This window comes from Mesocricetus auratus, unplaced genomic scaffold, assembly GCF_017639785.1.
Source record: "Mesocricetus auratus isolate SY011 unplaced genomic scaffold, BCM_Maur_2.0 Super-Scaffold_6730, whole genome shotgun sequence".
Lineage (NCBI taxonomy): Eukaryota > Metazoa > Chordata > Mammalia > Rodentia > Cricetidae > Mesocricetus > Mesocricetus auratus.
Genome location: NW_024429184.1, coordinates 30805403 through 30877491, shown reverse-complemented (window position 1 = coordinate 30877491; position 72089 = coordinate 30805403).

The following is a 72089-nucleotide window of genomic DNA, read 5'->3' as shown; positions in this document are numbered from 1 at the left end:
TATATTTGATGTATTTTTTTTTCATGTGTATACAACACAGTTAATCAAATAAGCTACTAATCTTTGACATGAGGGTTAAACTTGATTATCTGCTTGATTGGATGTGGAATCAAATAAGAAACACACCTGAGTATGAGTCTATGAGGACATGTCCTTAAAAGATTAATTGAATGGGGAAGACCCTCATTTAGAGTGGGCAGTTTCTTCATCAGTATTCCAAGCATAAGAATATCTTAAGGAAGATTCATTGCAGCTTCTGGCTGCCTACATTTTCTCCTTGCTCATGAATGTGTCTCTTTCTTGCTTACACAGGGGATGCAAGTTTTTTTTCTTACTTTAGACTAAGCTCCTCTGACCTTCTAATGCTTCTGGTAGACTAGAGGCACTAGGACTCCATTAGGCATTCAACATTAGATTGGAATGCTTTGTCATCCAACCTCGTACACTAAGAAGTTACTAGGTTCATAGGCTTTCTGGAACACAGATAGCCACTGTTGGACTGTGAAGTCTAGATGATTAAGTTAATTTAACAATTTGCCATATATATATATATGTGTATATATATATATATAGTATTGGTTTTGTTTATCTGGAGAACTGTAGTGAATGAAGTTGGAAATTCTAAATACAAGTATAACATCTTTATAAAGAAATGCTATGAGAGCAAATTTATTTTACATGAATGATTTAGGGAAGTTCATAAATGAAAAAAGACTTTATGTTCTCATTTTTATGTAAAAATCATTGTCCTGATTATTTGTGTAATCACTTTGCACTTGAGGAAATTGTCTATAATTTTTTCTGTCAGGTTTACTTTTTAAATTGTTTTAACTGCTTTATCAACAATAAAAATGAATGGATTAATAGACTACTAAACAAGCCGGGCGGTGGTGGCACACGCCTTTAATCCCAGCACTCGGGAGACAGAGGCAGGCGGATCTCTGTGAGTTCGAGGCCGGGCTGGACTGATAGCCTCCGAAACAATACAGAGAAACCCTGTCTCGTAAAAACCAAAAAAAAAAAAAAAAAAAAAAAGAAAATAGACTACTAAACAATGTTGTGATACATACATATATTGTTTGATACATTAAAACCTATATGTGTTTTTGAAATCAAATATTTACCAAATTTACAAAGAAACCATTCAAAATCCTTTTTTCTATGTTGTGAGATTTCCCTTATATGATTTTTAAATATAATTTAACTGTAATCCGCCTATTGTGAGACAAAAGGCAAGGATCTACTTGGGATGGCTTCTCCACAGTCGGCTTTTGTTTTCTTTTCTTTTGACTGGTTGCGGCTATCTGTGGTGGTCTCCTTTTTCTGTAAAAGAAAACATCATTTATTAGAAATAAGGTTTACGATTTCTTGTAGATATAAGAATGAGTAATTAGAGTACAGTTAGGAATTATGCTTGTTTGGGAAATTGGCTGTCATAGGTCCTCTTCTTAGAGCTTCAATCTCAAATATTTGCAGTTTGAGGCATCATTTCCCTTCTGTTAATTGAAACTTGACTCAAATTAGATGACTGCTGATTAATAGAAATTCTAAGTGCCACTATTGAACCTTCAGGAGTATTTTACATACTAGAAATTGCTGTGGTTGATAGGCAACCTGTCTGTATAGGAGCATAATCAATTTCCTCACTTAATACTGTTTACACATGAAGTTCTAGTTCTATGAATACTGGTCCTCAAGCAGAAGCCCTTTGAACCACTTTAGTCTCAAATCTTCTGCATGTCCAAGTCTTTCCAAAGTGTGAATACCCAGTGAACAGCCTTTCCCCATTGATCTCCTCATAAACTGGGGAAATAATATTCTAGACTCTTAATCACAAGACAAAGTCTAGTTTTATATTACAAAAGAGGGTAGCGAAGCAGTTCTCACTTTTCTTTGTTTAGTTTGCTTCAGTTCATATGATAGTCACCGGTTCCATCCCTGTAAGTTCAAATGACAGAATTCCATGCTCTTTTTTATGGTCAAATACATTTTTTTTACACTGTGAAAATACAAGTTCCCAAGTTTTCTGAGCTGTAATCCATGCTGTGGTGGACATTGGTAATACAGCTGTTACCGAGTCATTTCAGATCCGGTAACACCTTGCTCATATTCTTGTAATTAACCTCGATAAAATTCATTGGTTCACCAATTTGTACATAGATCCAGTGGTTAATTTGGGCAGCCATGGGTTCCATTTCTGGAGTGAGTAGGAATGTGTATGTTGAGTCACCCCAGGAGAAATCTGTCATACTAAGATTTAGAAATGAGCAATCCAAAGTTCCATACTATGCATATTTTTAAAAGTGGTCCTCTTTATTAATTGCTTTCAACATCCAGAAGCTTCTATGATAAGTGTTGAGGCATGTACTGAACTATGGTTATACAAATAAGTCATTTACTGCTCCCTGTATTTCCTCCAATCCCCCAATTTATTTAATCCTCTCTGCCTCATTATTTCACTTTCTGTCTTTAGAAGCACTATTTTCTGTAATCCCTTCATGGAAAGATCCTCTTTTACTATATGTCCCCTTGCTAACAACCTAATTGCTCTTATATTGCAAATGAAACAGAGACATTCACATGTGAAAGAATACATGTGGTATTTGACTTTCTTACCTTACTCAAAATGTGTTTACCAAGCACCATCTATTTACCTGTGAATTACTTAATTATTAACAGATGAAAAATATTACATTATTTAGTTATGCCATATTTTTATAAGTTATTCATCAGGGGTAGATATTTATTGATGTTTCCATTTCCTGGTAACTGTGAACAGAGCAGCAATGAACATGGATGAACAACTATCTCTGTGGTAAGATACAGAATCCTTTTGATACATGTTCAAGAGTAATATAAGCTCAACAGTGTGGTAGATACTTTTATAGCATTTTGCAAAAAATATAAACTGATTTTCTGAGTGTTTACATTAGTTTGCACTGCTGCCAACATTGAATATGTTTTGCCCTTTCCTAACTACCTTGGAATCTCCTGATGCCATTTTAATTGTTTGGTTTTTGATCCTGGAGTTATATGAAATATTAAAGTGATTTTAGTTTGTACTTCACTGAAGGCTAAAAATGCCTAATCCTTTAAAATTATTTCTTTTTTTCATTTTTTATTTAAATTAGAAATGAACTTACTTCACATGTCAATTGAAGCTCCCTCTCCCTCCCCTCCTCCCCCAACCTCCCCAACAGGCCTCCCCAGCCCTCTTCCCAATCCCCACCCTGATCCCCAGGGAGGGTGAGGCCCTCCATGGGGGATATCCAGAGTGGTCATTTCATCCAGGGCAGGTCCTCAGCCTCCCCCAATAGTCCAGGTTGAGAGAGAATCCCTCATTGTGGGCTGAGCTCCCAAAGTCCATTTGTATGCCAGGGATAAATATGACCCAAAGCTCGACATATTGCCTAGGCCTCCTCACTGACACCCACATTCAGGCAGTCTGGATCAGTCCCATGCAGTCCTCCCAGTCGTAAGTCTGGGATCCAAGAGCTCCACCTTGTTCAGGTCAGCTGTTTCTGTGGGTTTCACCAGCCCAGTTTTGATCCCCCACTTCTGCTTCAACATTTAGAAACATTCTCTTTGGTTACATGTACCATTTTTAAAGTAGGTTCTTTGTTTCTTGTTGCTTAATTTTTTTCTATTCTTTGAGTACTAGATAGAGATACTTGCCCTCAATCACACGTGCAACTCTTACATACCTTTTCCTCTTCACTTAAATGATGGCAGTTTTTAATATATATCTTTTGGTTCCATAAGTTACCATTTATTCATTATTGGGTTTAATGCCTGCACTTTTGGATTCCTGTAAAGAAAGTTCTTGCTTTTATTCTTAAGTTCAAGACAATTTCCTCCCTTCTCTTTTAACATATTTCTGGTATCAGACCTTATATGGATGTTGTTTATCCAACTGGAGATTTTCTTTCTTCTTGAAAAATTAGAGCCAAAAATCCAGTTTACCTAGTGCTTATGAGTTGCCTAAAAATGAGTTCTAAGCTTATAACAGTGCTAGGCATATGGTTTCATATTGTGAGAGGGACTTAAATACATTCAGAAAATGGTTGGTTATTCCCACAATATTAAACATGGTATTGATGCATTAGGCATGTTTTTCATAACTAGTCATTATTATAGTTCAAAGAGTTCATATGGACATGGTTCATGTTTACTCTTTTAGTAGCTTGTATAGCATTTTCTAGAACTGTTAATGGTAGCACCTAGGGATACAACTTCTGTGTCCATACCACATTGCATATTCTATGACTCTAGCTCATAATTTCTTGCAAAAGGATCATGCTGTAATGTTTTAGAGGTTAAAAATAGCAATAGCAATGATTGATATTTTGAGTGGCTGCACACCAGAACTCACAAAAGCCTGTGGAACTCTAAACCAGACCAAATATCAACAAGAATAGATGATAATAGACTCATTCCAAAACATAGAGTCATTAGAAGATTTTAGTTGCTAGTAGGAATAGATAGTTTTCACAGACTCCATCTCCCAAGTTACCATTCTCCAGTGACATAAACCCATATCCAAAAGTACTTGATAAGCACAAATTCCTCTTGAAATATCATTTCTTTAATACAAAATAGGGTGACTTTGGAAACAGAAGTTTGGGTTGGAAAGAGTTCATGGACAGAGTTGAATATGATTAAAAACACATGTAAATCTTTCAAGAAATTAATAATGCCATTAAAAGTAATTCAGATTTAATCTTCTCCATGTAGCTCATGAGTTTGATCAACATTGTATTATATTCAGTCCTTTTTCCAAGAGTTCGTAATATGAACTCTTTGTCAAACATCTTTTGACAAAAAAGTAATACTGGAAAAATATAGAAACTTCAACAAATCGTGCCAGTCAAAATAAATTTGTGCAGGAATAGTAAAATAAATATATCCAAACTTATCACCACAAATTTCAAGTGACTCATAGATCTCAAAATAAACCAGACATGATAAAACTAATAGAGACGGAAGGGGAGAATGCTCTTGAACACAGGAAAAGACTGTGCCAATGACTGAACAGAACACCAGTACTGCTCACACTAATTTCAACAATTAGTAAATTAAACTGAAAAGCTTCCATAAAGTAAAGAACACCATCATCCACACACAAAAAGATAGCCTACAGTATGTGAAAAGACTTTTTGCCTATTCTACATTTGATAGAGAACTAAGACAGAATATGCAAAGAACCTAAGAAAGCAGTTATTAAAAAACCAAATAATCCAATTTTAAAACGAGGTACAGATCTAAATAAAGAATCCTAAATAGATTAACTCAAATTGTTAAGAAGCACTTAAGGAAATGTTCAGCATCCTTAGATATCAGGGTAATGCAAATCAAAACTATTTAAGATTCAATCTTACACCTGTCAGAATGGCTAACATCAGTAGCACAAATGGCATCTCATAATCGTGATGATGTGGCATAAGTAGGTAAACATGTGTCCACTGCTGGTGGAAGTGCAAATGTTACAGCCACTATGGAAATCAATATGATAGTTCCTCAAATAGTTGAGAATGAACTTGTGTTAAGATCTAGCTATATCACTATTGGACATATACCCAAAGGGTGCTTGATCCTACCACAAGGACACTTGTTCAAACATGTTCATCGCTGCTCTATTGTAATTCTAATAGCTACAAAGTGAAAACCACCTAGATGCTCCTTGCCAGAAGACTGTGATACATTTACACAATAGAGTATAAGTCAGGTACTTTAAAATGACATTATGAAATTTGCAGGCAAATGGTTGGAGTAACAGAGAATCAGAAATATAAATACGGTATTATTCACTTACATGTAAATATAAACCATTAAATAAATGATAACCAACCTACATTCCATAACCCCAGATAGATTAAGTATAGAGAAAGTGACCAGCAGTGACACATGTTTCTCCCTGGTAAAGGGAAATAGACTGTTTTTATAGGTAAACAAGTGGCATGGGTAGTTCAAGTCAGGACAGGAAGATTAAGTGGAGAGGGTGAGGGGAGATAGGATTGAGCAAAGAATACAGGGAGAAACAGCTTAAAGTGAGGGTTACTTAAAGGATTGTATGGAAATCTAATACAGTAGAAATTACCTAAAATATATAAAGGCAATACTAATGAAGTCTCCTAACAATGGGGGAAAAAGAGTCTCAACTGTCAATCTCTTGTCACCAGTAAGACATCCAGCAGCAGGATTAAGTTTCATTCAATTGAGTTGCTAGTGAAGAGAGTCCAAATGATATCCCTAAACAACACATGCTGTTTTCTGAGACAAGAATTGGCTTTCTGAAAACTGACATGGGGCCCCATTGTTGCTGAAAACACCCAGCAAGCTCACTGAACATGCCTATGATCTAATGTCTTTGGTGTGGAAAGTTACTCTGTAGGCTCCATACAAAGAAAACCAAGAAATAGTCAAACCATAAAACCTTTGACATATGAAAAATATGTGAGGGCAATGGTGGACACAACTTGTGGGAGAAGATGAACAATGTATGTTTTGACTTAAGGACCATGCCAAAAGATAGAACTCATACCTGAAACTGCTTGGGTGGCCAAGAACCAAGGTCTAGGTAGCCCAGAGTCCTAGGGCAAAATCAAATACTGGTCTACATAAAAATTCAATAAAGTGACTGCTATTGATATTCTGCTATACAAATAGATAAGTGTGATGTGGGTGTTGTTCTGCATGCTGCAAATATGTGTTGCTTTTATTGGCTGATGAATACATCTTATTAGGCCAATTGCCAGGCAGAATTGTGCCAGGTAGAAAATCCAACAGAGACAGAATTAAAGAAGGCAGAGTTGGGGAGATGTCATGCAATCACCAAGAAAGCAAGATATGAGGTAACAAGTCACGAGCCTCATGGTAAAATATAAAATAATAAAAAGGGGTTAATATAATTGGGAGAGCTAGTTAGTTGCATGTCTGAGCTATTTGGCAATTATAATTAATATTAAGCCCCTAAGTGTTTATTCGGAAACTGACAGGCAGGAGAAAAATCTCTGTTTGTACCAGTGCCTCATTTAGTTGTTATCAGAGAAACTTCCTCATATTGCAGATGGAAACAAATGCAGAGACTCAAGTCTGACACTATGCAGACAGACGAGAGAGAGAGAGAGAGAGAGACTCTGTAGAGCACAGAGTTCAAAATGGCACTTTTCTATCAAATACCTTCCCTTGGAGCTCAGGGAACCCCACGCAAGAGAAGGCAGAAACAGCATAAGAGCTAGAAAGGATGGAGGGCATCATGAGAACAAGAATGCTGAATCAACTGAGCGAGGCTCAAGAACTCACAGAGACTGAAGCAGCAAGAACAGATTCTGAACCAGGTCCTCTGCATAGAATTATAGCTTTCAGAATGACATTTTCGTGGGATTCCTTAGTGTGAACAAATAGGTGTCTGATCTTCTGCCTGTTCTTTGGGCTCTTTTCCTTCTGTTGAATTGCCTGGTCCAGTCCCAGTATGAGACTTTTTTTTTGGTTTTACGAGGCAGGGTTTCTCTGTTTTGGAGGTTGTTGGTCCAGTCCGACCTCGAACTCACAGAGATCAGCCTGCCTCTGCCTCCCTAGTGCTGGGATTAAAGGCCTGCACCACTACCGCCCCGCCCAATATGAGACTTTCAATCTTATTTTATTTTGTTATGTTTAGTTACTCTCTCTTAAATATGTTTGTCTTCAAAACCTGATACTCTATTGCATACAATCCAATCCATAGTTGAGATTTTTCATCTAAGGGTTTGACTTCTTTACTTTTTCATTTCTAGTTTTACTTCACCTTTGCTTTCCCTGAGTTATCCTATCTCTTTGCAAACAAAAAAACTACATGTAAGTCTTGAATTATTTTCATTACTTCACTCAACTGATGGTGTTTTTGTAGTTGTCACTCAGGCATTCACTTATATCCTCTTTGAAATCACAGAGCATGTTTATAATTATTTTTATGAAGTTTTGCCTTATGTATCAGTGAATTTGTTTTACTCAGGGAATGCTACTATGTGGTGCTGCTGTCTGGAGTTGTCACACTGTCTGGGTAATTTATATTTTGTGATTTTATGATGCTTTCTCTGGTTATGTAGCCATGTTTTAGATGATGTGCCTGATAGTTGAGCAGACAGTTGAACTATAAGTGAGTTCTTCCTACCTGAATTTCCCATTAGACTCCAGTCAGTTATGGAGCTAAGTGGTAGGTAGATGGTTGATAGTCAGGCAGGAGTTTGTATTGGATCTGAGGCCTTCTAATTGGGTTTACATGTTTCATTACATATTGTACTGGTTCAGCCTGGTAGATAGAGTGGTTTATAGGTAGACAGGTGTGATAACAAGCTATGGTGGCTCTTATGTGATCGTTACTTTCAAGTACTTATTTGTTATGCTAGGGTGTATAAAGTTACCTACTGCTGTTTCTTTCAGATACCAGAGGAAATATTTCTTGTTTTGATCTGTATCGTGGTTGTCTCCATTGTATTAACATGGGAATCAAGGGTGACTAACAAATCTATTTTAGAAAACAATGAAGGCCTGCATTTGTTTATCTTATTTAGACTGAGTTAGAGTAGGTAATTGGACAAGGTAAATATATGTATGCAACATTTAAATAAAATGTGAACTCATCTCTTCATAAAAACATTCTCATTATAAGTGGCACTTGTGAGTTTAAAACTTAAGGTAGCTGAGGAGATACTCAAATGTTAGCTGAAGTAATCTGGGTCTCCAATGTAAGTGACTGGCAACAGTTTAATAAGCATAGAAAGGAAAGGACATATATATAAACCAAATGCTTAATTTAAAATATTGCACATCAAAAGACTCTTTTATCTTTCCTGTCACAATAGAAATAGTTTTAACACAGTGTAGAAATTGGTTTACAGACTCTCCTTATACCCGGATACATGAGAACAGATTCTGACCATGTGGCTGTCTCTAACTGTAGCCCTTTGCCTGCCATAGATGATATAGTAGGCTTTGCATATAAAGAGTCAAGACATTTTTGATCTGTGCTTAGCGATAGTAGTTTGGAACAGTTTAAATGAGCGAGATCCTTATTTTTGGGAACCTTGACTCTTTTAATAGTTCCTGTTCTGTCCAGCTGGCTAGTGCCTCTGCTTTGCTCCAAGTCAAGTACCTGTCTACAGGAAAGCCAAAATTTCAGGAATTTGATAGAGATGACATTTGCTATTTCATATTCTTAAATGTCAACTCTCTGCTAAAGACAAGGGCAATTTAGGTTAAAAATACATGTGTAAATTAACCAGCATCTGCATGCGTGCGTGCCTGCATGCCTCTGTGTGTGTGTGTGTGTGTGTGTGTGTGTGTGTGTGTAAAGGAATAGAGATATTTATATAAATCATCTAGCAAAAGTGTCATATTTTTCTCAAGTTATGTATGGTTTTCTTTAATATAGAAGTCATTCCTAATATGCAGCAGTATTTTTCCATTGTTTAAGATCTTACAGAAGTAAGAGTCTTTGAAGGCTTAAATACACACATACGTCCATATATGTCACACTCATTAGCAAGCAAATGAAGTCCAAGAAAGCCTTTGCAGTTTTCTCCATTAAAGGGATTTCATTAGTAATGAATGGTGATAAAGTGTTTCCATTTTTCTTTCATCTAACTTTACTGAACATGGATTACGTTTAAGTCCTTTACATAGCTCTAAAGTCCCTAGACACAGATTGCTCTATATTCTATGTATTTGGTATTTAATCATGGGTGAAGTTTTAAATCTTGTTTCTCATTTACTTTATGCAAAATTTACAGGTTATACATCCAATGAATTTAGGAAAGCACTTGGAATATAATACCTGGGACTAATCATAATAAGCAGTCAATTCATATTTAGTAAAGGTTGCCTAACATTGCTATCAATTATAGTTATGCCTCATGACAACCTGTACATGAACAATCTCAATGATAATATTCATATGATGAATTTAACAATTGGCAATACTAAGTTATGCTTTCTAGTTCATCAGAGATTTTAGATGACAAAACAGGAGAGCATGCTATCATACTGGGCCTTTCAGTTCTCTCCAGTTTGTTGAAATACATATATCTATTTTAAGTCAGGAGTTACTGGGATTCTGTTGCTAAAGATGAAAGTGTAAAACACTGCTCAAATACTTCCTAAAGATGGATAAGTAATTAATTTAAACATGATAGGTTAATATTGATAAGTCAGAGAAGGGTAACTTGGAGTTGGTATTCTTTCTGTGAAAAAAAGAATATGGTATATAATATTCAGTGCTCCAGGCAGGATCAGAAGTAGAATCCACTTACTTTGTCTGACACAGTTTTAACTGAAATCACTAAAAGCAATGTCTAGCTGTATGTGCACTAAGCAGTTTGTGCTTTTAATTATCCAAGGATATTTGACACAAAGACCTATAGTTATTGATATACATATCAAATTTGCTAATGCTTTCCATCTGAATCATTAAACAAATAAGTTTAATTTTTGAGTATTGGCACATTTTAGTTGAAGTTAGAAAACTTATTCAGCAGTATCTTCAATATGATTTGTAATACAAAGTTTTGTGTCATAAAAGGTTTGGTCTTCAAATTTAAATTTCTTGAAAATCTATTAGGAAAAAACTCAAATATACAAAAACTTGAGATCTTTTAACATATTGTTACTCAATATAAAAGTATAAATTATGAAATTGCTTAATCTAAATATCCATAAAATAGATTTTTCTGGTATATTATTTTACATTTTACTATTTTCAAAACATGACATTATTGCATTTAAGGGGTACCATGTGAAGAAGTAATATGGGGAGGCATAACTAACACTAAGGGACTCAAGCCATATGAAATACTATTTTACAAATTTCCTAAAATGCATACATATATAAGAGTAATTTAAATGAAGCTACCGTGTATTAGGGAGAAACAGTGTAAATAGACTTGATATGCTACCAAACAAAACCCCAATAGCAAGAATGGGTTAAAATGTCTTCAGTTTTTGGCAAAAAAGTTGTCATGGATCTCCTTCCCACAAATATTAAAGGTTATTTGCAATGTTTTTGCTTATGTTTGACAATCTGATGATAAAAGCATGTTGCTAAAGAAACCACATATGTATAGAACATGGAGAAATCAATTATGCAATTATCCAGAAGAGTGTTTCCTACTGACATTCATGCATACTGCTAGAGGGTACTGTGCACTCTCTGTCAAAGGTGAAATTTAATTATCAAACTCATACAACTAAGAATTGTGCAAGCCATAGGGACCTATGTGAAAGACATGTATGTGCCTTATTGGAAAACCTCTACTATTTTTTCTGATAAATGACCATAATAATAAAATGATTCCTAATGACACATTCTCGTAGCTATAAATCAGTGAATTTATCTAAACCTTCATCAGAGGAGCTTTTTCTTGCAGAAGATAGTAACTAAAACAAAGATTCACAGTGAACAATGGGAACATATTGACAGAGTTTAGAACACTTATTCTTAAATATTATGTTTTTTAATCATACCTTGTTTCACAAACACAAGGATCTATATGGAAAAGTTATAATCTCAACACTATTTAAGAACCTATTGCCATTGATAGCTGTTGAGAGTAGAAATAAATTTTGTCAATGGAGTGACATTGTGAATATTAATCACACCTCAGGGAGACCCAGTGCTCAGAACAAAAAAAATGGATTCTCTCTCTCTCTCTCTCTCTCTCTCTCTCTCTCTCTCTCTCTCTCTCTCTCTCTCTCTCTCTGTGTGTGTGTGTGTGTGTGAATACACATTGCTTATTTATTTTTATGTGAAATCCTTTGCTATATAGTTAATTTATATTTTCATTTCCCCCAAATACTTCTGAGATATACCCCATCTCCTTACACATTCAACTTCATCCTCTCCCCTCTCTCTTTCTCTCTATCTTTTACTCTGTGTTGGTTTCTTAAAAATGAAAAAAGAAAATTAAAATAAAACAAACAAAAACCAATTAGACAAAATCTGCCAAAGCAAAATGAAACAAAATGCCCATAGAACAAAGTAAATGAAAGCACAAATAAAATATAGTTAGTTTTGTATTGGTCAACTACTTTAAGGCATCCAGCCTGACTTGGAGTATGGTTGATATACACAGTAACATTGTGACTCCATTGGGATAAAGTGATTTTCCATTTGCCAGTAGGTATCAATTATAAATAGCCTTTTGGTTAGGAGTAGGGCACTGTCTACTTTTCCTCTCAATGCTGGGGTCCCATCTGGCTTGAAACTGTAGTGGTCATAACATGCTTCCATCTTCTCTGGAAATTCATGTGTACTTTGAAGGTTTCAATATGTGGTACAATTTGAATAACCACTGGGTTTGTGTACCTAGTAAAGTACAAGGAAGAAGAATGGCATCTTCCAAGGTAAAAGGATTAGAATATGGTATTACAAAAAGATAAACTACAATAAGATTAAGTGGATTGGGAATTGGAGCACAGAGTGAAGAAAATAAATAGAGGATGGACAAATAACACTAAAACCCTTTTGAATAATCATATGGAAACCCACCACTGTAGAAGCTTCTTAAAATATATACATATAAAAATGTATTAAAATAGACTTACTATATGATGAAAAGAAAAATTCTTCAACTGTACATCATAGACTACCAAGTAAAACTCCAGAACCAGGAATGGGTTCCACCTTGCAGAGTCATTGGTCAAACAGATCCCATGGACCTCCTCCAAAGATCACAGGCTATTGCGCAGACCATTGGTTGTTCTTTCCAACATATTAGTAGGCCCTATTGTTGAAAACATGTGCATATGTTATTGAACATGAATCAGCTGAGCTTCTACCTAATTAGAGGATTTTTCCCTACTGATATTCATGGTGATATAAGATAATCTATCTGCCAGATACTAGAGGAGAGGGGTCATTCATTATCACCTAGCTATAAAACCTGTGAAATATAATGAACTGCCTGCAATATAAATACCTCATTGCATTAGTGGAACAAATATCTATTGGAAGTAACCAATCATTTAAAAAGTAGATTTATGACCTACTTGTTGAGATAGAACCTCAAACTTACACTGCTACAGTGGCCATGACACTGACACTTTAGAGATCATGGTCCTACAGGAAAAGCTCCTACTATTATTCTGCTAAAGAAATTTAGCAATTAAATAATTCCAAATAACATATTAACATTCCCATGTATCATTGCCTCATCTAACCTTCATCAGAGAAACTTCTTGCAGGAGATAGAAATTAACTCAGAGAATCTCAGCAAGACAATGTGCAGAGAGTGAAAGACTTTTGATTACTTCTTCCCTTATAATAAGATTGATGACTACCTTGGTTGCCATCCTAGTGTCTTCATCCAGTAGCTGACCAAAGCAGAAGCAGGCACCCACAGCTAAACATTGAGCCATACTCCTGGAATCTAGTTGTAGAGAGGGAGGAGGGATGAGCAAAGGATTCAAGACTGCTCGAAAAGCCCACAGAAACAGTTGACCTAGCCTGGTGAGAGCACAGAGACCCTAGTTGTAAAGCTGGGGAACCAGGATTGGACCCAACCAAGCCCTCTAAATGTGGATGCTATATAGGAGGCCTGGTCAGTCTATGAAACCTCTAACAGTGAAGCCAGTGTTTAAAACTAGTGTACAAATGGACAATGGGAGCCCATTCCTTATGAGGGATACTATTGCAACCCAGATACACGAAAGAGGACCTAGGCCCTCCCCCAAATTATGTGACAGACTTTGATGATTCCATGTGGAAGGCCTCACTATCCTTGGGAAGTGGGTAGTGGTTTCTTGGGGGGGTTGGTGGGGACCATGGGAAGATGGGAGGACAAGCGAATGGTGGATTGGCATGTAAAATAAGATTGTTTCTTAAAAAAATAAAGCATGTCCATTCTTCCATACACAACAGGATAGAGGAACATGTTTTGTTTTGTTTTGAATTTTTTCTTTTTTTGAGAAAGATCATGTCACCAGAGGGTGATTTTATTAGTATTGTTGTTCAAATACTGACAGACTAGATTACTGTAACACCTATGTGCTTGAGGGCTCTTTTATATATTCTGTTCCTGAATCTAAACCACAACATGATTGGCTAATGAACAATGCTTGAAATCAAACCAATTGGCATGTCTCTACCACTTTCCATCTTAAACACATTGCCTTACCTCTTTCCAATGTAGAAGAATATACATATAAGCTGCAAGAAGAATGTGTATATTCACTTTGCATAAGGCATTGAATGAAATTATCTAAATAACTTCAAATGTTCCTTAACAATAATCTTAATTTTTTAAAGTAAAACATACTTTGTTTTCAACATAGTATCACAAAATATTGAATACAAATGAAGTGTAATTATGGCTACAAACTTCCTCGGTATAAATAGCACTGAGTTGATTAGTTGTTCACAAAATGCATGATTCATAATTTCTTACTTTTCTTTGATTAAATTTAATACTATTTGCTTAATTATTATGTACCAGTTACACAGAGATGAGTATTTTTATTAAAAAGAGATTCTTCTCTCATACAATACATCCTAACACAGCTTACCTTTCCCCCACTCCTCCCAGCTACCCCTATCTCCTCTTTCCCTCAGATTCATTCCCCTTACTTTCCCTTCAGAAAACAGAAGCCCTCCAAAAGACAAGATCCAAACACGGCAAAACACGATCCAACAAAACAAAGCAACATTCTCATATCCATACTGGGCAATACAACCCAATAAGAGGAAGAGTTATCAGAGAACAGGCAAAAGAGTGAGACATAACCTTCTCCCACTGTTAGGAGTCCCACGAAAGCACCAAGCTAACAGCCATAACATCTATGCAGAGGACCTAGTGCAGACTTTTATAGGTTACATAGTTACCTCTTCAGTCTCTGTGAGGCCACATGAACCCTGCCTAGTTGATTCAGTGGGCCATATTCTCCTGATATCTTCCATCCTTTCTGAATTCTACAATATTTCTACAACCTTTCCTGGGGTGTTCCCAAGCTCCACGGTATTGAGAACTTGAGTTTAGATTCTTTCCCTGAGCATAACATTTGAACGTGCGTGTCTGTACCAGTTCTCATCGGCTGTCAGAGAAAACTAACCTCTCCGATGGTCGATCTATAAGTGCAGAAGAGTATCATTAGCAATCTTGTCATTAATTTCATTTTCTTTTACCAATTGGGTTTGGTACTATCCTAGGTCTCTTAGAAAACCAGTATCTTCTTTCTGGCCATCCAGGTAGTGGATGGCATGGTCTCCCTCTCACACACAAGAGAGTTTTCAAAATCTTTTCAATTCTGTGAGATATGTGTGAACAGTTTTGTATAAGCCAAAAATAAGATTACCTTATTAAATTTGACTACTCAAGTTAATCTGTCAAACTTAATATCAAAATGGAGTTTAAAAGTTAATGGTCAGAAATGAATAATGTGGATTTTAAAGACCTCAGGAAGCACGAAGAACACTATATTAAACTCAATTTTATTTTCATAATACTCAACCTTCCTTCAGATTTAAGAATTTTTTATCAGTTCAACATCAATGTTTAAATAATTTCATAAGTTTTGCTTGTAAGTCAAAAGAAATATTTGGGAGTTATTTGGACCACCTAATTAACCACTGAAAGGAGGTGCTGGATAGTCTATGGTTCCTCTGGAGTGCATACTGAGACCAGGTGGTATAATGGTTTAACATGTTTAATATACATACATACATACATACAACATATATAATGTTATATATGTATGTGTTTGTCTTTTGTATAATTTTACTTAATTTTAGTTCCATATAAAGTAATACAATTCCTTGAGCTTTTTCAAATAACTTTGGTGTTATTTGTTCCTACTCCCTCATTCTCCTTTCCTATAATCCTCCCATGCTCTGTAAGATAGAACCAGCTTCCGTGTTCTTCAATTTCCTGTCATACCACCTTCAAATCATGATATTCTTCATCCAAAGGCCCATACCAACTATAGTCCCTTCATACTTTCCTAGGTTCATTTTATTTGATTTCTCTATTTCATATACTCATATCTGAGGGCTTGGTGGTGAAAAATGTAGAAAAGAACATGAAACATTTGTCTTTCTAGTCCTGATTATCTACCTAAAATAATCTTTTCTTGTTCATTCATTTATCTTCATGGTTCTTTATTACATTTTTCTTTATAGCTGAATAGGATTCTATAGTGTTTATTTACCACATTCTCATTATGCATTCATCAGTTGAAGGACATTTTAGTTTTTTCCATTTTGCAGTTATTGTGAATAGAGAAGCAATAAATGCTGATTAGCAATATCTATGGAGTTCAGTGTGGAGTCCTTTGGAAATACAAAAAGAACTATCATAGCTCATTCTCAATATAGATTTATTGTTGGTTTCTTGATGATTCATGGTACCGATTTCCAGAGTAGGTACACATGTTTGTATGTTCATCAACAGTTAATGAATGCTCTCCTTTCATGGCAACCTTGCCAATATGTCTTGCCAACTGTTTTGTTGGTTTTAGCCATCATTACTATGAGGAGGTATAATTTCTGATGTTTTATTTTTAATTTTCTAATTGCTAAAGAGGATAAACATTATACGAGTTATTCATTAGTCATTCATTGTTGTTTCCTCTATTAAGAATTCTCCATTTAGATTTCTTGAGAAGTTTTCAGGGGTGGTTGTTTTCTTGATTCTGTTGTTTAGGTATTCCATATTGAAGATATTAATCCTCTGTCAAATGTGTATGTGGTGAAGACTCTTTACCAATATGGAGGATTATTCTTTATTTAAATGTTTCTTTACCCACACAAAAGGATTTCAGATTCATGATGCTCTCCTATTTAGTTGTTTTTAATTCCCTAGAAAATGGAAGCCTATTCAAAAAAGTAGTTTTCTACATCTATGATCTATGACTTTATATGTTCTCCCCTATCAGTTTTAGAATGACATGTTTAAAATTAAGATATGTAATTCACTTGGATCCCATTTTTGTGAATTATTACACATATGGAGATAATTTCATTATTTTATGGGAGCATCCAGTTTCTCAGAAGAAATGTTTTATTGAAGATGATGTGTTTTCTCCGGCATGTATTTTTAGTCTTTTTAAAAATTTCTATTTACTGTAGTTCCCTACACACATGTTGATTCATCTATTTTATTTAGTTGGTTTTACATGTTTTTTTTTTTGGTGTAAGTACTGAAACCCCTGTTGTAACGTGTTGCCTTCCCACCAGGCTGCTCCCTGAGCCACTCAGTCTCATATAACACACAAGAGACTATACTAATTATGAAGCTGTTGGCCATTTGTTTGGTTTCTCATCAGCTAGGTCTAACTTATTAACCCATAATTACTCCTATTTATTTTACAAGAACTTATCTTTATTAGGAAGCACTCCTGCTGCATCCATTCCTCCCAGGAGTCACTATATTTCCCAGAATCCTCCTAGACTCATAGTCCTACCTATCTTGCTTCCCTATTGGCCAACAGTGCTTTATTGACATACACACAGGACTCTCCTGTCACCCTGTTGTTGAATATACATCATACTTAAGACACAGGATTCACGTTATTGTTAGTGGATCAAATATGAAACCCTCTTTTTATAGACTAGCTTTCATAATTCCAGAAAGCTCTATGAAGGCTGCTAAATAAGAGAAGAAATTAATACTACTGCATAGCTGTGATATCTATGAACCACAACAATGAAAACAAATGTCAAGGTATCTGTAAAAGAGCAATAGTGGAACTTAAAACCAAAGACCCCAACCCAAGTGACACACTTCCTCCAAATTTTCCCCTAATTATTCTTATTCTTTCAAATAGTGCTACTCCCTGGTGACTAAGCATTCAAATATATGAGCCTATAGGGGGCCTTTATTATTCAAACTAACACATTACTCTTGATGTGCCCTTTTACTTGTAGCCATATCATAATGCTATATTCATTCAGTCCAATATCAAAAGTTCCCATAATCTGCCATAATTTCAAACATTTAATATCTCTTTTGAGACTCATAGCAATCTCTTAAGTGTAATACACTGTAAAATCAAAATTAAAAAGTAGATCACATAGTTCTAACACAGGTTACACAATACTATTCCAATAGGAAAGAAATAGATCATAGAGAAATACTGGGCCAAAGCAAGACTGAGAACCAACAGGACAACCTCCAAATTTTGAATTTCCTGATGTCAAAGCACTCAGATCTCAAAGTCCTTTTAACTTTTTGCACTGCAACACACTTCTCACTCTTGGGATGGTTTCACACACAGTCTCCAGCACTTTTTGGCAAATCCCATGACTCCAGCATCTCAAATACCTTAGGATCTCCAATACAATGCAGGGTTTACCTTCATATATTCATACAATGTCTTCTCTTGTCCAGCATGTACAGAGAATTCTGATATATGCCTGGTCTCAACAAACTTTTCTTAAGCACTGGGTGTGCTTGTGTTTGACTCTAAAGAAGAACCACGTGGACAAAGCTACCAATTTTTGGTGCTTGATGGTGCTAGAACCTACAGTTACATTTGCATCAGTTTTCCCATCTTGATGATTTCTTTAACTGCTCAAACTGTTCTTTAATCTCTTTTTACAAGGTGGAAGCTTAACATATTGTCCTGCAGTCGTCACTCCTTTTTCTATTTAGCATCAGGATTTTCCTTCAACTTTTTATATCCTTGAGTATTGGACTTAGCCTAGCTTCATTGTGGTTCTTGGTATTTCTTTTCTCCTAAACTATACATGCTGTGCTTAGGCAGTTTACTCCTTTTCATTATATATCTGCCTAAAAGTGATTGCAAAAAAACATGTAACACAATCAATAAACTGCAATTATTCTGTCAATACCATCAATCTAAAACTTTGAATTTAGCCTCATCCAGGTTTTAAGGACAAAGAACAAAGCAACCATTTTCTCTGCCAAATGTCATAAGAATAGTCAATAATCAGCTTAATAATATTCATCCCCTCTGAATCTTCATGACCTGGGCCCTCAGATTTCCATTCACCCTCACCACTATTGTCCTCTGCTTCTATCAAGGTTGCCCATTAACCCCTCTTAAAGTGTTCAGCCACTTTTCTATTCCAAACTCTTACATATTCTTCAAATAAGCACAATGGTCAGGCCTGTCACAGCAATACCCCAGTTCCTGGTAGAAATTTCTGTCCCAGTTCAGGGTGCATGGTTCAGTCCTATGCTGGTTCCTGAGCTGTCAGATAGGGGTCGGTGAGCTCCCACTTTTTCAGGTCAGCTGTTTCTGTGGGTTTCCCAGTATGGTATTCAACCTTTTGCTCATGCCTCATCCATCTCTACAGCTTGATTTCAGGAGTTGGGCTCAGTGATTAGCTGTGAATCTGTGCTTCTGCTTTTATCAGCTACTGGTAAAGGCTCTATGATGGCATTTAATGTAGTTACCAATCTCTTATAGGGGAAGAACATTTAACATAACTTCTCCACTGTTGCTTAAATTCTTAGTTGGCTTCATACTTGTGGAAACCTGGAGATTTTCCGAGTGCGAGATTTCTCTTTAAGACCATAGCAGATGTGGGAAGTACCCTTGAAGGAACTGGCATAGGAGACAGCTACCTGAACATAACATCAGTGGCACAGACACTGAGATTGACAATTAATAAATGGGACTTCCAGAAATGGAGAAGCTTCTGTAAGGTAAAGGACACAGTTAGCAAGACAACATGACATCCCACGGAATGTGAAAAGGTGTTCACCAACCCCACATCAGACAGAGGGCTGATCTCCAAAATAAGCAAAGAACTCAAGAAGCTAGTCACCAAAACATCAAATAATCCAATTAAAGATTCGGTACAGATATAAATAGAGAATTCTCAATAGAGAAATCTCAAATGGCTGAGAGACACTTAAGAAATTGCTCAACATCCTTAGCTATCAGGGAAATGCATATCAAAACAGCTCTTAGATACCATCTTACATCTGTCAGAAAGGCTAAAATCAAAAACACCAACAACACACTCCTCCATTGCTGGTGGGAATGCAAACTTGGACAACCACTTTGGAAATTAGTATGGTGGTTTCTCAGGAAAATGAGAATTAATCCACCTCAAGATCCAGCAGTTCTACTCTTAGGCATATATCCAAAAGATGCACATTCATATCAAAAGAGCATATGTTCACTTTGTTTATAGCAACCACATTTGTAATAACCAGAATTTAGTTGGTTCCTCAACCAAAGAATGGATAAAGAAAATGTGAAACATTTACACAATGGGGTACTAATCAGAAGAAAAATCAATGAAATCTTGAAATTCACAGAAAATATATGGAAATAGAAGAAACCATCCTGAGTGAGGTAACGAAGACACAGAAAGACAAACATGGTATATACTCACTCATAAGTGGATATTAGACTTATAACAAAGGATTATCAGCCTACAGTACACATTCCCAGAGAAGCTAATAAATAAGGAGACCCCCCAAAAGAAGTACATGGACCCTTAGAGAAGCAGAAAGGGACAAAATCACCAGAGTAATTTGAAAGTGTTTGGGGAAGAGGTAGGGAGATGAGAAGGGAGGGAGGAGAAAGAAGAAGGTAGAAAGGGAGGGGGAGGAGAACATGAGGGATCAGGAAGTTCATGTGGGAAAGAATAGAGGAGGGCAAGAAAAGAAACTCTTTAATTGAGTTCTTGTTTACACTTTCAGAATTTTGTCCATTTTCATCATGGCAGGGTACATGGTGTCACACAGACAGGTTCTAGATTAGTAACATAGAGCTACTTCCTGATCCATAGGAACAGAGAGAGACTAGGCCTATCATAAGCTTTGAAATACCAAAGCCCACCACCCAGTGACATACTTCCTCCAACAAGACCACATCTGATAATCATTTTAATCCTTTACTATAGTGACCCTCTCTGGTAACTAAGCATTCAAATATGAGTTTATGGGGGACCCTATTATTCAAACAATCACACCTGTGCTGGCCATTTTTCAGCTGCATACAAGATAGACTCATTTGAAGAGATAGAACCACTGTTGCTAAAATGTTTTGTTTCAGATTGTGGGGAAAAATGTGGGTGATTTTCCTGATTAAGGATTGCTGTTGCTGTCCCAACTATCTGTGGGCTGTGTCACCCTTGTTCATATGGCTTTGGTTTGAATAAACCTGTAGGAAGAAAAAGACATCAAGATCAACCTGGTAATAATTTTTTATCTGTAGTCTCTGCCTTAGTTCCTGTCTATAGGTTGCTGTCTTGATTTACTGCCCTTAACTCCATTCATGTTGATTGATGATCAGGATGGATTAGCCAAATAAATCTTTTCTTCCTAAATTTCCTTTACTTATGCTTCCCTTTTCATAGAAATAGAAACCAAAGTAGATAAGTTGGTATCAGGAGTGTGGTATAAATGTGCTACATCTAACTATGTTATATTTTTTAAGGAGGTACACAAATTCTATTCTTTTTATTAATTCTTTCAGATGTCCATACAATTTGTTGATCATATTCTTCTCTCCCCTACCTCCTCCCAGATCATAGTTCCCTTTCTATGAACCCACCAAACTTTGTGTCGCCTTTAAAAAATAGAACAAAACAATGACACCAACGATAACAAACAACAAAATAATCCCAGCCTGGTGGTTTGAATGAGAAGGCCCCCATGGGTTCATATGTTTGAGTGATTGTTCCTCATTTAATTAAACTGCTTGGGAAGGATTAGGAGGTGTGGCCTTGCTGGATTATGCATGTCACTGGAGGTAGTCTTGAAGTTTCAAAAGTCTCTGAAAGACCCAGTCTTGCCTTATTTCTTTTATGTTGTTGTTATTCTTTTTTCATATGTTTTTGTTTTTGGTTTTTATTATTTATTTTTAAGTTTAAATTTAGATTAGATACAAGGTTGCTTCACAAGTCAGTTGCAGGTCCCTCTCCCTTTCCCTCCCCTCCTCCCGAGCCCTCCCAAGCCCCCCCCCCAATATCCCCTCATTTTTCCAGGGAGGGTGAGGCCCTCCATGGGGGTGTCCACAGTCTGTCATTTCATACAGGGCAGGACCCAGACCCTCCCCCAAGAGTTCAGGGTGAGAGTGCATCTCACATTGTTGGATGGGAATTCAAAGTCCATGTGTATACTCGGGATGAAAACTGATCTACTGCCCAAGGTTCAATAGATTACCTAGGCCTCCTCACTGACACCCCCATTCATGGGGTCTTGATGAGTCCCATGCTGGATTACCAGGCATCAGCCTGGGATTCAAGAGTTAACCCTTGTCAGGTCAGCTGTTTCTGGGGGTTAAACCAGCTCAGTCTTAATCCCTTTGGTCATCAGTCCTCCCTCTCTGTTACTGGCTTTCTTGAGCTCAGCTCAGTGCTTAGCCATTGGAGTCTGACTCTTCTTCCATCAGCTGCTGAATGAAGGTTCTGTTTCCCAGATTCTCTGGCCATGGGATTGTAGGCTGACACCCCCCAGATCTATGTCAAAAATCCATATATAAGAGAGTACATGCCATGTTTATCTTTTTGTGACTGCATTACCTCACTCAGCATGGTTTCTCCTAGTGTCATTCATTTGCCTGCAAATCTCAGGATTCCATTTTTTTCTGCTGAATAGTACTCCATTGTGTAAATGTACCACATTTTCTCTATCCACTCTTCGGGTTGAGGGGCAACTAGTTTGCTTCCCAGTTCTGGCTATTACAAATAATGCTGCTTTGACTATAGTGGAACAGACATCCTTGTTGTATAAATGGGCGTCTTTTGGATATATGCCTAAGAGTGGAGTTGCTGGGTCTTGTGGTAGGTTTATTCCCATTTTTTCTGAGGAATCTCCATACTGATTTCCAAAGTGGCTGAACAAGTTGGCACTCCCACCAGCAGTGGAGTAGTGTTCCCCTTTCACCACATCCTCTCCAGCATAAATTGTCTTCAGTGTTTTTGATTTTAGCCATTCTGATAGGAGTGAGATGGTATCTCAGAGTTGTTTTGATTTGCAATTCCCAGATGGCTAAGGATGTTGAGCACTTTCTCAAGTGCCTCTCAGCCATTTTAGACTCCTCTATTCAAAATTCTCTATTTAGTTCTGTAGCCCACTTTTTAATTGGATCCTTTGGTGTTTTGGAGACTTGCTTCTTGAGTTCTTTGTAAATTTTGGAGATCAACCCTCTGTCAGATATGGGGTTAGTGAATATTTTTTCCCATTCTGTGTGCTGCCTTTTTGTCTTGTTGACTGTGTCCTTTGCCTTACAGAAGCTTCTCAGTTTCAGGAGTTCCCATTTATTAATTGTTGATCTCACTGTCTGTGCTACTGTTGTTATGTTCAGGAAACTGTCTCCTGTACCAATTTGTTCAAGGGTACCACCCATTTTCTCTTCTAAGAGATTCAGTGTGGCTGGATTTATGTTGAGGGCTTTGATCCATTTGGACTTAAGTTTTGTGCATGGCAATAAACATGTATCTATCCGCATTCTTCTACATGCCAGCCTCCAGTTATGCCAGCACCATTTGTTGAAGATGCTTTCTTTATTCCATTGCATATTTTTTGCTTCTTTGTCACCGATCAGATGTTCATATGTGTGTAGGTTAATATCAGGGTTTTCAATTCGATTCCATTGGCCTACCTGTCTATTTTTGTGCCAATACCAAGCTGTTTTCACGACTATAGCTCTATAATAGAGCTTGAAGTCAGGGATGGTGATGCCTCAGGACGTTGCCTTGTTGAACAGGGTTGTTTTGGCTATCCTGGGTCTTTTATTTTTCCATACAAAATTTATTATTGTTCTTTCAAGGTCTGTGAAGAGTTGTGCTGGGATTTTAATGGGGATTGCATTGAATCTGTAGATTGCTTTTGGGAGAATTGCCATTTTTACTATATTGATCCTATCTATCCGAGAGCATGGGAGATCTTTCCATTTTCTGAGGGCTTCTTTAATTTCTTTCTTTAAAGATTCAAAGTTCTTGCAATACAGGTCTTTCACTTGTTTGGTTAGCATTACCCCAAGGTATTTTTGTTGTTTGTGGCAATTGTAAAGGGTGATGTTTCTCCGATTTCTTTCTCAGCCCTTTTACCATATTTTTATTTAGCTTTTTACACATGTCACTCTCAGTTCCTTCTCCCTCTCCTCATTCCCCACCCACAAATACTCCTAACCCCTCACCCACACTCCATGCCCCCTCTGCTCCTCAGGAAGAGCAAGGGCTTCCATGAGGGATTTTCAGAGTCTGTCACACCATACCAGGAAGGGCCTAGGTTCTTCTCCATGTGTCAAGGCTGAGAGAGCATCCCTCCACATGGTATGGGTTCCCAGAGGCCATCTTCATGCCAGGAATAAATACTGCTCTATTCTCCAAAGTCTCACAGATTTCCAAGGCCTCCTATCTGTCACCCAGGTTCTGTGAGAGGGAAGTCTTTATCCTGGGCTGGCCCCTCAGTTATCAGTCTGAGGTCTATGTTTCCCCCCTTGTTTAGGTCAGCTGCCTGTGTGGATTTCTCCGGCCTGATCATGATTTCTTTGGTCATCACTCCTCTTTGCAATTGGGTTCCAGGAACTCAGTTCAGCTCACTGCTCTGCATGTCTGCCTCTGCCTCCATCAGCCACTGGATAAGAGTTCTAGGATGGCATATAAGGTAGTCATCATTCTCATTATCATGGGAGGGCATTTAAGGTAGCCTTAATGACAGTTTGTGTCATTCCTGTATATCTGTAAAGATATCACTACTGCCAGATCTTTCCCCCAACTTATAATTTCTCCCTCTTTTATGGTATCTCCCATCCTTGCCCCCTCTATTTTTTGTGGTTTGCAGGGAGGACCCTAAGAGAGATATGCATGGTAACCCAGAGAAGAGTTATTGGATGAGATCTCCTAATTGGATTGTGGGGGGGAGAATGGGAGGAAAGAAGGAAATGGGAGAAAGAGAGCAAGAAAAGAGGGAAGAGGAGGACATGGAAGAGCAGGAAGGTTGAGCCAGGATAAGAATAGAGGAGAAAAGAGACGATAGAGAAAATGTGGTACATCTACACAACAGAGTACTACTCAGCAGAAAAAAAAAGGAATCTTGAAATTTGCAGGCAAATGGATGGCACTAGAAGAAACCATCATGAGTGAAGTAACCCAGTTTCAAAAAGACAAGCATGGTATTCACTCATATATAGATTTTACACATGGAGCAGGGCATTGCGAGCCTACAAGGAGTACCCGAAGAGATATCTAACTATGTTATTATGGGTTGACTCTAAAGGGTTTTGGTACTTGCAGTTGAAAAAGCATTTGAGTACATTATGGGAAGAGTTTATCAGCCAGTCCTAGTGTGAACCTGGAATACAATGCTGAAAGCAAAGCATATAATGGTGGACTGGATATGCACCTTTAAAATAAAGTAAACTTTACTTGATCTTTTTAAAATAATACTATGTAGTTTCTTATCATCTCGGGATGAAGAATTAACCATGATTAACAAGAGACCAAAAAACACTAAAGTGTAATTTTTACTTTACTTGGACAATCAGTGATAGATGGCTGGGACTGAAGAATAAATTGATTATAAAGAGACCAACATCATTTAGGAATTAGGGGTTAGGCTTTGGGTTGGGTAAAATGACAACTCATATGTGAAAGAACAATGTTTCAAACTAACAGCTTACTTGTCAGTGGGAACACTGAGACACAAGGGACCTTGAGTCTTTAGGTCAAAGCTCAAGCCATCTTCAGGAAGTTCCCATTTACCAGGTCTCATTAAGTTTCCATTTCTCAGGTGACCCCCTGCAGTCAAGCTATGCACCAAAGATAACCCATTGCTTAAAGCTTCCTGCCTTTAACAACTCCTGAATTCCTCTGCCCCAACCCCCATTTCCCTACTTAAGCTGGTACCAATTTTTCAATAAACAGATATGTATCAGCCAGTTTTTTTCTGCCCCCATTCTCTGTGTCTCTTGTCACTCATTAGTCTTCCCCCTAGGATAACGCCCACTGGCTGTGTCCTGCAGGTCAGGACAGCCAAGAGCAATGTTCTTCACATTCTAAAACACCACAGATGTCAACACATACTCTGTTACCTAGAAAAACTATTAATCAAAATTGAAGAAGTAAGAAAAGCTTTCCAAAATAAGAACAGTCTAAAAGCATTCATGTCCACTAAAACAATCATACCAAAAATATTGGTGATAATACATTAGGACGAAGGAAAGAAGCAGTATGGCAAAGGGAGGCAAAATTATTGATACAAAATGGGGCTAAGAATAGAAATAACCACAAGAAGAAACTGACAGAAATCAAGAGATATCTTTCAATTATAACTTTTATGTTTTTATTTTTGAGTGTATAATACAATTATATTGTTTCCCCTTCCCTTTGCTCCACTAAAATCCTCCTCTATACCCTTCTTGTTATATTTCACATTCATGGCTTCTCTTTTTATTAAATTTTTGTTACATGTATATACATGTATATTTCTAAAAATTACCTATTCAAAACTTCAATACTAACTTTTAAAATTAATGACTTCAGTTCCCAAATCAAGAGGCATAGGTTTGCTGGGTGAATAAAGCAAAGAAAAATACTTCTTATTGTCATGCACAAGAAACATCCTTTGAGGGGATAACAGGGGGGAGGGTTGGGGGGAGAGCACGGGAAGTGGGGAGGGAATGGGAGAGGGACCTGCAACTGACTTGTGAAGCAACCTTGTTTCTTATCTAAATTTAAACTGGAAAATAAAATAAAAAAAAAAGAGCAGGAACCAACCTAAAATCAGTCAAAAATATTCCAAATAAAATTAATTGGAAAAAATAATGGTCATGCCATTGTGATAAAGGGAACAACTAACCAAGAATACATAATGACCCTAAATAAACATATACACTAACCACTTACGTAATGAATTTGAACATCAAGACACTCGTGACCAGCTTAGTACTAGTAGGGAATTTTTAAATCCTGCCGTTTTCAATAAACAGGCCATTTTGAAAAGAGAAATATGAGTATTAAATGACACTATATATATCAAATGTACATCACAGACACATACTCATTAAAACACAAAATATATACATTCTACTCGAAAGGGTATGGAAGTTTCCTTAAAATAGACTAAATGCTGGGGCACAAAACAAATATAATCAAATTCAAATTTAAAAAACCTCAGGTGCATTTTTATAAGCACAATAAAATAAAACTTAAGTCAATGACAAATAAAATCTCTAGTAATTATACAAACAGAATGATCAATATCTCAGAGAAGAAAACAACAATGTAATTAAAAAAATTTCCAAGATCTAAACGAAATAGAAAAAATACAATAAAATATTTGGAAAACATTAATAGCAGTTCTAATGGGGATAGATATGGCTCTTTTCACTATGTAAAGAAGAATGGAATGAATAGATAAATACTTTAATAATGCAAATAAAGACCTTGGAAAATTATGAAAAAACCACATCCTGTAAATATGAAATAATATTAACAGTTTGTGTGGAAAGTAATCAAACTGGTAAAACAAACAATAGAAAGAAATTATAAGAGTTGTTTTTTCAAAGCAAAATAAACATGGCCAACAAATCCTTAATCCAATTAATTAATAGAATTACCAGAAATGGTAATTAATATATCAGAGTTATATCAGATTTTCAAATAATATCAAAAACCAACACTTTTATAATTACTAAAAAATATGAACATACGAAGCATTCCAGACATTCCTCCCCAGCTGGTGGGAGTGCCAACTCTTACAGCTACTTTAGAAATCAGTATGGAGATTCCTCAGGAAATTGGGAATTGTCTATCACAAGATACAGTAATTCTACTTTTAGGCTTATACCCAAAGATACACATTCATACAACAAGGGCATCTGTTAAACTAAGTTCATAGCAGCATTATTTGTAACAGCCAGAAACTGGAATCAATCTAGATCACCCTCAACTGAAGAATAGATAGGAAAAAATGTGATATATTTACACAATTGAGTACTACTCAGTAGGGAAAAAATGGAATCTTAAAATACTCAGGCAAATGGATGGTACTAGAAGAAACCATCCTGATCTGAGGTAACACAGCCACAAAAAGACAAACATGGTATGTACTCACTAATATTTGGATTTTATACATAGAGCCATGAATTACCAGCCAACAATCCATACCAACAGAGAAGATAGGAAACAAGGAGGACCCTAAGAGAGACATACATGGTCCCCCCATAGAAAGAGAAAGGGACAATATCTTCTGAGCAAATTGGGAGCATGGGGGGGGGAGGGAAGAGGGAGCTAGGAGAAACAGAAGGGGAGAAGATGAGGGGAGAGAAGGACATGAGGTAGCAGGAAGGCTGAGTCGGGGGAAGAATAGAGGAGAGCAAGAAAAGAGATACCATAATTCAGGGAGGCATTATAGGTCTGAAGAGAAATTTGGTACTTGGGAAATGTCCAGACATCTACAAGGATGACACCAACTAACAATCTAAACAACAGTTGAGAGGCTACCTTAAATGCCCTTCCCCAATAATGAGATTGATGATTATCTTATAAGTCATCCTACAGCCTTCATCCAGTAGCTGATGGGAGCAGAAGAAGACACCCACAGCTAAACACTAAACTGAACTCCTGAAAACCAGTTGCAGAGAGGGAGGTGTAATGAGCATAGGGATCAAGATCATGCTGGGGAAATGCACAGAAACAGCTGACCTGAACAAGGGGGAGCTCATGATCACCAGACTGATAGCTGGGAAGTCAGCATAGAATTGATCCAGACCCCCTGAGCATTGGTGTCAGTGAGAAGGCCTCAGCAATCTATGGGGCCTCTGGTACTAAATCAGTATTTATCCCTAGCATACAAATGAACTTTGGTAACCCATTCTGCATAGAGGGACACTATCTAAGCCTAGACACATGGGGGAAGACCTAGGCCCTGCTCCAAATGATATGACAGACTTTGAAGATCCACCATGGAAGGCCTCAACCTCCCTAGGGAGCAGAAAGAGAATGGAATAGGGGGATAGTGGGGTGCAGGGGAGGAAGAGAGGGCGAGGGAGCTGGGATTGACACATGCTTGTTTCTCATTTAAATAAAAAATAGAAAAAATAAAATAAAATGTAGAGTTTCTCCTTTGGGGGAAAAATTCTTTTGTATTGACTTATAACCTGGAATGTAGTCTATTGGAGAGAAGATGCCACTGAATGGTGGAAAGAATAAGCACTATTTCTGCTAGTGCTATACATTTGATAAATGTGTAGTTTAACTAAAAAAAAAGAAGCATTCCAGATTCTTTCTATGAAGCTATGATTACTCTTAAAGAGCACTGGATAAAGGAACAACACAAAAGAAAAAAAATAGGCAAATATTCCTGATGAATACAGACATAAATATTCTCAATAAAATAATTGCTGTGCAAATACAGGCACAGACAAATATATCCATGAACGTAGTCTCATGCAAGAGATGTGGGGATGTTTCAGCCTACAGAATTAAATTACTTTTACATATGTAAATTCATACATATTTAAAGGACATATATAATTGTACTAAACACAAAGTCACATAACCATCAAACTAAACATAGAAAAGTCCTTTCACAAAAATTGAGCATGCCTTTTTGTGTTATAAAATCTTACAGATAACATAAGTACTAGAAATGTACCTCATCATAATGAATGCTTTGAATAATAAAATAGCCAATATCACCCTAAATGGATAAAACAAAAACAAAACCCAAACAAAACAAGCTCAAATCAGTCCTATTAAAATCATGAACAAGAATGTTATACAAACTTTTCCAACACTTTCAATATCCAGAGCCCAATATCAGTAATGTGACAACAGGAGGAATTTAAAGGGATATAAGTAGTATAAAGCAAAGTCAAATTTCCTTATTTTCAGATGATATAATATTAAACATAAGAGATCAAAAATGGTTTATCATAAAACTTCCAGAATTTATTAATACCTTTTACAGAGAGAAAAGCTATTTCAAAAAAAGTTGCAGAAACACTTTTATTCACAATAGCTTCAAACACAATAAAATTTCTAGTACTAAAACTAAGTAGGTTAAATAAAATAAAACCTAAATCTCAGAGGAAAAAGATTAATGAAGACAATAGAAAATGGAAAGACCTCCCATGCTAATGGATTGGCAGAATTAATATTATGAAAATGACCATTATATCAAACGTAATTTACAGAATCAATACTTTCTCAGTTTTAAGTATATGTGTCTTCAGCAACAAGGTCTTCTTACTTTCAAGTTCTGGAGTAGACCCCATGGACAGGATCATAACGTCTTGGGGAGAATATTTTATTCTTCTTACCAACAACTTGATGGAAGGCATCCCATGTCTGGCAGAGGGGATTTTGTGATACAGTGTATAGTTTTTGCTTCATGACCCCGTAGAGTATAATTACACACAAACACCACACGCACACATACACACACACACACACACACACACACACACACACAAGTTTTTTTGTCTCACCCACCTGTCCCCAATTAAATATTCAGAATATTAATATTAATTACAAATTCTCTGCCAATATCTTATGCCTATTATTGTCTAGCTCTTACATTTTAAGTTAAGCCATATTCCTTGTTTATGTGGTGGTACATTTATTAGCATGGCCAGTTCATCTGCTCTTTCTGCTTCTGGCTGGGGACTTCTTATTCTGCCCTTCTTCCTTTCGGCATTCTCTGAGTTTTGCTCTCTTGCCTATCCTTATTCTGTTCAGCTATTGGCCAGTCAGTTTCTTTTGTGGATTACTGGTCCAGTTTCAAGAATAACTGTTAGCAACTGAGGTAAGGCAATTTCTTACCCAAATGGCTAGTTTTTGCCATAAATAAAGCAAACTCCATACGGAGTTTGTTCGATGCCCATCATCTTCTCTGAAGTAAATTGGTGTTGTCAGGAGCAGACATGTCTCACTGTCATGAAAAGCCTTAGGTTATAAAACATATTATGTGCCATACTCTATTGGTCTTTTAAGTGTTTGAAGGCCATATATCTAAAGATATCTTTGTAAGGCCATGACAACATACCTAACATGACCACAAATTTGACTATTATAGATGACTAATAACCTGCTTCTTAATTATACATTACATTTTAATAGAGCTGCATAATCACAATACCCTAAACAAGAGTAGAAAACTGCATACACATAACAAAATTAACCTTAAGTTTTATCCATAATCTAAAATTCATACAAATGGAAAATATATTGAGATTAATGGTTGTTTTTTGGAATTAAGTAGATTCAATAACCTACCATTTTCTATATATCATGTCATCCTTTTTTTCTTTTTAAAATGAGAGCCTTGAATTTATCCTCTTTTGTTAAGTTTTTTTTCCTGACCGTTGTTAATAACAACTTGTAACCACCATCACTCTTAAATAATATTAAACATCCATAACCAATATTTTGGAAATGTGGGTGCTTTAGACTGTTTTCTGTTGTATGGGGACATTGTCATCACCAGGAGAAACTTGAGAAAATCAGGATAATTATTACATCTTGGTCAGAGTGTTCTGTGAGGTTGGATCATCTCAATCAGTAGCATTGAAGCTGCTGTAGATGCTGGATCATCTGAGCCATCTGTTTTAATTGGTGTCTGGTGCTATAGTTCTGAAAATATATAATTTTTAAAGGTAATACTCCTATCTGTATTAATACAAGTATTGTATACAAATCAGCCAAAAATATTAATTGTTTTATGTTTGAGCAGGTAAAATATATATCATGTGTCATCTTGTAGTTCTTCTAAGTTTATTTTTTTTGTGTTGATAGCCAGGACTTTCAGGGTTTCTTCCTTGGTTAAGGGTAATTTTATTTAACCCAGAATGAATGCACAGCTTCTCCTTTACTATAGAAATAAAAGCATAACCTCTCTGCAAAAGCAAACATAACTTTTGACTTAAATTGTCAAGTCAAGATACTTTTTAAATATATAGGTTGGTTCCATCTAGCAGCTTTCGGAATCTAGTGTCTCTAAGCAGCCAAAAACTTAAAAACAACACAATACACAATAACAGGATACAGACATAGTGATTTACCCATCTTTACATGAATTTTTTCATTTATATTATTTACTCCCTTTTTAAGGACTTTACTATTTTAAAGCTATATATTTATTTTACAAGATTCTCTATACCCTGTTTTACCCTTTTATCCCCCAAACTTTTACATATTTTTAAAAAATATTGCAATCCATTTAGAGTTTTTTCAACTGAATCTGTTTTCTGTGTATCTGTAATTTTTTTCTGAGCTCATGAACCTTTCAACTATGAAGCAGCATGAGTAGAACCAAAGCTTCTGCTTTGGTGGCTAGAGCCTTATTTACTGCCACAACTCTGGAGTTTTGGGGTCCATATTGCCACTGAGTAGTGTGCCATTTTCTGCTCATAAATTCCTTGTAGGTGTTTAGCAGCAGGATCTCTTAAAAGGCCTGCATTGTTTTCTTGCTGCTAGAACTGAGCCAGGAAGACCCCTCTTAAATGCCCATTCCTCTGCTTGCTGTCAGCAAGCTGAGCCTACCAAGAAAAGGAAAAGTCAGTTACCAAGAAGCCACACTTGCCTCAATTTTTGTGTGTTTGGAACTTTCACATGTCTACGTGGATCTTCAGCAGACAGGGAGTACCATTTGTAGACAGGCATTTCTTTTATCACCTGCCAGTTCTCAATTAACCACTCAAAGTGGTTAATATTACTTGTGAATGCTTGGTCAATAGCTTAGGCTTATTGCTAACAAGCTCCTACATTTTGAGTTAACCTGTATTGTTTATTTATATTCTGCCACTTGTTGGCCCTTTTATTAACATGTCACGTTCATCTCCTATTCACTGCATATGGCTGGTGACTCCTGACTCTGCCCTTCTCCCTCCCCACATTCTCCTACTCTTATTCTAATCTCTAACCTTATTCTGTTCAACTTCTGTCCAGTCATCTTCTTTATTAAACCAATCACAGTGACATATATTCTTACATGCAAAGGTATATTTCACAGCATCTTCAGTTTTATTGTCTAATTTTGTTAACTTGCATATTATCCCTGATTTTAATTAATTTGGATAAGGGTTAGTCAGTCTTGGTGATATTTTGCGAAGAATGAATCCATTGTTTCACTGCTTGTTTGTATTATTTTCCTATTTGTTTCTATTGTATTGATTGTAGTGCTGAGTTTTACTATAATCCTCCCTTCCTCTTTTCGTGAGAATTCCTCTTTATGTTCTAATGCTTTCACTTCTACTGCTAGGTTACTATTATATGTTCTCTGTAAAGATTTTATTTAGTCACGGAGTGCTCTGATATTGCCAATTATGTTCTCTTTCTTTATGCTACACAAGTTTGGGTATATTGTATATTCATTTTCTAGAAAGTATTTATTTTCTTGACTGTACTTAGAGGTTTTTCCATACGGAGCTCCTACAGCATATCTCTAGTCTTTTTTGACTTCACAAGCAAACTTTAGACTACAAAGCTACTACGCCCGAGTCCTCTGTGGACAACTCTATCACCTACCTATGTCCACTTCTCAGGCCATGAAAGCCAAGCCTAGAGCTCACAGCCAGGTCATAGGTCAGTGACTGAGGGTTACATTAAACCTTTTTTGCCACTACCTGCATTGCCACAAACGGTTTTTACTTACGTTGCTGTTTCTAGTTCTATTCAGTGAAGCCAGCCAGCTGAACCTCACCCACTCTTAAAATAGTCCTCCCTGACCCTGACCCCTACCACTTTCTCAGGCTCTAGTTAGATACCAGAGCCCCATAATGGTGTGGTAATTTGTAGTGTCTATTTTTGCATTTTTGGCTCTTTGTTTCTTTGGGGGAGCCCACAACCCACCTCCCAAGTAAATCACACATGGAGGCTCATTCCTAGTTATGGATTCTCAACCTTAGCCTGGCTTGTTGGTAACCAGCTTTTCTTAAATTAGCCCATCTATGCTTTTCTCATTGTCTTATATTTCTTACTTCTCTGTACCTTACTTCATTCTTATTTCATGGCTGCCTGGGTGACTGGGAGGCTGGACCCTGATGTCTTCCTCTCCTTGCTCTCTCACCTCTATTCTTCCTCAGTTCTCCCCCTATTTATACTTTCTACCTGCCAGCCACACCTGTCTTCGCTTCTCCCTTGCTATTGGCCCTTCAGCTCCTTCTTAGACCATCAGGTGTTTTAGACAGGCAAAGAAACACAGATTTACAAAGTTAAACAAATACAACATAAATAGCAAACACTTAAAATAATACTCTATCGAAGTAATATTTACATTTTTATTGAAATAGTTTCTTCTCCCCCTCCTCTTATCTCCCTGCTACCCCCCTCGCCTCTCCTGTCCTCTATAGCCACTCCTCCTACATTTTCCTTTCAGAAAAGAGTAAGTATCCAAAAGACTACAGACAAACAGGACAAAACAAGACATAAGATAATGTTCGTGAAACTCTTTTCCTCCACTTGTTTTGCCTTGTCAGACCTCAATATGAGGGCTTTCTGATCAGTGTGTTTTATTGTAAAATAATCATTCAGGCAATAGCTGCTGAATAGGTCCATATTTTATTATTGAATAGGTTACATTTTTATCCTTATGTAAACAATCAACAAACAGAAATATCACTATGAGAGTTTAAAAACAAAACAAAACTCAGACACTGGAATCCTGACAAACTTAAGTGAAACAGCCTCTATTATTCACTGTGGTACATTAAACACATGATTATGTGCAACAGTTACATCATTACTTTAATAGCACATTGTTTTAATTAGTGTAAATTCTATTCATTGAAAAATATAGTGGCAGATTGTCGGGTGACAGTTCATTTTTCCTGATTATACTTTTAATACTGCTTTATTGATCCCATAAAAAATAGTCCCATCTTCAGACTTATATATCACTCATAATATTACTTGTCGAGTAAGGAATCCCATATAAATGAACTGATTTCACTGTTATCTCTGTTATATGTTTTGGAATTTCTGGGTTTGTGTTAAAAACATTTTGAACATTGCCAATACAAATAAAATAACTTCTGAGCTTATACAGAGTAAGAGGCTCACTGTAATTCTGAACAAGAGGACATTTTCCATTTATGTTTGACTTTACAACTGTGATCATATCTTGGTTCATCAAGTTTATATGTGGGCATCTTTACAATGCTTCAGATAGAGAATTCTCAATTTAGGAGTATAAAATGGCTGAGAGACACTTGAGAAAGTGCTCAACAGTACTATCTATTAGGGAAATGCAAATCAAAACTACTCTGAGATATCATCTTACTCCTGTCAGAATGGGGAAAATCAAAAACACCAATGACAGTTTGTGCTGGAGAGGATGTGGAGAAAGGGGAACACCTCCTCCACTGCTGGTGGGAACACCAACTAGTAGAGCCACTATGGAAATCAGTATGGAGTTTCTTCAGGAAAATGGGTCTGAGTCTACCACAAGACCAAGCAATTCCACTCTTAGGCATATATCCAAAAGATTCCCATTCAAACAACAGGAATGTCTGTTCCACTATGTTAATAGCAGCGTTATATGTTATAGCTATATCCTGGAAGAACCTAGATGCTCCACAACTGAAGAGTGGATAGAGAAAATGTGTTACATTTACACAATGGAGTACTACTCAGTGGAGAAAAACAATGGAATCTTGAAATTTGCAGGCAAATGGATGGCACTAGAGGAAACCATGCTGAGTGAGGTAACCCAGACACAAAAAGACAAACATGTAATATACTCACTCATATATGGATTTTAGATATGGATCAGGGGAGTGTCAGCCTACAATCTCAGTGCCAGTGAATCTGGGAAAAAGGATCTTCCCAAGAGAGATGCATGATACCCCAGAGAAGTGGAATGAGGCAAGATCTCCTGAGCACATTGGGAACATCTGGCAAGGGGAGAGGGAACCAAGAAAAACAGAGGGAGATAAGAGGAGGGGAGAAAAAGGCATGTGGGAGCAGGAAGGTTGAGTTGAGGAAGAATAGAGGAGATCAGGATGAGAGATACCATAATAGAGAGAGTCATTATAGGCTTGATGAGTGAGCTGACTCTAGTGAGATCTCCAGAAATCTACAAGGATAACACCAACTGACAAACTAAACAATAGTGGATACACTGCACTAATAGCCCCTCCTTGATGATAGGGTTGATGACTATCCTATATGCCATCCTAGAACCTTCATCCAGGGATTGATGGAAGCAGAGACAGATACCTACAGCTAAACACTGAACGGAACTACTGGAACCTAGTGTCAGAGATGGAGGAGTGATGAGCAAAGGGGTCAAGACCATGATGATGAAATCCACAAAGACAACTTACTGGATAAGGGGGAGATCTTGAATCCCAGACTGATGGCTGAGAGACCAACAGGAGACTGATCCAGACTCCATGAATGTAGTGCCAGGGAGGAGGCCACAGAAATCACTGGGGCCTTGGGTAGTAGATCAGTGTTCACCATGGTTTATGAATGAGCTTTGGGAGCCCATTCCAAATAGAGGGATGCTCTCTTAGCCTGGACACATGGGAACCTGCCCAGGATGAAATGACAGACTTTAGAGATCACCCAAGGAGGGTCTCACCCTCCCTGGGAAATGATGTGGGGATTGAGTGGGGGGCTGTGGGGCTGGTGGAGGGATAAGGGAGGAGGGGTGGGAGAGGGAGCTGGGACTGACATGTGAAACATTCACATTTCTAATTTAAATAAAAACATATATTGAGAAAAAATTAGAAAAAAGATATGACAATATGGAAACTTCCTCTGTTTTATTTAGTTCTGTTTGATATGAATAAATCTGTCATTTTCATGTTAGCTCTGTTTCTCAAGGACCTGTTTCTATACTGGCAAGATGACTGTCTTTGAAAATACAAAATCTAAACAATAAAGGTATGTTAATGATCTTCCTCCAGATAATGGAGTCATTATGGTACTTATTGATGTTTATGCTCTCTATCTCTCTTCCTATTGATGTTTTATTTTCTTTCCTTCAGTCTTACACATATTTCAACTATTTCTTGAACTTCATTTTTAAAATGTATAAATTATTCTGTGGCAGAGACAGTCATTATTTTAGAAAATATGGTAGGAATTTTACAACAACAAAAATGTTTATATATTCTATTTTGTTACAAAATGCTTTTATATTTGTACTATAGAAAATAACTGAATGTGGGTGTCAGTGAGGAGGCCTCAGCAATCTATGGGATATCTTGTACTAGACCAGTATTTATCTCTAGCATAAGAATAGACTTTGGGAGGCCATTCCATATAGAGGGATACCCTCTCAGTCTAGAAACACAGGGAGGGCCTAGGCTGTGCTCCAAAGGATATGACAGACTTTGAAGATACCCCATGGATGGCCTCACCCTCCCTGGGGAGCAGAAAGGAAATGGGATGGGGGTTAGTGGGTGAGGGGAGGAGGGGTAGGTGAGAGAACTGGGATTTACATGTAAAACAAGCTTGATTCTAATTTAAATAAAAAATAGAGAAAAAATGTTAACATAGTATTTTTTAAATTTGTAAATGTGATGACTGGTCATTGCAAAGAAAAAGCAACTTAAAAAAGAAAATAATTATAAATTTTAATAGAAGGGCATTTCACCTGTGTTTGGGACCAAATATCAATAGAGGCCATGGTCAAAGCATATGAAAGTTCATATCATGTCCAATTAATTTCTCCAAACGTACATCAACATTTTAGATTTATTTATTTTATCTAATGTCTGAGTTTTGATCTTGGATTTATATACGTGTACCATGTACTTGCCTTGTGGCAGCAGATGTCAGAAAAAAATTTGGGTCTCCTAACTGGATATACAAACTCTTATAGCTGGGAATTGAATGGAGGTCCTCCTAAAAAGTGTTCTTCAATGCCAAGTCGTCCCTTCAAGCCTTTTCCTTGTTTTTTGATGCATGAGAGTAAACTTTCTTTGTTTGTTTGTTTGTTTTCGAGATAGGGTTTCTCTGTATTGTTTTGGAGGCTGTCCTGGAGCTCTCCGTGTAGAACAGGCTGGCCTCGAACTCACAAAGATTCACCTGCCTCTGCCTCCCTCCCGAGTGCTGAGATTAAAGGTGTGTGCCACCAATGCCCAGAAGAGAGCAAACTTTATTGTTTTGATGTATACATCATATATGAGAATCATCTGCACTTGTCTCTCTCTTTTTAATTGAAAATAGATTCTTGTCTCATATAATACATTCAGATCATATTTTCCTTCCCTCCACAATTCCAAAATCCTCCCTCCCTCAGATGTATTCCACCATTTTTTCCTTTCAGAATAGAGTAGGCCTCCAAGAAACACTAACCAAACATGAGGAAACAATACACAATAAGTCAAGGTCAAAGCCCTGGTTTCCAAATTGGACAAGGTAACCCAGAAGATGGAAGGGTCTCAAGAATAGGCAAAAGAATCAGAGACACACCCACTCCCACTTTAGGAATCCCACAAAAACATCAAGGAAATGGCAAAGGACATTGTACAGATTTATGCAGTCCCTGACACACACACACACACACACACACACACACACACACACACACACACACACACACAGTGTGAGGGCCAGGGAGCCAGACCAGAGCCAAGATAGCTTTCTAATAACCCCTGTCAGGGACCAGGCCATAGATTCAGTTTCTTGGAAGTGGCTGCAGCTGAGCAAGCAGTTGTTGGGAAACCCTCAACTCAATGGAAACCAATAAGCTGGTGCACTAAAACCTTCTGCGAGCTTAATAAAGTGAAGATAACTTTTCCTAACTTGCAGCTAAAAAGCCCCTAGCAACTGAGCCACCAGTCTCAAAGCAATCTGGAAATTATTCCCGTACCCTGGTTTAAAAGGGGGATATATAAGCCTCTTGCTTTGCTTCTATATGCCACCCGGAACATGTTAGGCTAATGAAGAACTCTTGCTTATTGAAAAAGTCATTGGTGATGCTTTATTGGACTTCTTGAAGAACACTAACACAGTGCTTGCCACTAGTGCCTGTTTGAGCAACAGATGCATTTGGGATCAGATGGTGGTAGAGTATGGAGAGAGAAAGTATGGAATTAGAGGAAATGGAAGGGAGCAGTGTGCAAACCTGGTGAAGTAGAAATTTCCTGAAATTTGTGAGGATGGCCCTATTGAGTACTCCTAGTAATGGAGTCAGAACTGGCCATCATTTGTAGTCAGACAAGGCTTTAAGTAGTGGGTTGTGTTGTGTGTTGCAATTGTCTGAGTTTTCATGAAGGAATGCCCTGATGATTCATAAATAAGTTAGACTGATGCAGGACAGAGGGTGGCTCTTTAAAAACTGGTGTCAGGGTCCCCATTGTTGAGGACAACATCCACAAAGCTCATCAAATACTGAGGTATAAATTGGTGCCTGCATGAAGCCTTCCTCTCTATATTCCAGTCTCTTTATCGTGTGAACTCTACAGGCTACAGAATGGGAAATCTGGAGACTAGCATAGGCAAAAAGCCCTAGACCTACAAATTGTCTTGTCTGGAAGATGTACAGGGACAATGATTATGAGGAAGCAGTGGCTAACCAGTATGTGGTTTACCTTAAGGTTCATGCCAGGTGAGGGAGCCAATGTTCTACACTGCTTGCATGGCCAAGATCTGGAGAACTGATAGTCCAGATACCTATGGTAGAAACAAGTATGACTGACACAAATCTCAGTGAAATAATTCCTAATGACTCTGCTATACTCATAAATTAGTGTATTCTCTATTTATTGTCTGAGATGATTCTTCAGACTGCAGATGGTAGCAGGTGCAGAGTCTTACAGACAGACATTATACAGAAAGAGGCTAAATTTGTGGTCTCTATTAGGTCTCTTCCATCAGTGCTTAGGGAACCCAGTGAAGATCAGAGGGTTGGAAGACACCAGAACATGGACCACTGAATCAACTGCACTTCTGTATTAAAGATAAAACGTCTTCCTATAACCATAGATAAACTTGTTAGGCTTGTTTATTGATAAATCAAAGACTGTATTACTCTTGATAAATTTCTGCTCTTTGTTCTTTTTTATTAACTTCAGTTGAGATTTTTTCTGCTACTTTTTAATTAATTTTTCAGTGATACTGAACAAAGAATAATTCTTTCTAGCTTAAGCTATAGAACGAGTTCTATGGTGATGTTCGCATTGCTATCAGTCCACAAAGCATTTACCCCTTTACATAGCTATTTTTTATTATTACAGTACTAGATCCATCTCTATAAATTTATCGATTAAGAGCAAAGCATAGAAAAATAGCAAAGCATACAGTAGTTTGAGTGCTGAAGAAAAATGCATGCACTTCTGGAACTTCACCAACTATATTTTACAACTCCTTTTTTTATTTTATATTTAAATTAGAAACAAGCTTGTTTCACATGTCAGTCCCAGATCTCTCTCCCTCCCCTCCTCCACTTCCTCCCAATCAGCCTCCAAAACTCCACCCAATCCCCACTCCATTCTCCAGGGAGGGTAAGGCCCTCCATGGTGGATCTCCAGAGTCTGTCATTTTGTTCAGGGAAGGATCTAGGCCCTCCCCCAAGTGTTGAGAAAGAATCCCTCATTGTGCGATGGGCATGCAAAGTCCATTTGTGTGCCAGGGATAGATACTGATTTACTACCCAAAGCCCCATAGATTGCCTAGGCCTCCTCACTGGCACCCACATTCAGAGGGTCTGGATCAGTCATCAGTCTGGGGTCCAAGAGCTCCCCCTTGTTCAGGTCAGCTGTTTCTCTCGGTTTCACCAGCCAAGTCTTGACCCATTTGCTCAACACTCCTCCTTCTCTGTCACTGGGTTCCAGGAGTTCAGTACAGTGTTTAGCTGTGAGTACCTGCCTCTGCTTCCATCTGTCACTGGATAGAGGTTCTAGGATGGCATATAAGGTAGTCATCAAACTCATTATCAGGGAGGATAGTCTCTTCACTATTGCTTAGCTTACCAGTTGGTGTCATCCTTGTAGATGTCTGGAAATCTCTCTAGTGCCAGATCTACCCTCAAACCTAAAATGTCTCCCTCTAATATGGTATCTCTCATACGGCTCTCCTCTATTATTCCCCCGACTCAACCTTTCTGCTTCCCGATGTCCTCCTCTCCCCTCCTCTTCTCCCCCTCTCTTTTTTCTAGCTCCCTCTCTGCTCCCCCCCATGCTCGTAATCTCTTCAGGGGATCTTGCCTCATTTTACCTTCTCTGGGGTGCCATGCATATCTCTTTTAGGGTCTTTCCTGTTTCCCAGACTCTCTAGCAGAACTCTTCTTTGCAAAGAAGTTAGTATGCTCAGGGTTTTGTTTGTTTCTTTTTTTTTTTTTTTTTTTTGGTTTTTTGAGACAGTATTTCTCTGGGTTGTTTTGGAAGCTGTCCTGAAACTCACTCTGTAGACCAGTTCTGGCCTCGAACTCACAGAGATCCAACTGCCTCTGCCTCCCCAGTGCTGTGATTAAAGGCGTGCACCACCAACACCAGACTGTGTTTTGTTAATCAAAGAAAAAGGAACCAATGTCATTTTTAAATTTCAACATTCCTAACATTTAAACCAAGAGATAATGATCTTCCCTCTAAATACTGTTGGATCCCTGCCATTAAAGAAGCTCAGATTCCCTCAACCTGGTTTGTGCAGAGTCTTCCAGTTCTTGTTGGCTATTCAGCGTTTTCTCAAACTTGGATTCTGATATCATCTCATCTCTACATATTCATTTACTTAGAGATATCTTGAGACTAAGATTTTACAATATCAACTGATTACTTATAATACTATACTTAATAACTCCAATGGTCATCCTGAATGAATAGACTGTAGCCTAACTTTATTTTATTCTGGGATGTTTAAAAGCCATTTAAAATATAACATAAATTGAGCTTTTATCTCAGTGGTAGTACATTTTCTTCTTTTAATTTTTATTTTTAAATTTAAATTTAAATTAGGAACAATGTTGCTTCACATGTCAATCCCAGGTCCCCCTCCCTTTCCCGCCCCTCCTCCCGTGCCCTCCCACCAGCCCCCCCCATACCATTTCATTTCCCTAGGGAGGGTGATGCCCTCCATGGAGTTGTCCATAGTCTTTCATTTCATCCAGGGCAGGGTCTAGTCCCTCCCCCAAGGGTCCATGATGAGAGAGCATCTCTCATTGTGGGATGGGCACCCAATGTCCATTTGTGTGCCAGGGATAAATACTGATCTACTACCCAAGGCCCAATAGATTGGAATCCAGCATGGGACTGGTCAAGACCCCCCGAATGTGGGTGTCAGTGAGGAGGTAGTACGTCTTCTTAAGAGGACATTGGTTTGATCCGTACTTTTAAAACAACAAATGAATAGAGGAAGTGATAAATAAGTAACATTTAATATATTCAAGAATATATTCACACTCATCCCCAACTTTGCACATGTTATTACTTGAGAAGTACTTTTTCCTTACTTTGCTCTAAAACTAAAAGATACCATTATCTATCATATCTTTACATTGATGTAAATGCAGCATGGCTTTGGTGCAATGTGAATTTTGAATCTAGCTCTGCTTACCATTCCAAAACAGATTAAACACAAAGCTATTATGTCCTACCCCCAAAATTGCAGAGTTCTGCAAGGACCCTTGCTCTTATCTTTAACTCCTAGTTACCATGTACCCTGAGAACAATTTCACATGTAAGCCACTAGACTGCCACCACTCCAGAGCATATCCTACTGGTAGTTTCTATCCTCTTCAAAATAAGCCCATAAAATCAAATATCGTTAATGTAGTCTAAAATATGGCATGAATCCTGGCACGTCTTATGAAATTCTTTCTGCTGCCAAAGCACATTCTCCTATATCAGTCAAGCAGGACTACTTCTGCGTATCTAAGATTCAAATGGGATACTTCAAATAATTATCCGAAGCAGTTATTTATTTATTTCATTTACCTCAATAAGAAAGACACTGCTTATCTTTCACAATTTGTGAATATGTAACTTCCATTGACTTACTTTTCTAGTAGATATGTCAATAGACCTGAAAAATTTCCCTATAATTAGTGGGAAAATGGAACATGAAATTGACATTGGATATTTCAATTTTTGCAACATAAGTATAAAGTTCGGTTATGGTTTACATTATAGGAGAAAAAGTACTAATTTTTATTGAATATAACAGAAGAGTTTTCATGATGTGCTATCTAGTAAACATGGCAGAATGCAGATCAATTTAATTTTATTCTCTGAAATAATGGAAATGCAGTATGTTGGAAAGCGATCTGTAGACAAAATGTCATGTCATTTCTTGCTAAAATCATAGTTTTTACATTTCTCCAATATTATAGTTAATGAAAACCGGCAGACACTTGAATTAAAGGAGCGTCATATTTGATGATTCAATGATTACTATCACTTGTTTAATATTTGAGAAGGAATGGACAGTGGTATTATCCATAAATAGAGCAAAAGATTTTTTTAAATGAGAAAAAGTCCATTAGGGAGGAAAGAATGAGAGATTTATTATATTAGGATCATTTAACAATATTCCATTGAACATGTTCACATCACCTCCTGGCATAGCTATAAGGTTGATTCCTGCTGGGTTTATCACTACATATCGTTTGTGTATCTAGGGGGAGAGACAATTAATGGTTTTACACACCTCTTGCTGTGCTTGGGATCATATGTCTTCTCAATCAAATGGTAAAGATAATTACTAATTCTAATAGAGACTCAAGATTGACAGCTTCAATAGAATTGAGTTATGTCCAATTCATTCAAAATCCTCAGCTTTGAGAGAAACTTTTCCTGCTAATTGAGTAGTAAATGTACTGTTGGTGCCACATCATGTGTAAATTTTGGCAAACTGATAGAGTCATAAATGTCTATATTTTTTCTCTTTACATTAAATTCCACATGCTTAATAGAGCTTGAATTTTTCTTTCAAACTCTCTCATCCACAAAAAGAGGTAGTTCCTTAATAAAATACTGATACCTGAATGAGGGAGAAATATATACTATAAAGCAGTATATATTTTATTTTATATTGAAGAGTTAAATGACAACCACCTAGCCATATCTAGCTTGCCCAATCTGTTCCCTTCTAATGCCGGTGCCTTAAGAATCATATGGGCATACAGCCTTTTCTTTTTTTTTTCTTTTTTTCCTTCCCTTTTTTTAATTTAAGTTAGAAACAAGCTTGCTTCACATGTCAATCCCAGCTCACTCTCTCTCCCCTCCTCCTCTGCCCTCCCCACATGGCCCCCCAGTTCCCCACCCAATCTCTACTCTGATTCTCTGGAAGGGTGAGGCCCTCCATGGAGGATCTCCAGAGTCTGTCATTTCATATATGCTGTATCCCTTGCATGCTTAAGTACCCAATGCTGTAACATTTTTCACAGTCTACACATATCTTCCTAAATCTAGATATTTACAATGATAAATACAAAGAATTTATTATGTAAATTGTATCTGTCCTTTATTGTTTAAGAAATGATGGCACAGTGAAAGGCTGTATATTTTCAATAGAGAATAAGTTGTTTTTCATCTTTGTTTTCTAACTGTGGTTGGTTGTATCTGTGGATATGAAACTGTCAATAAGGAAAAGTGTTTATATTTATCTTAATAAGTAAAAGCAACTGCCATTGAGTAGCATACTGAGTTTGGCTGTAAGTTTAATGTATAACTATTTTTAATGATTCTGAAATAATAAAACACATCAAACAAGCAATAAACATTGGGGATGAGCTTGACATAAAAATACAGCTATTTCAGACTTACTTTTATTTTCTTTTTCCATTCCAAGTAATTCTTCCTTTTCTTTGCTTATAAATTAAATAGTGCATTCTATTTTGAATGCTACAGTCATATTTTCTCATTTGTGCTTTTGTTTACTTCATTATGAACTTAGTGACACAATTGTACAAGTTGTACAAACTAATCTTGATGAAGGACAATGAATGATAACAAAACCAACATGTCTACCTCTTCACTCAGTGAGATGTAAACAACATATTTTAAAGTACATACTAAATATTTTATGGTGGTGATATTTGAAGTTCTCTTCTAATATTTTTTTGATAAATGATTATACTTTCTGGTAAATGAGCAGATTTAAGGCTTTGGAGTATAATGGAAACTAAATCCACTGAATGTATAAGTGTGTATAAATGGAAGGTACTGTAGTATATGATTCTAGATTATTTCTTTCCAATTTAACTGAGGTCACTAAAGACTTCAACTGAAGTATATTGGGTGACCTTTAAACTACCCAACCATGATGAAGTCCATGCTGAAGTGTGGCTGTGGACAGGAAAAAATCTTGGTTAACACTGGGAAAAATTCTTTCTAACTGCAAGAACAATGAAAGTAGTTACAGAAGTAGAGACACATCATGCTGTCATACATGCCTTTAGAATATGTTATTATATGTATTAATGTAAGGCTGGTATATTCGGGTCATTATCTATATAATATGGAGGCACAATAGCAGTTTCCAAAGAAAGGGTGCATCTAGGCAAGAGTTACATATAAATTCTGAACAGAATACAGAACATAGTGAGATGTTTTAAGCAAAATATCCTCAATCTGTGTTTAATGCTTTCTGAAGGAATATTTAATTTTTACTAAGAACTACACCAACTCAAATAATATTGCTAATACTGAGACATAAAATGAGGATATGAGCCACAAACTAAAAATTATATATATATATATATATATATTTATCCCATAGATCTTAAATCTCAAGATGTATATAATAAAATAAAATGTCAAGTGAGATCAAATAATTGTATCTGCCAACTATTGACATTCAGTCATTTTTATCCTTAGATTTGGAAATCTAGAAACTTAAACTTAAAAATTGCCTTCAATTTTTGTTTTGGTACCTCAAATGTCAGTGTGTAGAGATGATAATGAATTAACTACCAAATACTATGCATTTCTGTGGAATTGATGGGATAATGTTAATAATCATATAGAAAATAATCAATGAACTTTTATTAATCAGTAAAATATAATAAAATAAAATAAGACTTCCTCCATTTATTTCAGATACATGTGTATCATGTATTAAATACTATAATATTTTCATCACTATGGTAATTAAGTCATATTAGTAAATATATTCTGTGATTTTCTTAGATATAGACATAAGAGAAATATTCTAAAATCATTTGTTACATTCTAGATATTTCTTTATGTGAGTATGGATATTCAATAAATATTCATGCGTTTTTGCAGCTAAGATGTAAGATTTATTTTTAGATTTCAATGAAATCTTTCTGGTGATTTTAGACTGAAACGGGTTAGAAATTAAGTAATTTATATATTCAAATAATGTTGATACTTTGAAAGCAAAGAGATATTCTGAAAAATTTTGCATATTCTCCTGATAATGATACTGTAAACACTGAGCTTAGCAATTCTAACTCTTTAATGGTCAGAGTATTTTGAAAGTAGGTTGTAGGAAATCAGATTAATTTACTGTTGACCATATTCAATTACACAGCACAAATATGAGTACTTCCAAAGATAGAAGTTATTGATGAATTAGTGTGCCATCTTTTTATTAATGTGATAGCAGTAATGGGAAATTCTAAACCACCCACTGAAATTTCACTTAGCCTGACTGAAACTGAGATTATACTTAAGGTTCATTGACTCATTCTAACTATATAATTTGTTACACAGATTTTTTAATGTGAAAGGAATATTGTTGAAAGTTTTAAGAAATAATTTAAGAATAAATTGTACTCTTACTCAACTCTGAACATATGAGCTACAATAGTGAATTTTTACAACAAGTAATGACAACTGGTACTATGATGACATAAATGTCATGGTAGTAACCAATCACTTTCTGATTTGAATTAGGCCCATTCCACAAAGTGATACCCATACCTGGTACTATGTGTGGAAAGACAGTTTTTAGGTTCTAAAGCATAACCTACTTCTACTTCTCTACTAAGTGGATATAATATTTGATTTACTAATAATGACTTATTGTTACATCCACAATAATTACACTCAAAACCTTCAGCAATACATGACAATGAACACAGTAACTCATTAGTCAAGATTCAGAGAACAATAGACTGCAGAATATGCATTCCTAAGTGAGACATCTATATCACTCTCTATCCTCTCAAATCTCAGTGCAAGGAGAAAAATATATTAAGAGCAAGAATTTGTAGACAAATACAAAGAAAAAGAGTTTTCCAGGCACAATGGGGCATTAGCACATATGAGCCTGTGGAGGTTTACAATCATGCACAGCTCAAGACAGTAAAAGTACCAGCATAAAGCAGAAGAAAGGCATGATATCTCACTCCTAGCTGTGGAGATATAGGCAAGGGATAGCTTCTGATAGATACAGAAGTTTTATTTCAGAGTGTTTCCCCTGGTAGATATATCATGCTCATATGAATGACTAAACCTCCAAGAGTACACATGCAAATTGAACTCGCTACATAGAACATGTGGATGGGAATGGTTGCAACTGTGAGGAGTAAGTTGGTTGATGCATATGATCCAACTATGTTTAAACAAACTAACAATAATAAACACATGTTTCCTGGTGAATTGAAGCTTGCAAATTATTTAAGAGACATAATGAGATAATGTGTCATTAAGTAGTGGGGTTTCAACTACAAATTATTCTTGTCTCATCTGTACTGCACTAATAAAATATACTTTAATTAAGATATGTGCCAATTAGTGGGAAAATATACCAAATATTTTTGTAGCCATAAGAATGAAATAGGGAATGATAAACATTAATATACTTTGTTATTGAAAGTATGTTACATTTTAAATAATATATGAATATGATGCATTTCTTTAAACCATAATTTAATATTCTTATATGTATAAAGCATATATACTTTAATAAACTATTTCACTATATTAATTAACAAAATACCTCAGTAATAAAACTAGGTTAAATGATAGTAATACTACAGTCTCTACTCTGTTCATTACATGGGCCCTTTAATACTGGTAATACAGCACATGACATTCATAGCTCAGGATAGTTAATTTTGCTATTTCTTTAAGGAAATGTGTCTTTTTGACAGTCCCCTTTATAAGCACCTTCTATATCTCCTGACTCCCTTACTCATGTATGTAAAATGATCCACATGAATGAGTGTGCATGTTGATAATTGGAAGGAAAGATTGATAATGAACAAAAGTATAGCACTACAAAGATGTAAAAGTTGTCTTTCAGATAACTGCAATTCAGAGATACAAATAGAAATCTAATAGAGTATCAATGAAATACTAATAAAACAAGATAGGAAAATAAGTGAAAATAAAACAGAAAAATGTTACTACAATAAAATTGATTAGTGCTTTAAAATTTAGATAGAAAATGTTTAACTTTGTATTCAAACATCTGTTTGAGTAAATTATTAGTACATGTAAAAATTAGTTCACTAGACAGCACCATTGGGACTTCACTTAGGGTTTTATGTAAAAAAACCTCACATTGTAAGATTGCTTTTCTTTAGAAATGATGCAGTTGATGCTACTAATGATTCTAAATTCTTTCCCAAGGAAGACAGATATTTTATATAGTTTCATGTGTACTTTGCCCATAACACAAGTCAGAGAAAATGTACATTTTACCCAATTTAAAACAATTAGAACTAAATTGAAGACAGTTCATATTAGATTAACATTCTTTTAGTAAGAAATTTTACTCCACCAACAGTTGGATAACTACTGTTTATATTTGTAAAGTCTTCTTCAGAGAATTCTCCTAGCCATGTGTAAAGCTTATTCTTCTTGGTAATGATATCTGGGTTATTTCATTCATAAGAGATTCTCTTCCCACAATAATACAAGATTGGTATTTTATTAGATTTTAATTTGCTCACAATCTACATTTTAATGTCCTTTTATTCACCTGTACATTTTTGGTAGCTTTTATGCTGAATTTTGCTTATAAATTGTATCTTTCCTCTCTAAAAAATTAGAATTCCCTTCATTCAAAGGATGACAATAAATATTAATTATATCTCTGTCATCTTTGGTTACTGGAAGCAATTTCCACATTTTCACATTCAGCATTTGTCCAATATTTTGCATATGTTCTTTGTATTATATTCTCTTTTAATGTAATATGTAATTGTTATTTCCTAGCATGAACAGTTTTAGCTGTTACTCTAGAATTGATGAGAAATTAATACTTTCTCCCAAAATGAAGGACATATAGAGTATCCAACATCTATTGATGTGAGTTTTTTTCTCTTAAGACATGTTTTCATTTTATAGAATCGCATGAGTATTGAACATGAGAATACTATACAAAATCTCTAATTTTCTGTTAAACAATAAGTACTTGACATGCACTACCATTCCTACAGCCTTCCCTGCATTTGGAAAAAATCATTTCATATTTCTATTGTGAATTTTACCAGCTATCATGTAAACTTATTACTCTGGTTATCTAGTCTATGTCTCTGTTGTTCCTAAACACAATGCCAGATTTTGGTCTCACCTGCGATAGCTACAATGATGTTATGTGAGTTGGCTAGAAGAAACATTTAACCTTTCAGACATGAGGTAGGAATGCAACATCCTTTATGATCAAGGAAAGAATAAATCTGACTACTTCCAAGTCACTCCAAGTCATGCATGAAAAGGCTCTAGGTGACTGGTTGTTATACACAGTAATGAGAGCCCTTCAGAATCACCCATATCAATTTACCTTTAAAAAGTTCCTTCTTTCTTGCTCTCTGAACTGTCAATTCTAGCAGATTTAGCACTTTTTTCCCATGAATGGTTACTCTGACAGACTCTTCTGGAAAACAGTAGTGCATTTAAAATTTTAAGTAATTACAACCTAAGGTCCAGCAGCACTGAGAAGACATTTATAGTTAGTGACCAGCTGTTTGCACAGAAAAGCCTGTGGCTCACTGCTTGTCTGGTACTTCAATTATTTTGCAATTATCACAGAGTAAAGCAGATATGGATTTCCTAGGTATTCAAAAGGGCTAGTAAAATGGTTGTATTTTATTTTATTTTTTAGTATTTTAAATGATATATTTGGTATAATGGGTTTGTGCTCAAGGAAAGTTTTGAAGGTGATATTTAAAGTCCCATCACATGGATAATTTTTAAACATATTTAGACTATTCCTTGTAGGAGGTATTCTTTCCGTTGCCATATACAGGAAAGGCACATTAGGGTTAGAAGTCTGGCCATCTTAGGAAAACGAAGAGTTTTTTTCTCCTCTTACAGTATAAGAACTCAAATATATTTAATTGACTTTGCTATATGTTTTTAAAGGTGTATGATTATAAAATAATCAGAACCATGTAAAATATTAATGCACTAGGTGTTAACAAATGACTGGAACCCCCGTCACTAAATTTTGGCATTAACTATTTCCTTTCAAAGCACATCATGGAAAATTCATGGGAAGATATTTAATGTTTCATATCAAAATGAGCAAATATAATTTTTAGATTTTTTAATTTTTAATTTTAAATTTAAATTAGAAATATGTCAATCCCAGGTCCCTCTCCCTTTCTTCCCCTCCTGCCATGTCCTACCAACTCCCCCGCAATATCCCCTCATTGCTCCAGGGAGGGTGATACCCTCCATGGGGGTATCCATAGTCTGACATTTCATCCAGGGCAGGGCCTATACCCTCCCCCAAGAGTCCAGGGTGAGAGTTCATCTCTCATTGTGGGATGGGCACCCAATGTCCATTTGTATGCCAGGGATAAATACTGATCTACTACCCAAGGCCCAATAGATTGCCTAGGCCTCCTCAATGACACCCACATTCATGGGGACTTGATCAGTCCCATGCTGGATTCCCAGCCATCAGTCTGGGATTAAAGAGCTAACCCTTGTCAGGTAAGCTGTTTCTGGGGGTTAAACCAGCCCAGTTTTAACCCCTTGCTCATCAGTCCTCCCTCTCTGCCACTGGATTTCTTGAGTTCAGCTAAGTGTTTAGCTGTGGGAGGTTTGCCTCTGCTTCCACTAGCTATTGAATGAAGGTTCTGTTTCCCAGACACTCTGGCTGAGAGATTGTAGGCTGGCACTCCCCAGATCTATGTCTAAAATCCATTTATGATAGAGTCTTTTTTTGACTGGATTACCTCACTCAGGATGGTTTCTTCTAGTGCCATCCATTTGCCTGCAAATTTCAGGATTCCATTGTTTTTTTCTGCTGAATAGTACTCCATTGTATAAATGTACCACATTTTCTCTATCCACTCTTCAGATGAGGGACATTTAGGTTGATTCCAAGTTCTGGCTATTACAAATAATGTTGCTATGAACATAGTAGACCAGATGTCCTTGTTGTATGAATGTACAAATTCTTAGATTTTAAAACTAATCTTTTAGTAATCATCATAAAGTTTCTTTCCTGGAAACCAAGTCTGTCTTGCCATTAGAAATTTAGGTCATATTTTTTTCTTTCTACCATAAAAGAGTATTCCATTAATGTTTCAAACAAGAGACACAGCTGAGATATTCGTGAATTACAGAAATATGCAATGTTCATTTGCTTTCATAGGCTAAGGAAGTTGACTGAATCAGATCACATATGCTACAACAAATGGGAGCAGAGTTCAGATATTTCAAGCAATCAAACTAATAGGTGCAATTTTTTTCTTACTTTTATTAATGGGCACTTTTTTCTGTTGGTGAAGAGTCTTGGATAAATATTGTGCTTGGGTTCCAATTTTGCTAAGATCTGACCTAGCTTTTGTCCCATTCTTGAAGAAATACTGTTACTTAAAATGTCTCACGTTTTTGATAATTACATTTATAAAAAGAATAATAAATTTGCAAGTGAATATTCGGTAGTGAAGTCTCAACTCTTGTCTTCCTTAGATTCCTCCTCAGTCCATCAAACTACTAGACTGGTAAGAGTATTCACTATCTTAATCATGACATTCTAATATATTTCCACTAATCAAATGATACTGAAATCAAGATTACACTTTTATTCTATTTCTAACTTCCTTCAAATATATTGCATAATTTCTATAACTAGTACTTTCAAATAAAAATTGTGCTGGCTAATTTTATATGAACTTGACACAAGCTAGAGCAACAATGAAAGAGGGAATCACAATTTAACAAAAAATCCCCACATGACTGATCTGTATACAAACTTAAATTGAATTAACATTGTTTGTATTTAGAAATTTTTAATTATATTTTGAGATAATAATTATATCATTTATCCCATATCTTTCCTTATTCCAAATCTTCCCATATAACACTCCTTGATCTCTTTCAAATTTTTGACCTCTTTTATTAAATTGATTTTTTGCATATGTGTTCATGTATATCTGCTTTATGTATATATGGATATATAAGTATACAGCCCAGCCTGAATAATCTTGCTTGTATGTATGTTTGAAAGATGGCAATTTGATTTTAGAAAACCTATTCGTGTGCTCTTCCCTAGGGAATGCTTTATCTCCCATGCTCAGCAATCCTAGTTGCCTGTGGTTCATTACATAGTACAGAGGGTTTATGGTACTTCCCCTTGCACTTGGCCTGTCAATTGTTGTCCACATTTAGCTCTTGTTTAAGCACGCACAGTAGTGACACTTTGTGGGTATAACTGTTTACATTCCTCCAAAGACCCTCTCTCAGCAAACTTCTGGATCTCTTTATTCTGATGAAGTTTCCACTCTTACTTGGGCAATATTCCTTCCTTGATCCATTGACAAGGGTATAGTTTTGTAGATGGATCTATTGCAACTGTGCTCCACACCTTTGTATTTTCATTTACTTTGATTTTCTTCAATTTTTCCTCTGTCAATTGCTAAGAGAAGCTTCCTTGATGAGGGGTAAGGTCTACACTTGTCTGTGGATCATACGACAAATATTTAGAATATAGATAGTGATTATATTGGTTTTGTGAAGTGATGGTTGTAAGAGATGTATGATTTTATTAGCTCTGGTTAGTTTCTAGTACCAGTCCTTATTTCCATTTTGTTGAATGGGTCTTAAATCCAAATGGCAAATTGTTGATTACTGTGATGGTGCTACTACAGTGCCTTTAGGGTTATATCACTTTGTTGGTTCACTGATATCATACCTGGGTATGAATATTGTTTGTTTTACTTCTGTGTAAGCGTCCATAGCACCGTCTGGTATTATGAGATCTTAGATCTCAAGGAAGAGGCATTCATGTCAATACTAGCACAGGGCCTTCTGGGCTTTATGACCAAAGCATATTGTCTCTGCAGGAAAGAAGGGACTTATATTCCACATATATCAGGCATCCCAGGACTATAGCAATAGCCTGCAAAGTTTTCAGAGTCTTGTGAAAAACTCTGACAAACAAATCAAGAGTGCTTCTCATGTCTGGTATGCGATTTTGCATCTTGGTGGAACATTGTAAGTCTAGATCATTATATATCATTATATATTTATACATAAACATATATATACATATATTATAGACACAACCATGTATATTACAGGATGTTTGGGGGGCAGAAATTAATTACTTATTATAATTTCCGAATCCTTACTGTTATTTTACTCTACTTGCATATTTAATTCTTTCCTCTATTTTTTTGAGGTCCAAACTTCATTTTCACATTTTCTACATTAGATCACTTTTACTCTCCTATCCCCCTTCTATTTACTTCCCAATCTCTACTGGATAATGTGACCCCTTTTCACTTTTCTAATTTTTTGCAGTTACTCAAGAATATGTACTCACTACTGAAGATTTCCTCTTGGAGCTCCCAATGAAGTGAAATGTAACACTTTATTTTCTGGTTTCTTTCTAATTCCATCTACTTGCCTGTGAAGTTAATTATTTCTCTCTTCTTTTTTATTGAAAATGTATTTTTTTCTTCACACAATACATTCTGATTACTTTCTTCACACCCCTCAATCCTATAGGATCCTCTCAATCATCCTCCAATCTAAATTCACAGTCTTTCTTCTTTTGGTAGAAGAAAATGACATCCAAAGAATAATTATATAATAAAAGAAGATAAAAACAAAACAAAAAATGAGATAGGGAAAAACAAAGTTTCAGAGAAAGAGGAACAAAAACACATACAAATCAGAGATACAGATGTTCCTACAGATATAAATTCCTTAAAAGCACAAACTAGAAACCATAATATATACGTAAAGGTCCTGCAAAGTTAAAAAAAAAAGTGCCTTGAGAACAATATTATGAAACAAAAAACTCCAAAAATCTCATTGAGTATATTTTAGGTTGGTTATTTACTTATGGCCTAAGTGCTTTGTATTCCCAGGGATACTTCATTGAACACAATTAATTTTGCTTTCAAAATGGTTATCTGTTAGAGATCGTTTCTATAATAGGAATGAGAACTGTGTTAACTTTTTCTCTCAGGACAGGAAACCCATCTTACATAGACTTGTGCAGGCCCTGTGTATGTGGCCATTTCTCTGTGAGTTCCTATGTGCCTATGTCTTGCTGTGTTTAGTAGTCCTTGTTTCATTAGTGTCCTCTGTCCCCTTTGCCTCTTATGTTATGCCTCTATTTGATTTCTGCAGGATTCTCTGAGCGTCGAAGGGAAAGAATGATGGAGACATCTCATTTTGGCCTGAGTGTCGCAAGGTCTCTTGCTCTTTACACATGTTTTATCTCTGGGTCTTTGTTTTTGTTCCCATCTACAGAAGAAGGAGGCTTCTCTCACAAGGACACAGCAGAAAACTGATCTCTGACTACAGTAGGGAGTAGGGTTTTCTTAGTAGTTATTTGATGGGCACATTTCTTTAACAAAAGAGTAACATTTGGTTTTTCCCTATGTCCCTACCCCATCTTGTTTAAAGTTTCTGGCATATACCAAAGGATACCTCATACTTTTAGAGAAACAGTTTCTCAACAATATTCATTGTTTCTCTATTCAAAATGAATGGACAAAGGTAATGTACATTTAAACCACGAAGTATTATTCAGCTATTAAAAATGAACTAAAACAATCCACAGGCAAATCATGTATCCAGAAATGAAAACATCTTGAGGGAGTTAACTCATTCCAAATTATTTGTACTAAAAACCATGTCGCTCACAAATATATCTAGTACTTGGATTTTAGTTAATTCCAGATGTAGACAAGTTGACAGTCAAGAATATCCACCACAGATCTTTTTGTGGTTTATATGTAAGGGAAACTGTTGTTTTATGAAAATAATTAGGCAAATGTTCCTTCCATTTCTATTTTGTCGAATAATCTGGAAGTTTTGGCACTACTTATTCTTTGAAGGTCTGCTTAACTGTAGCTAAAACCATATCTGATCCTGGTCTACTTTTGTTTGTCAAAAATAAAATTTATGAGAGCTTCTATCTCTTTAGCTGTTAAAGGCCTCTTGAAATTGTTTCTTTTTTCTTGATTTAACTTTAGTAGGTTATATGTATTGAGAAAATTATTCATTTACTTGAGATTTTCCAATTTGGTGGAGTACAGTTTTTTCAGTATGTCTTTATGATTCTCTGAATCTCCAAAGTTTCTGTTATTATGTCATCTTTGTCATCTCTAATTTTATTTATTTGGATATTCTCTCTCTGATTTTTTAGTTATTTTGGCTAAGGGTTTACCATTCTTACTGTTTTTCTCAAAGAATCAACTTTGTTTTATTGATTCCTAATATTTATTGTTGTTTCCCTTTTTTATTTCAGCCCTGGATTTCATCATTTCTTGTTACCTACTTCTTTTGGGTATTATTTCCACTGGTTGGTTTATGGTTTCCAGGTGTGTTCTCATGTTGCAAGTATGTGTTCTTACCACTGTTTTTGTTTCTGTTCTTTTTTATGTAGGTGCTTAGTGATATGAATTCTTGTCATACAACCTTCTTTTTGCCTTGCAAGTTATTAGCACTCCTACCAACAATGAATGAAGATTGCCTTTTCTCCATGCACTGTAATGCACTTCAGCTTTTGTTGTCATTTGTTTTGTTGCTATTTGACACAGAGACTTGGATGAAATCTCAGAATTGTTTTGATTTACATCCTCCTAAATGCTTATAAGTATATATTTTGAAAAGGTATTTCTTAGCCATTTTATTCTTCTCTCCTTCCTGTTTGGATCCCAGGCCCAGGTTTGAATGATTTATTTGTTTTTGGACTCCTTGTTTTTTTTGTTTCTTTCTATAATTTGGATATTAATCTTCAGAACAATGTGGCACCTGACAAATATTCCTCCCATTCTGTTGGCTTCAACTTCACCAGGCTGATTCTTTCTTTAGCTTTGAAGAAGCTTTTCAGATGAATGAAGTACCTCATATCAGTTGTTGACCTAGATTTATTACTCAGAAAGCACTTTCCTACACCTACATCTATGTTTTCTGCTAGTGGTATTTCAAGTTTAATGTCTTTGATCGATTTTAGGGTGTTTTTTTTTCTATGTGTGTTAGTGAGGTGTGTACAAGGAAATTAAATTTTAGTTTAATTTCATCTTTCTGTAAGTGTAATTTTTATTGATGATTGATATGTGTGTTGTTTCTTGATTAATAATGGCTGTGTGGGTTATTGAGTTTTATCATAGCAATAACAATTCTACATAACCACATGTATATACCTAGTAAGTATAATATTACATGTGTTATTATGATTTTTAAGAAAAAATCAATGAATTCATTTTTCTGAAAAATTTTGCAGAAAATTACATAGAATGATGACTGGTACTAGGTTTTACTAGTGGGTATATTAAAAAGTATGCAAATTAGCTGAAGTCCTTGACCATAAGCTTTTATTTTACGATTTTTTGAGGTCATGGATTATAGGAATTTATTTCACTAAATTTAAAGATCAATAAAAACTAATTAAAATTAGTTTTATACTATACTGCTTCTAGCTTTAGCAATGTACACCAGAAAAATTAAATAAACCTTAGGCATAAGTTTTTAGGGTGTGACTCTACCAAATAATGCATAAGTAGTTTTCATAACCAAATAAGGACAAGAGTATAATGGAATGATGAGTAGTATTTTAGTAGATATGCCTAATTGCACATCACTCTTTCTGTCATTTAATTTAATTAAAAATTATATTTTTTAATGCTTCACATATTATAACCCCAAAGTACAATTTATTTTTGCTGTTAGTCTTGGAAGATAACTTACTCTTTGATACCTGAATTTTATTTTCAGTAAAAAAGGTTCTTTGGATATACTATCCATTAAGTAATCCTAAATCTGATTCAATTGCTGCTATGTTTAGTATTTCTTTCAGTTTATATTCTGACGTTCTTAGAATTACATTTCTAGAGAAATTGATGAAGTGGCCATGCAATTATAAGTTTTCAATAACTATTTATGGAATAAATGTGTAGTTTAATAAATAGTAACTTTTTTGTTGTTTTTACAAGACAGGGTTTCTCTGTATTGTTTTGGAGGCTATCGGTCCAGCCCGGCCTCGAACTCATAGAGATCCACCTGCCTCTGCCTCCCGAGTGCTGGGATTAAAGGCGTGCGCCACCACCACCCGGCTAAATAGTAACTTTTTAAGATTAAACTATGTTCCCAACCCAGAGAATTGTTTTTAGGACATAATCCCCTTCTATTTTCTAATGTTTTTTTGAAAATATGCATATGTCAATGCAACCAATATAATAACTCATACTCAGAAGGGTAAATCCTATATATGAGAGAAGTGTTCATATATAGAAAAACCAGGACGAGGAACATTAACTAAAAAATACAACAATCAATTGTCTCACATTATTTTCTTGATATAAGAGAAAAATTGCGCATGTGAACTCATAATAATTATAATAATGTGGACAAGACATATAAAAGTTCAAACTAAACTAAATACCATGACTGAATGGAGAGAATGTGAGTGGAGTGTTATGGCTAGCTTAGGAACTATAGGCATTTGAGGTAAAGAGAGAATCAGATAATTTTTAAAAGTGAGGACTCCTTTTACACCAACCACATATAACAGTGGAACCCACTCCTAAGAATAGTTGGTAAACATAAACTAGACATGATGTACAAGGAGAGGAAAAGAAAGAGGGGTAGAAGAAGCTGCTACTGCTGTCTAATCAATTTGCATGGGATGTATTAAAGATTGTACAATGTGCTCATGATAGGAATTGGGGTGACAGGAGGCAAATGTATTTAAATACAGTGGAGAGAGAGAGAGACAAAAGCAGAGAGACAGAGATAGAGACAGAGAAATATTGAGAGACAGAGACCAAGAAATACAGACATACAGAGATACAGAGACAGAGAGAGAAACACACATAAACATACACAGAGAGAGGGAGCGAGGGATGGAGGGAGGAAGAGGGGAGAGATAAGTGTAGTTTACACTACATGGGGCAGCATAATAGCAAAACTCATTTTAACAAGAATCCAAAGCAATCAGATTCAAACTAACAAAACATCTGGAGTCCCTACACATATAAGATCCAGAAGGCAGAGTAGGCCTAATCCACTGTAAAAATAATTAAATTAGTAGCAAAATACATACTAACACAAAGGAAAATTTAAAATGGTGTTTGAGAATATATTTTGTGGTCCTCTGTCTGCCAGTGGATAGACATAGGAGGGTAATTTTATTGCCTCTGTGATTGCTGAAGCACATTATGTATCATCAGTGACAGAGTGTCATCTCACTTCATATTTAAAAAGCAACTGAGAGGAAGACTTTTCTGGAGCACTAGAGTAGGTATAATGCATAACACACAGGGCAGTAGAGTATCCAAGATTGCTTAGACAACAATTACAAATAATAGCCTTGAAAGTATATCCAACTTAAATGATACACTATGCAAATATACCACAAGGTCCAGTTTTATGTCTGTAATTAGGAGATAAATATGTTTTCTTTCCCACTAGGTTCAGAAAATTGTGAAATATACAGTAGGTCCTTTCTGATAGAAAAAATATTAATTTATACATTGCTTAATTTTCTAATGAAATAATAGCGTTCAGAGTTGGAAATCAGTGGTACTTGTATGTATGCCTTCAGGGATGACTGTTTGCTATTATATAATCACTTGGTGTGCTTTTCTGTGGGGAAGACTGAGGAGGTTGTACTTAGGTATTTAGGAATATATATGCATATCCATGTCTAAAAACAATTATTAAAAAGAAATCATGAATTTGAAAAGAGAAACAGGCAGTATGTGGCACAGTTTGGAAAGAGGAAGGGGGGGTATGAATGAAGTAATTACATCCTCAAAAAATTGGAAATGAATGAAAAATATATAAATAAATTATAAAATTGTGTTACATTTCCCTCTCAGAAAGCTATAAATGTAATGAGGCAATCTGAAACTAGTGTACAGGAATAATTCAGGAGGTTTTCATAATATAAATGTAAGTGACAAATTGCCTTGACTGACACAGTAGAATTATGTAACATACAGTACTCTGGTTCATAAAATGATGGTAATTGAAAGCCAGCTTTACATAATGTATGCCAGTCTTATGTTTGACCTGTCTTCTTTTGCTCAGTTATACTTTGGGACCGAAGACAGACAAATTGAAACACAGCAATTCTTGCATGCATTGCCATTGTGAGTTGAAATAGTTACATATGCTCCAATAAATCTGCTCCAATAAATCTCCAATAAAATAACCCTAAATTGAATGAAGTTATATTTTTCTTTAATAAACATGAACAAGATGAGCAGTTCACTGAGTAATTCATCATTCGGTAGATAATCCATTAACATGTCTCATAGAAAGCAACAGTCATTAATTCATTTTCAGAAAATTAAGTGGTAAATGTACAGTGACTCAAGTTCCCTCTTACTCTTCTTTCTTTTATACAAGATCTTTAAAATATTTGTTAGTAGTTTGATCCTCCCTTCTAAAATTATTCCTTCTCTTCACACACAACTTTTTCTTCTTCCCCTCATCACTGAAACTTTTAATTGTTCGTATATTCTTGGATGTGTGATTTTCCACTCAAGCGTGGTAGACTTGTTAAGAAACACTCTTAGAGAAAATCAACATCTTGTTCCCCTTAAGGTAAGAATTGCTGGTAAATCCTCAGATAGAAATGAAAATCCTCATTTAGATCCCTTCCCCAAACTGGGATTCTCTAGCTTGGCCTGGGGTTGGTGAATACTGTCTTAATGGCTATGACTCCATATGTATATCTGTCCTACTGTGTCTAGAAGATCCTATTTCCTTATGTTTATCCACAACTTCTGCCTCATATTTTCCTCCCACTCTTCTGCAATGATGCCTTTAGAAGATGGAGTTTAGAAGAGGTTCCACTTAGAGATGAAAATTTTGCCTTCTCTTATTCATTTCACCTTGGTCAGCAGTGGATTTTCCTCCTGTTCATCATGTATTACAAACAGAGATTCTCTGATGAGAGTTAAAATATACATACCTCAATTGATGTATAGAATAATGTCGTTAATAGTTGTTTGAATACTATGTAGATCATATTAGATATTTTTATGAGTATTTATGATCTGTCTACACATAGGTTCTTAGAAGGATAATGGCATCAGATATGGGTTTTATCTTGTATAATAGGCTTTCCATTGCTTCAGGACATTATTGTTTACCCTTCTGAAAACCATGGCACTATTTTACCAGTAGGCATTGTCTTTCCAAGTGAATCATCATTGTATTCCATAGGGTTCACAGCTGAGCAATGTGGATGATTACACTCCTCTGGTAATGGACATAGCAGCCTTCAGTACTAGAAAAGCTAACCAATAGGATTGAAGTTTCCATAGTACATAAAATTATGTGTTTCATCTAATTTACAATAATAAATATAAAACTTAAATATAAAATAATATGTAACAATAGTTATAATATTGTGAGAATGTTTATTTAACTATAAATGTATATAATATATAAGCAATTTTATAGGGTACAGTATTGAACATGTTTGTAATATGGAGTATGGAAAAGTTTATTTAGCTTTATTCTGTCAAAATTATATATATAGGCATGTATATAAATAAATTCACTTTCAAGCAATGATGCATTACTCTGAAATAAAGATACCAAAAAAGCAATTTCCTATCTTTATTGTAAAATTCATATTAGATATAAATTTTGTTATATTACAATCACATAATATAATTATATTATGTAATGTACTATAATTAATATATCATATATTGTATATTATGACATATGTGTGTATTTGTCAGTATTTTTTGTTAAATTGATGCTTGGATATAGAAAGTGACAATATACTCATGTGTGTTCTCATTTAAAAGATGTGAAAAACATTATTTTAAAGTAGAAAATATGAATATTAATTCAATATAAGATTTTTAAAAATCTTTGATGTAGGAGGTTTTAAAATATACTGTCATATACTACATTATGATGTCATCAAGAAAAATACCTACTTCTATTTAGAAATAAACTTCATATGATAAAATATTCAGAATATTTTTACTGTGAAATTTCAATTTGTAAAAATCTATATAAGTAGAACCAAAAAGTTCACATGTGCTCAGCAAATGTCATCATTCCTAAGTCTACTCATTATTAAAGCACACTTTAAGAAGGAGCAATAAGAATTAAAACAATTACTAATATTTGGAAGTACAAACTTTATTTTGTTCCCTAGCCTCATTTTTTTTTATTTTTAGCAGCATTTTTTCTATTATGAGCTGCCATTCCTTATCTCACATTGTTTGTACATGGTCAGGTCCCTCAAACATCTTATTGAAATGGACATTTCTTCTACTTTCTTTCTTTAGGTAATCTTGACAGCAGCCTGTGTATAACTTTCGTGTTTTGGAAATGTCTTCAGGTGGGCCTGCTTCCGGTTCATGTTCCAGTGCCCTGCTCAGATACCTGGAAACTGCACACTAGGGAACCCATGCTGGTCCAGCCCACACAGAGAGTGCCAAGGCACCAGTATTAGCCCTACCTTCATCCACTGGAAGAGGAGAGTAATCTGAGTATTAAACCTGCTTACACCCAAGGGAAGGCAACCTTGGTCCTATACCCTCCAGGACAGGAAGAGACTCCTTCTTTAACCACTGGAAGAAGACAATATAAAAACACATTAAACATCCCCATAGAGGGCCTCAACATCCCCATAGAGGCCCTCACCCTCCCTGGGGAAATGAGGGGATATTGGAGGGGTTGGTGGGAGGACATGGGAGGAGGGGAGGGAAAGGGAGAGGGACCTGGAATAGACAAGTGAAGCAACCTTGTTTCTAATTTAAATTAAAATTTAAAAATAAAAAAATTCACAGGCTAGCAAGATTGTTCCATGAAGATAGCTCTATGGGTAAAGGTGTTGGTATGGAGTCTTGACATTCTGAGTATCATGCCAAGATCCTTCAAGAACTTTTCCTCTGACTACCATATGCATTCTTTGGCACATAGGTGCCTGCATGTACACCCATACACATACAAATAATCAAATAAAAATTTTAAGATATTTTACTAAAAAAACCACATTCAACAACAGAAAAAACAAATTGACACCACCAGCATCTAAGGACTCTATACCAACAAGACCTGAACATCCAAATGCAGATGAGGCAGAAGAGAATGGCCTTAAAAACAGCTTCATAAAAAAGATAGAGGCCCTCAAAGAGGATATGACAAAATCCCTTAAAGAAAAAAAAAATGAACCAAAAAGCTAGAAATAAAAAATCTGGGTAAACAATCGTGAACTACAGATGCAAGCATAACCTCCAGAATACAAGAGATGAAAGAGAGAATCTCAGGCATTGATGATACACTAGGAGAAATAGATTCATCAACCAAAGAAAATCTTAAGTATCACAAATCCCTTATGCAAAATATCCAGGAAATATGGTATACCATGAAATGACCAAACCTAAAAATAAAAGGTATAGAAGAATGTGAAGAAACCCACCTCAAATGGGCAGAAATCATATTCAAAAAATCATAGAAGAAAACTTTCTCAACCTAAATAAAGTCATGCCAATGAAAGTGCAGGAAACATACAGAACATCAAATAGAGTGGACCACAAAAAAGTTCTCTCATCACATAACAACCAAAACCTCAAACATTCAGAACAAAGAAAGAATATTAAGAGCAGATAAAGAAAAAATGAAGTATCATATAAAGACAAACCTATCAGAATCACACCTGACTTCTCCATGGAAACTCTGAAAGCTAGAAGATCCTGGATACAGATTCTAACAACACTAAGAGACCACAGATACCAGCCCTGACTACTATACCCAGCAAAGCTTTCAATCACTACAGATGCAGAAAACAAGATATGCCATGACAAAACCAGATTTAAATAATAAATATCCACTAATACAGCCCTGCAGATAGTTTTGGAAGTAAAACTCCAACCCAAGAAAGTTAACTACAACCAGAAAAAACATAGGCAATAGATGATTCCACTTTTCCAATAGGCAAAAGAAAAAAAAGGGCAGAAATCCACACACAATTCTACCACCAACAACAAATCCAAAACAAACAAGATTGAACAATCAATGGTCATTAATATCCCTCAATATTAATATTAATCACAGGCTAGCAGAATGGATACAAAGACAGAATCCATCCTTTTGCTGCATTCAAGGAAAATACCTCAACTTCAGAGACAGATGGTACCTCAGAATTAAGTGTAGAACAGATTTTGTAATCAAGTGGACCCAAGAAAAAAGCTGAGTTAGCAATTCCAATATCTAAAAAATTAGACATTAAACAAAAATCAACCAAAAGAAATGGGGAAGGTCATTTCATATTCATCACAGGAGAAATCCATCAAAATGAAGTCTCAATTTTGAACACAATACAAATAGAAATACAAATACAAAGGCATCCACATTCATAAAAGAAACATTATTAAATTCAAATCATATATAAAACCTCACACATTTGTGCTGGGAGACTTCAAAATGCCACTCTCACCACTAGAAAGGACCACCAGACAGAAACTTAACAAATTAAAAAAGTAACTAATAGAAGTTATGGCCCAATTGGGTTTCACAGACATCTTTAGAACATTCCACCCAAACACCAAAGAATATCCCTTCTTCCCAGGGTCACATGGAACCTTCTCTAAAATTGACCACATACTTGTCAACAAAGCAGACCTGAGCAAGTACAAAAAAATTGGAATAACCCCCTATATCTTATCATACCACCATGCCTTGAAGTTAGAATTCAACAACAACACAAATTGTAGGAACTTTAGAAACTCATGGAAATTGAATAATGCGCAATTGCACTATTCCTGGGTCAAGGAAGAAATCAAATGAGAAATTAAATTCTTCCTAGAATTCAATGAGGATGAAGACACAACTTATAGGACATTTTGAAAGCAGTTATAGGGGAAAGTTCATAGCGCTAAATGTCCATATGAAGGAACAAAAAGAAGCAAACTGACCATGGAGGAGTAGATGCCAGAAAACAATCAAATTGAGGGCTGAAATCAAAAACTAGAAACTAGGAAAACAGTAAAGAGAATCAATATAATGAAGAGTTAGTTGGTCCTTCTTGAAAATCCATAAGATAGACAAACTTTTATCCAAACTTACAAAAAGGCAGAGAATGAAAATGAAAATTAACAGAATCAGAAATGAAAAGGCAGACATAACAAATGGACACAGAGGAAACTAGGGAGTCTTCAGGTCATATTTTTAAACCTTATATGCCATACTAGAGCCTTCATTCAGTAACTGATGGAAGCAGAGGCAGACACCCACAAGTAAACACTGAGCTGAACTCTGGAATCCAGCTGCAGAGAGGGAAGAGTGATGTGCAAATTGGTGAAGACCAGGCTGGGGAAACACACAGAAACAGCTGAACTGAACATGTGGGAGCTCCTAGACCTCAGATTGATACCTGGGAAATGAGCATAGGACTGTTCTAGAACCCCTGAACAAGGATGTCAGTTTGGAGGTCTGGCTAATGTATGGGACCCCTGGTAGTGGTTCAGTATTCATCCCTATTATATGAATGAACTTTGAGAGTCAAACTCACATAGAGGGTTACTATCTCAGTCCAAATACACTGGGGAGGGCCCAGGTTCTGCCCCAAATTATATGACAAACTTTGAAGATCTCTGAAGGAAGGCCTCATCATCCCTGGGGAGCAGAAAAGGGATGGAATAGGGAGTTGGTGGGTGGCAGGGGAGGAGGTGAGGGAGAAGGAACTGGGATTGACATGAAAAACAAGCTTGTTTATAATTTACATTTTTAAAAAAAGAAAGGAAATGTATCCAGTCTGGTACATTCCTGTTTATGTACCTGATGACTATCTCCATGAGTCACACTATGCTTCAACCATGCAATTAAATAATCATAGGTATATTTAATATCAGATACTATATAAAGTTCACTAACTATAAGAGTTTTATTTTGCTCTCAGGGATCTCCTGGACTGGGAACTATAGCAAGCTCGACTCATTACCAGAGGAATGCGCTACAAGAAGCCTGCTGAGATTGCCTGCCTATGCCCTTCCTCACATGCAGAGGGCAGAGGGCAGAGGGCAGAGGGCAGAGGTGAGCTCCAGACCACGTATGTGGTCCCTACATCCTTCAGCTTTCCTTCTCTGACACTAGAGTCTAGAAAACCTACACCAGCAAGATCTGAACATCATAACACAGATGAAACAAAAGAGGATGACCTAAAAACCAACTTCATGAAGATGATAGAAACCCTAAAGGAAAGAGTGAGAAATTCTTTTAAAGCAATGTAAGAAAAGACAAACCAAAAATTTCAAGAAACAATTCATACAGTACAAGGTTTGAAAGCTGAAATAGAGAAAATGAAAAAAAAACACAGTCTGAAGGAATGCTGGAACTAGAAAAGGTGAGTAAATGATGTAGAACTGCAGATGCAAGCATAACCAACAGAACACAGGAGTTAGAAGAGAGAATCTCATTCGTTGAAGATCCATTAGGAGAAATAGATTCATAGAACAAGGAAAATCTCAAGTCCAACAAATCCCTAACAAAATATACAGGAAATATAAGCCACTGTGAAAAGTCCAAATTGAAGAATAATAAGTATTGAAGAAGGTGAAGAATCCAGCTAAAAGGCACAGAAAAAGTATTCAACAAAATCATAGAAGAAAACTTTCCCAACCTAAAGACAGACATGCCAATGAAAGTACAAGAAGCCGGGCGTTGGTGGTGCACGCCTTTAATCCCAGCACTCGGGAGGCAGAGGCAGGTAGATCTCTGTGAGTTCAAGGCCTGGTCTACAAAGCAAGTTCCAGGACAGCCACCAAGACAATACAGAGAAACCCTGTTTTGAAAAACCAAAAAAAAAAAAAAAAATAATAATAATAATAATAATAATAATAAGAAGAAGAAGAAGAAGAAGAAGAAGACTACAGAACACCAAATAGAGTGGACCACAAAAGGAAGTCCTCTCAACACACAAAAGTAAAAACCCCAAACATACAAAATAAGAAAAGAATATTAAGAGCAGCTAAGGAAAAAGGCGAAGTTACATACAAAAGCAAATCTATCAGAATCACACCTGATTTCTCCATGGAAACTCTAAAAGCTGGAAGGTTCTGGATAGATATTCTACCAACAATAAAAGACCATGGATGCCAGCACAGACTACTATACCCATCAAAGCTTTCCATCACTTTAGATGAAGAAAACGAGATATTCCACGACAAAATCAGATTTATACAATACATATCCACAAATACATCCCTACAGAAAATACTGGAAGGAAAATTTCAATCTAAGGAAGGTAACTATGCTCACAAAAACATACTCAATAGATAATCTAACTTTTAAAAAAGCCATAAGAAAAAGCATGGTAAATTCACAAACAATAACACCAACAACAACAAATAAAAAGTACACAAGAATTAACATTCAGTGGTTCTCAATATCCCTCAATGTTAATAGACTTAATTTGCCTATAAAAAGACAAAGGCTAACAGAATGGGTAGGAAGACAGAATCCATCCTTCTGCTGCATACAAGAAACACATATTAACTTCAAAGACAGACATTACGTCAGAGTAAAGGGTTGTGATAAGATTTTCCAATCAAATGGATACAAGAAACAAGCTGGTGAAGCTATCCTAGTATCAAACAAATTAGATTTCAAACTGAAATCAATCAAAAGAGATGAAGAAGATCATCCCTCCGGATGATGTCTCAATGTAAAACATCTATGCCACAAATACAAGGCCAACTACTTTCTTAAAAGACACATTACTAAAATTCAAATCACACATAAGGCTCACACAGACCAATCTCCCTCATGAACATTGGTGCAAAAATACTCAATAAAATATTAGCAATCCAAATTCAAGAAGACATCAAACAAATCATCCACCATGATCAAGTAGGCTTCCTCCCAGGGATGCAGGGATGGTTCAACATACAAAAATCAATCAGTGTAATTCACTATATAAACAAACTGCATAAGAAAAACCACATGATCATCTCACTTGATGCAGAAAAAGCCTGTGACAAAATCCAACACTCCTTCATGATAAATGCTCTGGAGAGATCAGGGATAACAAGAACATACCTGAACACAATAAAAGCTATATACAGTAAACCAACAACTAACATCAAGTAATCTAAGAGAATCTCAATGCAATTCATCTAAAATCAGGAACAAGACAAGGTTATCCTCACTCTTCATATCTCTTAAATATTGTACTTGAAGTTCTAGCTAGAGCAATAAGACAAGAAAAGGAGATCAAAGGGATACAAATTGGAATGGAAGAGGTCAAGAATTCCCTATTTGCAGATGATATGATAGTTTACATAAGTGACCCAAAACTCTACAAAGCAACTCCTACAGCTGATAAACACCTTCAACAAAAGGGCAGGATACAAGGTAAACTAAAAAAAAATCAGTAGACTTATAATATACAGATGATAAATGGGCTGAGAAAGAAATCAGAGAAACATCACCCTTTAGAATAGCCCCAAACAACATAAACATTTGGGGACAACTCTAACCAAACAAGTGAAAGACCTGTACAGCAAGAACTTTGTCTTTAAAAAAAGAAATTAAAGAAGATGCCAGAAAATGGAAAGATCTTCCATGCTCTTGGATTGGTAGGATTAATATAGGAAAAATGGAAATCCTGCCAAAAGCAATCTACAGATTCAATGCAATCCCCATCAAAATACTGGAACAATTCTTCACAGAACTTTAAAGAAGAATACTCAGATTTATTTGGAAAAACAAAAGACCCAGAATAGCTAAAACTACGCTGTACAATAAAGGATCTTCTTGAGGTATCACCATCCCTGACTTCAATCTCTATCATAGAGCCATAGTCCTGAAAACAGCTTGGTATTGGCACAAAAATAGACAGGTAGACCAATGGAATCATATTGAAAAACCTGATTCTAACCCACACTCCTTCGAACACTTGGTTTTTGACAAAGAAGCTAAAATCATACACTGGAAAAAAGACAGTATCTTCAACAGATGGTGCTGGCATAACTGGATGCCATACATGGATGCTCTCATGTAGAAGACTACAGATAGATCCATGTCTATTGCCTGGACACATAGGGGAGGTCCTTGGCCCTGTCCCAGATCACGTGACAGACTTTCAAGATCCCCCATGAAGGGCCTCACCCTCCTTGGAGAGTGATGTGGGGATTGGAGGGGGGTTGGGGGAGGGTTGAAGGGGTTGGGAGAGGTGGGGAGGGAGAGGGAATTGAGTTTGGCATGAGAGGCAAACTTGTTGCTAATTTAAATTAAATAAAAATATTAAAAAAGAATTTTATCTTTATATAATTCTTAGTACTTCATTATCAAGACAAAATGTGAAGCATAAATTACACTGATTTTTCAATGCCATAGTTTTTAATTTCAGTATGCTTGATGCTCCAAGTCTTACTGCTAATGAGTAGATCCAATGAAGCACACATTTGAAGCTAAATTATTGATGTGTTTTACATATGATATAGAAATGTTCACAGGAAAAGACTGTTCCTATAAATGAATAACTACATTATAAATTTGAATGTAGTGCACATCAACAAGATAAACCATAGACATCAATAACCTAAGAAAAACCAGACTGCCCATTCCAAGTTAGCATTTTGTAATGAGACAGGAAAACAGAATCCTCTTGAATTACATCAAAGCATGTAGGAGGAAAAGAAGGATTTTTCTGTCACCTGGCAACAAGCCAAAAAAATAATAAGAAATTGCCCCAGTTGCTCATTCTACAATCAAACTCCATTACCAGAAGTTTGTAATCCTAAAGGTATTCACAGAAATGAACTTTTGCAAATGGATATATTTCACTTCCCAGAATTAGGCAGTTTGAAATATGTCCACCATACCATAGACACATTCTCAGTCTTCCAATGGGCTACTGCCCTCAGCTTTTAAAAAGCTGATTCTGTTGCCGGGCAGTGGTGGCGCACGCCTTTAATCCCAGCACTCGGGAGGCAGAGGCAGGCGGATCTCTGTGAGTTCGAGGCCAGGCTGGACCGACAGCCTCCAAAACAATACAGAGAAACCCTGTCTCATAAAAAAATCTAAAAAAAAATAAAAAATAAAAAAAAGCTGATTCTGTTATTACACACCTCTTAGAGGTGATGGCTGTTATGGGTATACCTAAAACAATAAAAACTGACAATGCTCCAGCATATGTCTCCAGTAAATTGGAACAATCTTTGAAATATTATAATATAAAACATGTAACTGGTATAACTTACAATCCCACAGGACAAGCAGTGATTGAAAGATCTAACCGAACCGCAAAAGAGATGCTTCATAAACAGTCAGGGGGAACAAAGACCCCCAAACACAGGTTACATAATGCTTTATTAATGTTGAATTTTTTTAATGCTAATGAAAAAGGACAAACTGCAGCAGAAAGACCCTGTACTACAGAGAAGACCTATGAACTGAATCAACCGGTGTATTTTAAGGATGTTATGACCTCAGTCTGGAAACCAGGATATGTGTTACTTTGGGGAAGAGGTTTTGCTTTTGTTTCCACAGGAGAAGAAAAGCTTTGGGTTCCATCAAAAGTAATTAAGATTCGATCAGAACAGAAGACATTTCAGGAGGAGGAAAGATAACAGCTCATCTACAAAATCATATTCTACCATGGGTAATGTGACCTCCTAAAAGGAAAGAGAATGTCTTGTTTTTTTGTCTTCACAGGTAAACTTAGCAAAGAATACTGGACATATAGATTCCTGAAGAAGAATGAATAGCTACCCTGAGGACCATCAAACAAACAGTAACTCACTGTGTGGTATCAAAGTCTAAATCTCTCTTTTTTGTTTTTTATAGTACCCTTTTATCTTTGTTTCTTCATATACTTCAGTCCCCATTCATTTAACTGAAGCTGGCTTTGGAGTTGGATTGGCTCTCCTACTCTAAATTCAAGCATGTTATTTACATACAATTCAAACTTTCTGTATTATAGCAAAGAGTCATTGATATAAGACAGAAGAAAATAAAATTAGGGACTGTTATCTGTGGATTTCTTTTTCTGAAAATATTAATTTCCTTCATGTTTACCATCTTCCCTATTGTCACCTCTTTCAGTATGCATACATATAAAAGTTAAAATATTTCTTTGTTAACATTAATGTTTGAGTTTTCCAGAGAACAAGGGATTTCCTGACAGAAATCTTCAACTGCTTCAGAAAGAGAATGAGGATCCACTTCCTTGACTTCACCTGATTCAACTGGAGGCATCTGAACTGCCCCACATCATTGACTCCAGCTGACAAGCACTATATTGGCTTGAAACTACATCACTCAACACAACTCCAGATCAAGGAACTGAAACAGCACACCTTCTACAATCTGGCCAGAGCTTCTATCAACACTAAAACTCCAGTCAGGAACTCCTGCCATACAGAGACTATCTGATCTACTGAAGATTTTGTTACACTAATATTTTTCTTCTCACAGGTCCCCATGAAATTGTCATCGTCCTATCTCAGCAGGAAGTAGTTTTGAGAATATCAAGCCCTCTCTCCCTACTATTGATATTATAGGATAATTTACACCTGTTAGTGTTAGTTTTCAATTATTTTAGAGATGGGATTGGAAGGAGGCATTCAGACTTGGGTGTTTCTTTCAGATAAGTTTAGGTTTAGATGGGATAGATGTTTGATACATTTTGTTCATTGACACAAGTTAGTTGTTTTAAGTTTAAATATCCTTTTTAGACTAAAAGGGGAATTGTAGGAGGAAAACAGAATGCCACCATTAGCCATGTGACTTACTAGAGGCGCACAAAGATGAGGTAATAAAAGAGCAGTTTACCGCACCACTAACCACACCCACTTTAGGCATGACTAAAGATGTATACGGAAGTAGGCAGGGAACTATGTCACTAGTCAGGCCCACTTTTGGGCATGGCTAGGGGCGTTACTGAGGAAGGCATAAAAGACTGAACAACGGAAGTCTTGCTCTCTTTTTCTGGCTTTTGGCTTCCAGTTCAGCAGCAGAAAACTACTCAGCTCATCAGGCTTACTTGTTTGGTCTCTGGTGAGTAATTTCTACAATAAATACTTATTTTTACTTTCAGTAAGTGTGCCATTTATCGTTGCAGCATCAAAAGCAGACCATCAAATTGAGGTCCATTTGATTGTGCTGATGGAGAAACTGAGTAAGGACTTAGAGAGCTGACTATGCTAATTAGTCAGTTCAGTTTTAAAACAAAACAAAACAAACAAACAAGCTGAAAACAAAAATACCTGTATTAGCTTGCTACTTCTCAAATTATTGGGTAACACAAAATACATTTTTAAATTTATGCTGTTGTGTTTAAGAAAATTCTTTGCTAAAATAGTGGTTAAAACCCATATTTTAACTTTGATCACGTCATGATAGATTTAAGATTTTTTTGAGAGACAGAAAGGCAAAGAGAGAGAGATACAGAGAGACAGAGAAGGAGACAGAGACTGAGAAAGAGACAGAGAGACAGAGAAATGAAGTAGGATAGGCAGATCTGGCAGGGTTTGCAAAGAGTTGAGATGATAAAAATAGGTTGAATCAACAAATCCTAATGTATTTTTTTAAAAAGAATATCCTTAGCCGGGCAGTAGTGGCACACGCCTTTAATACCAGCACTCGGGAGGCAGAGGCAGGTGGTTCTCTGTGAAGTCGAGGATGGGCTGGACCAATAGCCTCCAAAAAATACAGAGAAACCCTGTCTCATAAAAACCAAAACAAAAAAATTAAAAAATTAAAAAAGAATATCCTTCATGTCCTACTCTCTCTTCCACTTCTCCCCCTCTCTATCACCCAGGTTGCCCTCCCTCCCACCCCTCGCCGTGTTCCCCATCTGTTCAGAGGACCTTGCCTCATTTCTCTTCTCTTGGGTACCATGTATATCTTTTGGGTTCTTTCCTGTT